This window comes from Cyprinus carpio, chromosome A5 (genome assembly GCF_018340385.1).
Source record: "Cyprinus carpio isolate SPL01 chromosome A5, ASM1834038v1, whole genome shotgun sequence".
NCBI lineage: Eukaryota > Metazoa > Chordata > Actinopteri > Cypriniformes > Cyprinidae > Cyprinus > Cyprinus carpio.
Window position 1 is genome coordinate 12877612 of NC_056576.1, and position 72089 is coordinate 12949700.

Consider the following 72089-nt stretch of genomic DNA (forward strand, 5'->3'; position numbering starts at 1 on the left):
CACTGCCTACACTGTCTGGGACCCTGAAATTTACATTCACGCATATTTAAATATGAAACGACAAAAACAAGATGTATCATACCAGGTTTGCATCAGTTTTCTACAAAAAGTGAAGAAAGCTCATGTTCTCATGTTGTGCTCATGAACACTCCAAAATTCAAATTATATATTCAAAATGCATAAAAATTAAGACTTTCAAAAATTAAGACTTGCTCTCTGCTATCATCATCTGTATGGCCAAATAAAAGAACATTCTGACTATAAAAACGATGCGCGATAAGTCAGGAGAAGAACTGAATGAAAAAGAATAAAACTGAATGAAAATTGAGCTGACAGCCATGTAATGAGATATTTCAGGACTCACTGAAAGTCTTCGTGATCAGACAGCCAGGCCCAAGATGGACGTGCAAAAGATTCATAAGAGGAGCACTGTGGAACTCCACAAAACAATCACCTTTGGTTTTTTTGTTTTGAAGGCTGAACGTGAAGAAAAGCACCCACCAGTCTATGTCGGAGTCTGTGGTCTGAACCCCCTCCGATTCATCCAAATACGCGCAGCCTATACAGAGGAGGAAACATACAGAAACTTTACTGAAGGAAGAGGTACAAGAAACTCAGAATCCATGGGAGATAAGCATCTCTCTAAAGGGAGAACACATGGCAAGGATGACGATCATGATGCCAGAGAGGGAGAAGGGGAGAAATCAACAGTGTGCTCTCTGTTTAGAGAGAAAGACAGATAAAAGGTTGTAGGAATTGTGTGAAAAATATGAAAGACGGACTGTGAATCAAAGCGACGGTAGGTTCTATAGAGCGCACACTGGAAGTGCAAAAAAAAAAAGTGTGAGACCACACAGTGAAAGGGCCAAATCAGAACATGCTTCATAACAAGGGTGGGGGTCTGAGGAGCTCCTGGATGTCTCAAAGGAGGAAGAGGGCAGAATGGGACAGGGTAAAACTCGCGCACCGCTCATGGTGCGACATCACAAGGCACCGTTTTTTTTTCTCCGCCAATACCCCCCACCCCTCCAGGTCTGGAAGCAGGAAGCAGAGATGCAAGAACCCAAATGTGGTTGAGTGAGGGAGGAGGGGGGATGGTGTGGGGGTTCCTGAGATCTTAACCAGCAGGAGGTCTTCATTTAAACTCTCAAACCCCTTCCCTTCACACTACATTTACTGCTCATATGGTGTGAGAGAGATAATAAGACCTCCGCAGTAATCCATAATTCCGACTGAGGTACCTCACAGCGAAAGTGGAGGAAAGGTGTAGTCAGACCCGGGCATGGAGGTACTGCAGTAATTTCAGAGAAAGAATTTTGTATTTAGATGCACATCATGTAAACTTTACGCCTGCCAAGACTCTAAGCCATCAACCACCCCAGCCCGCCCCCCGTCCCAGAATGTCTTGGCAATTAACCCTTTAATGTGACTTATTAAGTAGGATATTCCTAAGGGAACTTTGAGTTACTACGTCAGCCGAAAAAATGATTAAAAAAACTGTAACCAAAAAAGCAATTACAAGACATGATGACTAGTAAAAAAAAACACCTAATATGAATAGTTTTATACATTCATATAACTTACATTCATATAATTTTAATACATTCATAAAACATTCATATAACTTTAAACCTAAAATCTTTATATCAATAAACATTTACCTTCGTCACCACATGGGAAACCTTTTTTAGAGTGCGGATATTTGGTTCATATGTTAAGTAATTAAATTGACGGATGCACCAAAAAACTAAAATGCAAGAGTGCATTGTAAACGGCTGTGTGGAAATAAAAAGCTCACTAGACATCGAGGAACGTGATCCATGTATAACACAAAATATTTCTGCTGAACTAGCTCATACAAGAAAGCCCCAAAAAAATCATTTCATGTTTTATTCACAGCACATGAAAGGACAGAGAAAAAAGCCCCCCCCCACAAAATCGAAAACGGTACTTTCTGCAATTACCAACAAGTATTTTAGTTCCAGCGAGGGTAATGTACCGTCAAAATAGGGAATGTGTGTTGGCCGAATTTTGGAGATTAACAGAAACTAGAGCTACTAAGTGCTGCCCATCTATTTGATGCCCTGTGTGTTTGTGAGCCAGCACACTGTAAGTTATTCATGGATTTGGGGATTTTCTGAGGCAAATACATTCCAAAGCCCGTGACAGAAAAAACAGAGAGCTGGGGAAAAGAAAACAGGGCTGCTAGAAATGTGGGATATGAGGAGGAGGAAAACACAAAAACATTTGGAGACAAAGTGAATATATAAGTTCTAGTATTTGGACGTAAGAGAAGGCACAATGAAACTGTCAATCAAACATTATGGGAAAAAAGAAAATAGAGGAGGACAGGCTGAGGGAAGAGAGCAGAGTGATAGGAAAGAGGATAGGAGGGGGGTTTAGACAACAGAGAAAACGACAGAGATGAGATGAGAGAAGACTGAGGGAGGGGGGGAGAGAGAAGGAGAGATGAGAGAGATGAGAGAGAGAGAGAGAGAACGAGGGCATGGGAGGAATTTCCACTAGGGGCGACGTGTTTGTGCTCTCTCTCTCTAAGGTGATCATTTCAACTCATAAACACGCTCCATCCATATCATATCTGACAGAAACACACAGAATTGTAGACCCCCTTTCTAATTAATTCACTTCATCTACTCACACACACTCACAGTTTCTTTTACAACCTGGGAGTCTCATTTTCAGTTTTTCCCTGCATTAGAGAGTCTAGAGACGCAGCTACCCCACCTTCAACTTTAAAAACTGCTGTTACAGGAGAACCGGAGGCAGCGTGAGAAAAAGACAGCAAGAATAGAATAAGAGAAACAGAAAAAAAGAGGCTGGAAATTCCACTCGCCAGTGCTCTGAAGGATGGAATAGAGAAGAATGAAAGTCCCGGGAAAACATTCAGGAAGTAACATTCAGGACACACATTATGAGAGAGAAACGGACTGAAGGAGACAAAGCTGAGGTAAAGCTATTGTACTGTTCTATACACTGTGTTCACTTCTCGGTTGTCATTGCCACCGGTTGACCGGGAGTGTTTGCTCAGAGAAACTTCAAAATGGGTGTCAAACTGTCTAGGTGTATAGGTTGCCTACAGCATTTTCCGATTTTAACGTGCTTTAAAAAAGTCGGATCCACTCGGGTGATCAATCGTAGGACTGTTGCCACTCTTAAAAGAAAAGGTTTCACAAAGGGAAGCGTTTGTAGCATGTGCCATAAAAGAAACGTTATGGTTTTCAAGGAGCCTTTCAATGAACAGTTCCTTAAAATAATCATTGTTTCTTCGTAAGAGGAACATTAAAAAAAAAAATCTACATAACCATTTTTGACTAAAAAAAATCCTTTTGTGGAATAGAAAGGTTCTTTCTGGAACCATAGATGGCCAATAACGAACCTTTACAGAGGACAGAAACTGTTTCCTATACCGGACCATGATACAGGAGCTGGTAATTTCTCAAATTTTTCATGAGTTGTATTCACTCTTAAGATGAATGATTGCAGGTCTTTCTTGTTATATACCGTATATACACAGGGGTTTATGTTCTCTCTCTTCATTTAAGACAAGTAAATGCTTGTGAAATAACCTTAAACCAATGTCATATAGACGTCAAAGTTCTAGGTAATTGGAAAACAACATTTTGGTTGAAAACGTGTGAAAAAATTATTAAAAAGGATAATCTTTATATTCTAGTGTGAAGAATTTTACATAATCTTAAGAAACTTTTGCCAACATATAAAGAAAATTTTGTGCAAATGGAAAGTTTTAATTGATGTTAAAGATTCTTCAGTAAACCTTAGAGCTAGATTTAAATAAAAAAAAGCTGTTTATATAACCTTAAAAGGCAGGACAGATTCATTCAGTCCATTCAATGTAGTGACCACTGTTTAAGTAATAAAACCTTGGATTAGAATTGATAAGTTTTGTTACATGAGAAAATAAAACCAGTTTCAGATTAGATACTTTACCTGTCTCTGTCATGTGTATGTTTGTGTACCGTGATTGTTCGGTGGTTTCTGGATGGTTGTGGGGGCCAGGGGCGTCACAGAAGTGTGATGGATGATATGGGAGTGAGGTAAATAGGGTTAATATCGTTGTGTACTTCAACATGATGCAAAAATGTAATGTATCAAATCATAAATGCAGCAGGTGGACTTGTTCTGTGACTTGTTTGACCGTTTGCCGTATAATGAAAGCCTTTCAGAATTGACTGATAAAACTCTCCCTGTTCTTATAGTACATGTCAGTCGTGTGGAGAGATTCCTGTAATAACATACCATCCCTCAATCAGATGGATATCTAAAGGTTGATCTGGATGTTGTTCAAGCCTTGTGTCTACCCCAACCCCTCCACTCTGATTGGTTCACAATAATGTTACTGCCCCAAGACCAAAGCTGTGTGATTTAGAAACATGTCTACTTGGTGAAATCACAGTAAGCTGCTTTCCTAGAAAAAACAGATGGATCTATTAAGACGTTCAGTGCAAGATGTTGACAAAGGAATGAGAAAAAACAGATGGATCTGATTAGACGAATCTCTGTCACTTTCTGAGCTAGCATGACTTCATGGGGCCATAAAATGTTGGAGCATTAGTAAATAGAGGAAGATGTGAAATAATAGATATCAGATTTTATGAGCGCAGAATGCTCTACTAAGTGCAATGAACCAATATAAAGAAGGAAGGAGAGATAAGAGAAAAAGAGTTTGCTAGTGCTGTATGTGTATTTAGAAGTTTAGTTAAGAACAAGATCAAAACAGGTTCACTCCAGGGCATTAATCAGTACTGATTACCTAAAACTACAAGACTCAGATGTGAGTGGTCTGCTTTTATCCTGACACGCATTCCTAACATTCCAAGAATAAGGTAGAATAGAAATGCACTATATTGCTAAAGACAATAATATATGGATCCCTGCCTGTGAAAACCCAGCTTAAGTCTTTTTTTGTGATTTACTGTTTTTACATAAAAACAATCTTCATAAAGATGTAGAACATTCTATAAAAATATAACCTTCTATCTTTAATATTGACGTGAGTAAGGCCATGTCAAAAGATTGAACTCATAGTGAAATTAATGGTTGAAATCAAACTTTGATGATTGTTATCTCATAATTAGATTTTGAGTACTTTAGCCTGGGATTTCACATATTAAATGTGGCTGAATAAGATAATAAACCATCACGTGTTAATAATAGTCAGTTTATAATCAAAATGCTTACAGATTTCAAACTCAGATCCATTAATGCATTAAAAAATAGAGATTATTAAATTATGTGCACATTACATGGGCAATAGAGGACAACATAATCTGAAAATCTGTTAGAAGCACAGAGAAGTCAAAAGCAGAATAAGCCACAAAAGAAATCAATTACCAAATGGACCCAGATGACGCCATATTTAAGCCTCAGTGAGTCTTGTTTCGTTCTGTCTAAAAATGCAGGCCACCGAATAACTGTTCTTAACATCCTGGGTTGTGTCTCATTTTAATTACAGTACACAATTCAACAAGCACCTATGTCATTATTGGCGACCTAAAGTTTTTGCATTTTTAAACTTCATTTAAAAGATCAAACATCACTCTATACAGTAAGCTATAGCACTTATCTGGTTTAGTTCATGGATAACTAAATGACTGTGGTGGGTCAGTATCTGTCAGTGAATCACCTACACCAGACATCAGGGTGTCCTAACTCACACAGAAACCACACCCAAAAAAACACTCACCCACACCAACTAGGACTACACTAACTGAAAGGGCCAAGTCCGAATGTGGCCAGCTTGGAAAACCCCATTGACAGATGGTCAAATCTGCTGTGGGGTTCCCTTTTCAAACGGAAGGAAAGGGACACACATGTGACAGTACATGTTTAGATTAGTCAACTTGTACTAAAAAGTATCTTTTTTTATCTGACTTCAAGCGCTTATTTTCAGTTTTTGTTACCCGATATGCATTATTGCGCACTCATCTTAACGCGTAAAACTTAGCGACATCAGGCCAGTATGGATGAGAGTGAAGTCATTTATGTGCGTCACAGGGACTGTACGCCAGACAAAACCACTCTGTTTCTCAGGGGAAAAACAATCCAGATAAAGTCATAACAGACAAAACAGTTGATCCTTTTAATATTAGATTGGCATATCCTTGGATAAGCCAGACAGGGATTCGTGTGTGTGCTGTGTTTATATGCATGTGAGTGTATGTGTGTGCGTGTACTTGTGTATAGAGGAGTCTTTTTGGTTTGTTTCTTGGGTCATTATTGTTGACAGTTTTAGTCCATTAAGATAACAGGCTTTTTTTTAACTGCTCTTCTGCTGACCACCCCCTCACCCAAAGCCCCACACAGCAGAACCACAACACAAGAAAAAGTAAAATGAGGAAAAAATGAAACCACACAACAGTAATAACATGCAACAGTAAACCAAATAACTCCACAAAGGCACATTTGGGAGCATTACCATCAGGCCCTAGAACACCCTGAGAAATAGGGCATTGCTCAGAAGTTGCTCTTTCATAGATAAGGAGAACGTATAGTTAGGCTGCATTTAGTAAAGAGCTCTCATTTATGCTTCACTTGGAATTATGTTAAACTGTAATGCAAATAACCTGAGACAATCATTAACTTATAGAGAAACACAACACAGCAGAAAAGGATATTTCCCAGATGAGCAGTCAGTTATACAGTTACAGCACTGCTGTGGACAACAGTCTTTATTAAGAAAACGTTTTACTCTGAATGCTTCGACTAATCAATCAAAAACAGCTGTTTCAGAGAGCTGTATAACTTTGGGTTTTTTTAACCATTTTATTTACCATTCAAATTGTAGTTATTACAAAATTACAAAACATATTGTATTGTAAAATAACAACACGTAAAAAAAATATTGTTGTAATATTAAACTCGGGAGGTCCTAAGGGACATTCCCACCTCGAATTTACACTCCTGATACAGTTCCATGCAAAGCATGCTTGGAACTATAAAATTCCCTGCCCATTTTTAAGTTATACAACAAAAAAATGATTCAAGTAAGTCCTCCACAAAACAGACTCATATATGGTACAGCTCACATAATACCGTCTCGGGAAAACTTTGATGATGAGTACATACTGAAATTCTTTTCAGATTGAAACATCAATTGTTGAGATCTCTTTTTTCAAAACTCACATGTGATGTTACATAGAGTCCTTGGTTCTGGAGTACAGTCTAAGCCAGCAGACTTGAGCAGAAACCTTCATTTGCATTCCATTATTCTCATCACTGTCTAGAAGAAATAATTGAGACATCAACTAGACTTATTTCTTCCCTACGGACAAAAAGCAGTGCAAAACCTTATCTGGAAAAGCACAGCAAATTCGACTGATCTTCAAGCACACTCTTGGTGTGAAACCCTGATACAGAATTATTGCATTAGATCATCCCATGCACACCACAATATGAGCTGGATGTCTCTACTTCCCCTACATATGCATGAAAAACGCAACCACACTGCCAACCCCAAAACAAGAAAAATAACACATCTTATTCTGCATCCCAAATGTCCCACAAAGTGACAGAACTGCCTGGCATAACACACAGCAGGGCCTGACAGGACATTTTCTTGTACACACACACACACACACACACACACAGACAGACAAAAAACACAAAACATACCACTGTTCCTTCACAATAGAAGAACAAAAAAAAACACAGGCAGCGAGGCAGAGAAAAAACTCCCTCTGTGCACAACACACCCATTCACTGCATGCATATCCATAAGCGAAGGAATAGCTGTGAGCTCAAGGCCCTGCCAGTATGTGAGCATTTAAAGAATCACAAAGAAGCATGTTTTTCAATGGTCTTTGAATGTGAGGGGATTTAAGGATGAATCAAAAGCAACAACCTGGCGTGGAAACGCGAGCACAAGTAGAGACAAAAAGCAGAACCAAAAGATGTTACTTCTGAGATTTTAGCGCAGCTGAAAGACGGCAAGCTCGCATGCAGACACACAACCACCTGCTCTGAGACTGACAGTTCCATTCATCTGGCCTCTAAACTACTTTTCCTTTCCAGGGATTAATTGACAATGCAAAGACAAATCTGGAAAAACGCTTTCTGGCGCAAGTTCATTCTCACCTCTTGCTGGTTTGTTTGTAGAAACACTCCCTATCTATCTCTCCATTTGGGGATTTGCCAGACAAGTAGATTAAAAACTAACAAGAGTGTGAGAATCACCCCTAGTTGTGGACTGTAGATACACCTCAGAGCAAACATGATGTTAGCCGGCTAATACATTTTCATACCTACTGTAACAACTGTTCTACCTCCCTTAAAAGAATTCACTGTAATTCTGAAATGGCTAGTTTCATCCAAACATTCTGTTTAATTACTCACCCTCAAACATTTTTTTTCCCCACATGGAACTGACCCCCCCCCCCAGGAAAACACCCGAAATTTAGCACAAAATCGCAGGTGATCTGGGTGACAAAAAAAAAAGAAAAGAAAAGAAACGCAATAAAAGTAGTCCTAAACAATCCTTACAACAGAAATTAATATGGTTCCTAAAATTGTATGTGTTCGCATAACTTTCCTTTGAAATTCTTCTTTGGTGTGTCTGAAGAAGAAAGAAAGTCATGCAGGGTTTGGGAACAACATGAGGGTGAGTAAAAATGGGGGATCACAGGAATTTTCATTTATGGAAAATTGTTTCATGTATGGAACAGGTTGGGACTTTTTTGTGTTTCACAGAAGAAAGTAAGATTTCTATTTTAAATAAATGATTTAAAAAAGCTACAAAAACTGTCTCACAGTTTCACTAAAATATTAAGCAGCAAAAACTTTTTCAACATGATTAAGACAAGAAACATAGTTTGTGTAAACATCATGTGACTAAACAAAAGACTGTAGTAGTGAAAAATAAGAGACTTCTTTCACAAACTTAAAAAAAAAAAACACCTTTTGATCAGCATTAGTTGTATAGCCTACTAGCACAGAAGCATGTTGTTATGTTGCTGATTTCATTCATTCATCATTTCATCCATAACCATTTTCTTTCATTCATCATGCTGATTTGCAAGTAAGCTTTCCACTATACAACAGAAAGTCATACTAAAGATGTTGTCATTTCTGGGACTATCAATGTTTACCCTCATGCACAAATGCCGTGACCCTGCACCACAGTAGCTGTCAGTCCAAGGCATCAGGTCAAACTGACATGAACTACTTCAATTGGTAGTTGTATTAACCAGACAGTCAAACCTCCATCTGTCCACCCACCCTTACAGAGAGACAGATTATAGATGTGACCACTGACTCTCAAGTTTTACCCCTTCCCTCCAAAATCTGTAATATTGATATTGCCCACACCACACAGAGAGAGGAAATAGATTAGATTCTTTCCCTTGTAGTGAAAGGCACACAATGGTCAACTGACATGAACTACTACCCAAATCTCTTGCCCCTGTGGCACAGTCCAGATTGGCTAATCACTGAATGATTTGCTTGTCATACCGAATTGGAAAATTACAGTTTGAAAAATGAAAGGCTGTTGGCTCACAGCAACGATTTTAGTTAATATTATTTTTAAATGTGCATTAATGATAATACCATAATTCAGTCAACAGTTGTTGAAATATCAAAATCCACACTGCAGAGAGAGTAAAGGAGAGAGAAAATAGCAAAATACCATTAACTGGCTGCATGATTTCTGTGCAGCTCTCATAATATGCTGATGCTAGTATTTGCTAACCCCCCAAAAGCTTATGGCCTACTGGAATAGCATGCTTTTGTGAGGTTGTGCTTTTGGATGAAAGTTGCTAACAAGTTCACTCGCATACTAACTAAGATCCATCAAAAACTAATAAACATCTCCCAGGCTGTGTGTAGTACTTACTTGTAGTAGCCAGATTATTTTTAGAAAGTTTTAAAAACACAAACAGTTTCAAAAATGTATATTCGGCGTAACTCCGGTGCAAGGTCGTGTCTCTTCAATAATGTTATACCACGAAATGATTTCACAAAGAACTGCTAACTCTCTTCAGGGCTTTTCATGTGATAATATTGTTAAACCTAGAAATTATTCCACAGATAATTTCCACTGGATATAAGAATTGGCATTTTTGGGTGGATTTAATATGCTTAGGCTCTACAACAATTTTGTGAAAAAAATTTGGAGTTGGCCAGATTTTTTTAATGTTTATGCAAGTGTCTCATGCTCACCAAGGCTGCATTTATGTGATCAAAACTAGTTAAAAAAACAGTAATATTGTGAATAACTGTTTTCCATTTTCAATGTATTTTAAAATGCAATTTATCATGTGATTGCAAAGTTAAATTTTCACCAGCCAATAGACTTCCGTGTCACACGATCCATCAGAAATCATTCTAATATGAATGACCGTTCTTATGCATTTATCAATGTTGAAACAGTTGTTTCTGCCTTTATAATTTGTGGTACATTGCTTAATAATTTGTGGAAACTGTGGACATTTGTCATACAATAGAACCAGGTGTGGCCAACGTCGGTCCTGGAGAGCCACAGTCTTAAACTGAGTTTTGCTCCAACCTTGATAAAAACTCACCTGCCTGTTGCTTTCTAGTATCTCTTAGACTTTGATTAGCTTGTGTGTTTGATTAGGGTTGGAACAAAAATGCAGGTATAATGTTGGTTTTTGGGTTTGTTCTAGATCCACGTTCCTGTGAGTCATTGTATTGCTCTGCTTTCATTCCTGGTTCCTGTCTGGATTTTTCTTCCCTGTTTACTGGCTGGAGTATCTTTGTCTATGTTTTTTGGTTAATAAAATTTTGCTGCATTTAGATCCTCGCCTGACCTAGCCCTTACCACCACCGTTACAGAACTAGAAACCACATGACTAGACTAAACCAATGAAAAACATGACACATAAACAGGCAGCAAAAGAGGATACAGGGAAGCACATGAAAATTTCAAACATAAGAGACATAAAAACAATGAACAAAAAAACAAAACACAAAACCTGCATTACATCAGGACTATGGCTCTCGGGAACCAACGCTGGCCACCCCTGGAATAGAAAGTTTAAAGCAACAGCATTTATTCGAAATTAAAAATTGTAAACAATGTTATTGCCTTAGCTGCAAATTTAATGCATAATTTTTTCTTAAAAAAAATCTTTTGAATGGTAGTTGTAAATTCACGATCCTAGTGTTAGTAGTAAACCTTATATACTGTAGCGTTCTCTATCAACTTGCATTTTTAAAGCACATAACTACTTCAAAACTCAGACTGTAAAAAAATCGCGTAATTTTAACTGTAGAATATATATATATATTTATATTTATTAACAATTTTTTTTGTAGCAATATATTATATATATATATATATATATATATATTGCTACAGAAAAAATTGTTAATAGGTTAACAAGTTCCTATACTTTATATAAGGGAAAAATGTAAAAGATCTAAGCAGAAAATTTAATGTTAATTTTTACAGTAAAAATGCTTTTAATTGTAAAGTTTTTAGAACTAAAAATTAACGAATAAACATACAATTTAGTCAAAAACTCTAAAACTGATATTCCCAGAATTCCTTGCATGACATTTGAAAGTATTTTGTTTAAATAATCATGTTATTTAATATTTTTTGTTATCAGTTATGTAAATTATGCTAAATTTTTCTATTGTTTAAATGAATGTTTATTGCATTATTTAGTGTTGTGTGTTACCATGATGGTGTTTTGTGTTGCGTGAATGGCCTTTTTTTTATATTAATATATACTTCAGCCTGTGAAAAAGCACTTGTGATTGCACTTTAATTCTTCATATTACATTCACTTTTACCAAAATCACAATTCTATACTTCAAAATATACCAAATGTATAAAACGGATTTAAGTAGCAGTAGGCGTTGTTGAATGTTGAAATGGTTTACATTACTTGTTTGTAAATTACAGTTCTATACTGTAAAATGTACCGTTTGTTCGTGTAAATGTGTTTTATTCTGCAACCACAGCTGTCAAAATTATTTTGAAGAAACTACAGTGCACATGTAGTACATGTATTTTACATTGTCTCTTCGAGTAATGTAAACTACAGAAATTACTGTACTCAATCGAAAACCGTTATTCTTAAATTATTAGAAATTCCTGAAAAAACCCATAGTAAAAATGGCAATTCACAGGACTTTAGGACTGTAAAAACTGAAGATCTACATGCTAAATTTCCATATCACATACTGTACAAGAAGAGTGCTAGTCACAAAGTAGCTGCTAAACCTGACAAGACGCAGACACATTTTCATGCCAATTATGTTGCCGTGTTCTCCATGCCAACAACCTCTTTAATTAGAGTGAAGCCCCCCTCGTACTTCCCCCTCCTCTCTGCTGGTACCAGACACCCCCCCACCACCACACACCCTCCTCATTATCAATGCGAGGAACATGCAGACCAGAGGGGGCTGTAGAGTATGTGATTCGATTGACCCAGATCTTCAAGTGCAAATGAGAGCGAGAACGAGGGAGAAGAGGGAGGGATGGAGGGAGATGGAAGTGAGGAAGAGTGAGAGACTGGTGGGGTGCAGGGAGGTTCATGAAGAGGAGACTAATTTGAGGCTTAGCGGGGCGTCCTTGTGCTAAAAACTGAGCAGATTTACTGAAGGTCAGTGTCTATTGGACAGGATTGAATGCGATCTTTCAGGAAGCATCCAAAGGGAACACTTTCTGCACATTTTTCTCTGTTTCTTTCAGTCGAGCGACAGAGACAATTACATCCTCTCAGACACTGTTTAATCCTCTCATTCATTCTCCATTTGCATTCGCTAAGAGGAAGAGGAGGAAATCTTGAAAGTAGTTTGGCTTTTCCCTGTAGTAAGTCTGGTGAATCTTTGCATGGGTATATGTGTGTGAGAGACAAATGAGCTGCAGAATCACCTCAAACACACAATATTTTCATTTTTACAATACACAGCCACATGTTTCACTCACATGTTTGAAATGTTTGTGTTTTTACCAAATGAGTACCAAAAAAAAAACAATACTGCTAAAAAATGATACATCTGATTTTTTGTAAACTAATTAATTCCCAGGTTCAAAAGAAAAGAAATTCAAAAGTGCTTCTTTAAAGACAGCGGTACACAAAGAACGACATCTGCCAAACGTGACAAAAACATCAAACCACCATAAACAATACCATATACAAAAACTGTGAAAAAATGTAAATGGTTTAACATTACACTATATTTTAATTTTACTGTAAAATACTGTAAAGTTTTATGGTTGAAAAATAGTAAAAGGACATTCCCATAAGCTCCTGCATTAGTAGTAATGTACATTTGGCGTTTCATGTCACATTTTCTATTATTTATGATTTTCTGTTTATTTTTATTTTTTTTGCATTATTTAGTGTCATGTGTGTTAACCCTGATGGTGTTTTGTCTTTGTGTGTATGACTTTATATACTGTACAACTATTATCCTTCTATTGCACCACCTTTATTATCATTATCAGGTAAAATGCAAATTTCTGGTAGTTTAAGAAGATTAATATATTACTTAATGAAACAGCACTTAATGATATATTCCGTTCAAAGTTATTAGAACATTAATATGCCATCCTAAACACCTGAAACACTTTTTAAACAAAATGGCCAAATTCTGTAAATTTTCTGTAATTTGACAGGATATTTTTTTACAGTAAGGAGGCGGCGTAAAAGGAAAAAAACAATTGAAGCGAAATATTATATTTAATAACACTGAACATACACTCTACAGTTATTTAGAATCTCAAAATTGGCAATCAGGTCATTTCAGTTTATGTTATATTAACTAATATACAGTATACAGTAGAGCTACAGGAGTATGGTAAGACAACATTTAAAAAAAATTGGGGTCCGAGTTATTTTCATCCTCTACATGCTTCAATCATTCAAAGTGCTCACTGTAGAAAAAAACCTTTGATGGGCATAGATACTAAAAAATCACTTCTGAAAAACAATGCATGTTATTTTTTTTATCTTTATAAGATACACCAAAGAAAGTGGACTAAATGCATTAGTTTTGCTAGGTGCCAGTGCCACGGAGCGCTGAACAATCCAGTCGGATCGGGAACTGAGATAAAATGCTAATATGTGACTGGAAGTCCTTTGATCTCATACACACACCGCCAGTCTGTACCTCTTTTTGTTTTTTGTTTTTTAAAAGAGGCCAAGACTCTTGTAGTGTATGCATGTATTTTTTATACGTGTCTGGCGTGTGTGTGTTTGTGTGTGTATGTGTGTGCGGTACTGCAGTTGTCTTGTGGTTGTGTTCACGAATGAGTCTGCTGGTCTTGTGCAGGATTACTGCGCGCTTATACACTAAGGCTGAGGAGACTAAATGCAAAAATGTGTAAGAAATCAGCAGAAGTTTGTGTCACTGTATGTGTGTCGCTGGGTTTTCTTTTGGTGTGCACATGGCATTCAGGAAAGAGGTTATTATACTGCCACACAGTGAGAGGGGTATTTGACAGTGGAGGTGCGTTTTTGTTTTGTTTTTTCCAGCTACAGAATTTGTGTGTGTGTGTGAGAAAAGGGAGAGACTAGCTTTGTTTGCTTGAGACATGAACAAAACTGGAAGTCCTACTTAATCAGTAGGTCTGTGAATCCCTGATAAAGATGGAAAACACACACTATAGATCGTTATAAGACTGATTCATGTGTCTATCAGGAGTGATTCGCCAACATAGTCTCACAACAATTTGCAAGTATTTTAAGATTTCATGAGCTGGTTGCAAATTCATATGAATTTGTATGATCTCATTTGTATAGTTTTGTACTGCTCAAGCCTTCCCTGATGGTTTCAGTTTAGGGATAGACCTTCACAATGAAGTTTAACATACAAATCATACATTTTCTTACAGACTCATTCAATGTATTCTCACGAGATGGAGATGATGATGTATTTATGTCTTTATTTAACAGGATTAACACTTGTAAATCTAGCTAATTTTTCTTTCAATGTAGTTTGTATATTTACATGACCATTCAAAAGTTTGGGGTCAAGCATTTTTGGAGGAGAAAAAAAATTAATCCCCTTTATTCAGCAAAGGATGCATGAAATTTGTCAAAAGTGACAGTAACGACATCTCAAATGTTACTAAAGATTTCTATTTTAAAATACTGTAAATGCTGTTCTTTTGAACTTTTCATTCATCAGAAAATTCATTCATCTTGAAAAAAAAATGTATCAAGGTTTCCACAAACTGTTTTCAACATTGAGAATTATGAAAAATGTTCCTTAAGCATCAGATAAGCATATTAAACTGATTTCTTAAGGATCATGTGACACTGAAGACTGCAGTAACGGCCGCTGAAAATTCAGCTTTCAATCACAGGATTAAATTTAATTTTTAAATAAATTCAAATAGAAAAAAGTTTAAATTGTAATAATATATACTATTCTTACTATACTGTTGATCAAATAAATGCAGCCTTGGTGAGCATAAGAGACTTCTTTAAAAACTGAGAAATCTTTTATTTGAAAAAAAGGTCACCAAGAACAAAAACTAATATCACATATCACACAGACTCAAAACAGACAAACACACACACACAGCTTTCTGTTCTGTTTTTCATAATCACAATATCCTACGGCTCACTGTTCAAGCATACAGCGCAATCCAGAAAAACAGCACTATAAAAGACAGAAAAGACTGAAAATCTCCTGGTAAATGTATTCTTTTCTTATGTTATTTGATTAAATGTCACCACTAACAGACAACATAACCCGAGGAACAGGAGCAGCACATTCTGAGGATTAAAGCTGTGATATGAGGGAATAAAGTGGGAGACATAGACAGACACTCAGACCCGTAATGGCAGAGTTGATGAGGCTTAGCAGTAATGATGACGCTGATGCTGGAGCAGGAGTGGCAAGACCACAGGGCTCCACACTTACTCCCAACTGTGTAATTATACAACGTACAGAGCAATACCACAGCTCGTTTACAAGGGCTGACTCCACAAAACTAGATAAGGAGCAAATTAATAACCCGTGACTCCGGCAGCAGCAGGGTACAATAACATCACAACTGTGAGGTGACTAAACATGGAAGATGAATCATTTTAAAGTAGTATAGAGGTCAGAAATGATGTGGCCAACTGTCCTGATCAGCTACTTACATCCGTTCTCATATCCTTTAGTTTAGTTATTTTCACTTTCTTTCAAAGATGAAGATTCTGTGATTATATTCTGATCCTAATGTCAATTCAAGAATGCATGATTTTCTCCACTGAACGCAAAAGGAGTCTGCCTTTCATAACTTCCATATAATGAAAGTGGACCAGAGGTCGTCAAACTCCAAAAGCAATATAAAGCAATATAAAAGGATCATAAAATAGTCTATATGATTTGCACACCATATTCCAAGTATTTTCAAGCCTTTTTATAACTTTGTGTGAGGAAGACATGAAATATCATGTATGACAGCCGTGGTCAGCTTTCGCTTTCATTGCTTGGAAAGAGCAGATTGGATGTGAGTTATTTTCTATTTTTTATTCTAAGAGAATGTTTAAGAGTTTATTAGAAGATTATAACTATTATATTTCTGTTAAACCTGCACTAAAAAGACAAATATGTAACCATTGCATCCGTTTTCATGGCTATGAGGACAAAAACACTGCATATCTTTGTTTTCAATCTGAGGGGAAAAAAAACGTCTTTGTTGCATGTGATCTGAGAGTTGCATTCACTAAAATACAGTGAAAAAACACGCAAAGTTCAAAAAACAGCAAGGGTGGTGCGCTCTGCAATTATATACTTCTAAACTTAAATACAACTATTTCTTATTAGATCATGAGGATAATTCTCAAATCATTCACCTTTCTATCTTACTTTTATATTCTTACATTTTTCTTAATCATGTATTTTATCACCCACTCGTAAAGTAATTAAACTACTATGAAAGATACTCTATAAATAAATCAGTTTACAATATGGTTCCATTTGTTAATGTTAATATTAACTGCAATAGTTGAACTAACAATGATACTTATAAAGCATTTATTCATCTGGATGTTAATTTTCACATTGTTCTAATACATTATTAAAATCAAAAGGTGTATTTGTTAATATTTTTTATGGATTTGAGATAACATTGAGAGATAGCATGAGCTTTTATTAACTAATGTTAATGAAGATTAATAAATACTGTAACAATGGGCAATATATTAATGCATTAACTAACATCAACTAATGGGACTTTATTATAAAGGGTTACCAGTAAATCTTATTCTTGTTATGAAGAACTGGTCTATTAATTTCAAAGTGTGGCTCATGTAGTTTAATTGGAATGACTCACGCTCATGAGGGATTATCGAGGATTGCTTCAATAGTGAGCACTAGAGGACAGCAGTGAGGCAGTAAGACTGGGATGAGTAAATTTACCCATGAGATTTCTGAGACACTATTGTTCATGAATGTTTAATGTTTTTCTTCTCTCTGTGTTTTAATAATTCTGTTAATTAAATCACACCGTGGAAATCACTCCTGCCCTGCTTCTGTTGTTGATTTAACATATGTTTTACATCTATTTGTCATTTTAGTAACTTAAATTTGCCTGACAATGAATGTTTGAATTTTATACATTTTTTTTGATACATTTGATAAAAAAAAAATTTAATGCATGATTAATGCTATGAATAATTAATATTTTCCTGCGGATCTTACTATTTATTTTCTATTAAAAATAATTCATTTCCTGTGCCCTTTTTTTTTTTTTTTTAGAAATTTACTTCAGCAAAATCAGCCAGATCTCCAGCTGTGTGTGTTCGTTTGTGTGCCACCCTTGACCTGACGGGACCGACGCCATGTTTTGGACACTCTTCCTGGCTTTGATCCTACTGCTGTGTGCTGCAGGCACAGCTGCTTGTTGTCTGCATGAAATCCGAGCCTCTCTGACCTCAGTGACTTCAGCGAACCCTTCTGGAACATCCAATGCCTCAGCTTTGCAACGTCTGCCAGGAGCCATAATCATCGGGGTGCGCAAAGGAGGCACCAGGGCCCTGCTGGAGATGCTCAACCTCCATCCCAGATGTGGAAGTAGCCAAGAACGAGATCCACTACTTCAACCTGGATGAAAATTTTCAGAAGGGTCTGGACTGGTATCGTGCCCAGATGCCCATCACTCTCCCTGGGCAGCTGACGGTGGAAAAGACCCCCTGGCTACTCACAGCACCACTGGCCCCAAAGAGGATATGGGCCACGAATCCAGCTGTGAAACTGCTGCTGATCATTCGTGACCCTGCAGAGAGACTTGTATCAGACTACACACAAGTTCTCCACAACCGAATTCAGCAAAACAAGCCATATCAGCCACTCGAAGAGCTGCTACTATCACAAGAACACATCAACCCCAAATACAAAGCCCTTCAGAGGAGCTTCTACTACCAGCACCTTGCCAGGTGGTTGGAGCTTTTTCCAAGAGAGCAGATGCACATTGTGGATGGAGAGGCACTGATTCAAAATCCATTCCCTGAGCTACAGAAGGCGGAGAAGTTTTTGGAACTTCCACCTCGGATAAAGCCAGATAATTTCTACTTTAACGTCACTAAGGGCTTTTTATTGTTTGCTGTCTGCGGGACACGACAAGTGCCGGATGAGTCTAAAGGAAGACCACATGCACCACTTAGCAGCGAGGCTTTCCAGAAGCTTTGCCGTTACCTGCGAGTACCCAATCAAATCTTTTTCAGAATGGTGGGACAGAGATTTGACTGGTGCTAAAGACAGCTGAAAAATTATTAACAGCTCTTACAGAGACTGAGAATGGGATTTAAACTACTATTGAAAACCCATTTTGTGAAAATGTTCTAAGGTTGTCAAAGGAATGTGGTTAAAAATGACAGCAACCAGTTTGCAAGAGGGCCAAGCAAAGAGACCTGCGCAAAAAACAGTTCTGAACGCTAATACGTCTAGACTACAGTTCCTCTTCTTTGGAAAATAGAATAGATCTGCAGGACTTCATGCTTTAAAAACTCTTTGGAGCACTTTTGACTCCAAAAGTATCAGTTCAAACAGACTATATTGATATGGTGAAGGTGAGATTGAAAAGATCGGCAAAGTCCAAGTTATTAAGAGACACTGAACTTGAAAACTTGGTTTTCTCTAATAGAAAATAAAGACACCAGATACCAAGCATTGCATATAATATGTAAAATTAAAAATAAATTGTTACTTTCAATGGTACTTGAAGCATTGAACAAAAATACTTCTTTGCAAGATGTAATTATTGTACTCCAATCATTTAATTCTCATGTTTAATCTACTAATTTGTACTTTAAGATTTTATTTTAATTTTTGAATTGAAATGTCTATTTTTTTAAATTAATTGGTTCTTTAAATTAATGAGATATTTCATAATGTCTTAAGTTAATGCACTACAAAACTGTTTCCTATTCAATAAATGTGTACATAAAACATCTGTTCATCTAAACCACTGACACCTCGATCAAAATCAATTTCACTATACACAAATGTCTCTGTTACTTTATGCTGTCTTCTTTAAATGTTTCCAGCCCTTAATTTCAGGAGGCCTTTTGACAGTATGATAATGGAAAGTTGTGCTCAGTATCTTTTTCTGCTGTTGTTATGGCTACTGATGTAACTACATTCTACTTCTCATTTAAGTGTACATGATTTTAAACATATAGATTTTTAAACATAGTATTCACTTCATAAGGGTTGAACATTTTAATGGCTACAAAAAGACTGATCCACCTTTTAAGAGTCTAACTCACAAGCCTGCATTTACTGTCACTACGCTCTATGGTCAATATAAGATAAACCCCACAAATAAAAAAATATATATATACAGACAACTTTCATATGTTAGAAACAGAAAGTTGCTCTTGGCATACAATTTAGATGAATACATCTTCAAAGGCAGCGAAGCCTGGAGGTTTGCCCTTTGAATCTCTCGCGATATGAACAGGTAAGGATCCTGTAGATGTCGTCAGCACGCATGTCCGATAGATGGCAGTGTTTCGTCTGATATGTGTAACTGAGGAACGTGGTGAAATCAGCAGAGCCAGCTGTTTTGAGCTTAAAATACAACTTCTTGTGATAGTGATATGCGTCAAAACGTTAATGACATTTAAAAGTACACTAAGTTACTACTCTGCTTAAAAACACATATACATAAATAAATAGTTGAATGTTTAAAACTATTAAAGGCCTAGAGTCGAAGAGACTGAAAGGTCAGGTCAGCTATGGCATGAATTATATATAAAGTTACAATGTAATATTGGTAATTGTCATAACAGTAGTAGAGTATGAATTCTGCTTAGTTAGCCTGTAGGTTAGTGTGAAATGTATAATCAAGGAAAAAAAACTTTAATTATAATATATATTACAACGCATAATAAATGTAAATTTCTAAATAAAACAATCATTTTGCCCTAAAAATCTAAATGAATTAATTCCAGTTGACAGTGTCCTTTTAATAAATAGACGTATAGTAATAACCATCCATCCATCCATCCACCTATTAATCTATCTGCCTGTCTTCTCAGCACTGACCACTAGATGGCGCTGATCCATCCGCTCGCTCTTGGCGCACGCATGCGCAGTCGCTCCCATTCCCGTCCTAATAACAACAATCGTTGAAACCGACCAGCAACCTCCGAAGACTGCTGCTTCATCAGGCCTTTATTTTCAACAAACCGAGCCAGTCATGACAGAATTACGACACCGAGGAGCAACGGAAAAAGAGCTGCAGCATCAAAACTCAGAGGATAAGGTACCGAATAAAGAAAGAGATGTGGAGAGATGCATGTTGTTATGGCTATCATTTGAGCTACATGCTGTCATACATAAAAAGAGAGAAAAAAATCGATTATAGGCCGTTGTGTTTCTGGATCCCGCGTGCAAGTGTCTTGTCACAGCACGAAAGCAGCTTTAATGATTTGGTTTGATAAAAGATCGTAGTTTCTAGCGTTCATGAGTTTGTAATACAGTAGATTAGAGCTCGTGATGAGAGTCTGAGCATCATCAGGGGTCTGATGTTCTTCCTGAACTTCCCATGCACTGAAGTTTTTCTGCCTGTATCCCAACAAAAACACACATATAAGGCCCCAGTGTATTTCTTGCAGTTGCCATGTTGCTGAAATGAAGTTAAGCGGCATGAACAATCCCTGCTCTGTTCAGTTCAGGACAGTGAGGTCAAACTCTTCTGGCAGAGGGCGGGCTTTCGCCGAGTTTTCTCTTCTGGCAGAGCTGTGCTTTCTGCAGAGTTAGACAGTGTTTGGAGTGCATGGACTGACCTTCATGCTGTGTAGAAATAAAGGTAGAAAACATGGAGACTGAGAGAGACGTGGGCAGATTGGTGAGTCAACATTGTGTAAAGTGTCTTGACCTGTAGGCAATGGCTCAAACCTTACAGAGCGACCACAGTATTATAAAACAAGACTCATTTGAGTGACTAAATTAATAGCAATTATTTGTGAATACTTTAGAAATTTGTTCTCCTCTGTATTTGTCCTCCTTTTTCGAAGGGCAGATTTTGTCAGTAGTGTGTGTGATAATGTTATTGAACGGACCACAGTCTAAGGAATTGTTGGGTAAACTTCTTATGTCTTATGTGCATCCTTCATATACTCGGTCAATAGTTTTTGAGAATTTTCTTTGGTTATTCGGTTTTGGTGGTTCGCCATATAACTTCCTTCTCCATGTTATGTTGTATTTTTGTCTTAAATGTATTTTAAAAGACGAAATAAGCACCGCAGCCTCTTCTATCTTTAGTGCTGCCAGCATGCTGGAGTGATGATCGAATAAGCCAAGCGTGTGTAATTGTAGCTGTGCTTGCTAGTGTAATGACAGGGTCTATATTATGCTAAATGGATTTATTTTTCATATGAAACATTGAGACCTAATACTTGATCATGCAAATGAAACCTTGTGCTGCCTTCATTCGCAAATCAGCTGTCAGGCAAATGGACTAAATGTGGTCATGGTCTGACTCTAACCAATTTTTTTTTTTTTTTTTTTTTTGTTTTTTTTTTACATTTAGTATGTCTATTTGTTTTTTAAAGTCAGTATGAAATTTTCCAACCAATTTTGCTTTCGTAATCTTGACATTTCAGAGCAAAATGGAATTTTCATAGGTTTTGTGATTTTTTTTTTTTTTTGTCCGTTTGCCCACCCCCCAAAAAAAATAAAAAGATTCTAAATTGTTTTCCCAAAAACAAAAATTGTGTCATAATTTACTCACCCTCATTTTGTTCCAAACCTGTATGACTGACTTTTTTCTGTCGAAAGAGATATTTTGAAGAATGCTGGAAACCAAACGGTGGATTTTTAACCCATTTCTTAAGCTTTTAAACAGATTTGTATTTGTGTTGCTGTGAGAGTTAAAGAATTGTAAGAATTCATTCGAGAGGCGAGCTGAGTTTATTACATTAAACCAGTTTATTACATTGTAATGAAATAGAGAAAGACACTGTGTCCCTGTTGAGTTTAGGATGAAGTACACTACATGGCAAAAAGGTATGTAAAAAATATGTGCTTGTTTAACATGTGCATTAATAGTTAATTTGCGGCTGTAACAGCTTCCCTCTTGCCAGTTGTTGTTTCAGTCCTACCAAAGGCGTTCAGGTCTGGTATGTATTTATGCAGACTAGTCAGATTATTTGACATTTTCTACATTTACAGTAGCACAAGCTTTTATCCAAAGTGGCTTACAAATGAGTAATACAATAAGTTATTTATTATAAGGAGGCAATAACATGTGAAGTGCTAGCAATACAAAGTTTCAAACATTGTCTTACAAACTACTAGAAGTAGGGATAGGAATAGTGGGAAGCAAACTTCTTTTTCTATGCCAGCAGGATACCATGGATGAGTTTTGAGTTGTGTTTTGAATGTTGTCAGGCACCCGTCTGTCCAGATAGGGTTAGGGTTAGGTAAATTCTTGTACCGGATAAGGTTAGGTAAATTCTTCCACAGCAGACCAAATCATTTTACAATGATATTGCCACGTTGAAAGTCACTGAGCTCTTTAGTACACCCAGTGTTCTACTGTAAATGTTTGTCTAGGGAGGTTGTGTGGCTGTATGCTTGATTTCATGCAGGAATGTAGCTGAAATTAGCAGGGGGATGTGTATATGGAAATTAAACTGCCTTTTCTCTATAACTGACAAACAACTGACCAGATGTCATTAATTTTCAATAAAGAGTAGTGTGGGATCTGTGTGGAGTTATGAATTTTCATATTTCATTTGGAAATAATTTGGATTTCTGATCTTCAATAGTGTTGGAATATTTGTAATTATGTGACTAGACAGTATGCGACAGCCAGACCAAATGTGGTGTATTCTAATCAAACCTATGAAATTAGTGAAGCACTTTAATCAATTAATCGAATGTGATTGTCATGTGTATCTTGTCAGTTGAGCCGGTTCTTTAATCAGTAGTAAATCTCCATCACGTGCTTTCAGATGGAGCAGCGTTTACTACACAGAGCCGTAGTTCACTGACAAGGTTCACAAAACCGCGTTCATAATCGCAGACCGATTTTATCGCGCGATTATGAAATCAAAGAAATCATTTTGCCATTATAAAAGCTGTTTTGCGTAGCTTGACAGTGAACTACCGCTCTGTGTGGTAGCCTAAATGCTGCTCCATCTGAAGGCACGTGAAAGTACCACATTTAATAACATGTTTTTACTCCAAACTCACTTCATAGCGTCAGTCGAGTGTTTGAAATAAATCCTTCTGTGAGATGATGTGGCTTCTTACACAGAATAAGGCACGCAACATATTTCATAGTATTCTAAGCAGCGATAAAGGCTATTTCCATTAGCATTGGCATTATTATATACTTTATTATTCTAAAAAATTATAATAAGATGAACTCCGATAACACCATATATTGTCATGGTCGTGTGTTTATTAGTCACGTTGAATTAATGAAAGTAGTTAAATCTTCTGTTTATTCAGCAACCGCTATAGGGATTTCTTGGATTTCTTCTGTGGGATGCATATGGAGTTTCCGCACGAGAGCGCCCTCTGGCCTTCGGATGGGGATTTACAAATGATCACAGAACCGTGCATCCCTGACAAGATACGCATGACAATCGCAGCTTTTGCCTAATAGTGATTACAATTTAATTTCTATTATTCGTGCAGCCCTAACTAAAATGTTATCCTTTAAACACACTTTTTGTAAAATGGGTGGTTATGAAAAATTATGTCTAAAATAGTTGTTTTATAATTGCTAAATGTTGATTAGCCTTAGAAAACTTGCTATGTTTTTCTTTCAGATGTATTGACAGTCATTTGTTTTATGCGGATATATTCATGCATTCGTTATTCCATTATACCATTTTAAGAGTTTACTGCAACTGCCACTGTGGGCGAAATGTGACAATAGTATACGAATTACCCTGCCGAAACATCAAATACCATCAGAAATTACATTTTTAATGAATATGACAAATTTAACAAACGCTTACATCAGTCATCTCTTTTGTAGACTTTCACTGATGTTGTGTTTGTCTGGGAATTCCATGCTGTCCGCCAATTTCGTCCAAGTGTTGCTCATACTCTGAGATGAGTATGGGTCTGAGACGAGTATGGGTCAGATCTGGCAGGAAGACTGAAAATGTCTCTCTTAGGAAGAATGGGATGTCCTCAGTTCCTGATGAGCTATTTGCTGTCGGCGGAGCATTTGAGAGATGGGGGAGGAGGTGGGAGAGACGAGGGAGGGTATTTTTAACTCTGGCATATTGAATAACAGGATGTAGTCCATCTCCATGGAAACCCTGGATCATTCCGTAGCTCTTTCTGTCAGATGAGTGTCAGCCGTAAATGTACGTTAGCTTGAGGGTGCTCTTCGTAATCAGATCCAAATTATTTATGTCAGATGGATAGAAAGAGGTTTCTAGAACAATCTTAACAGCTGGACCAGCTGGTACAGTCCCATCTGATGATGACAGTCTGTTGCTATGGGGATGAAGACATTTGTAATTGTGCAACAGGTTACTTAGACACGCAGGCCTGTTAGATACAGATGGTTGGCTGCATTAATTGCTCAGAATTACAGGAAAAGCTGTAATATTGTGAAATATTAATGCAATTTAAAATAAGCGCTTTCTATTTTAAAGGTTTAAAATGTAATTTATTCCTGTGATGGCAAAGCTGAATTTTCAGTAGCCATTACTCCAGTCTTCAGTGTCACATGATCCTTCAGAAATCATTCTAATATGCTGATTTAGTGCTCAGAAACATTTTTTATTATTATCAGTGGTGAAAACAGTTGTGCTGCTTAATATTATCTATGGAAATTCCCTAATTTTTTCTGGATTTTTTGATCATTTTATTGCATCCTTACTGAAAATAAATATTATTTCTTGTTTGAAAAACGTACTGATCCCAAACTGTGAAACGGTTGTTTATATAGTATCCACAATCCTTTGCAAATAAGCAAATATGTTTTTTATAGATGATTTCATCTTTTTTGTATTTGTTCCTTCTCTCTAACTGTCTCCAGGGCTCTGAGACGGAGGGCAAGGAGAGAGATGGAGCCTCGGATACTGAGACTAAGTCAGACTCTGGGGTTCCTGAGGTTCCCGTTCCTGCCGATGACACACCAGAGGTTCTCAACAAAGCCCTCTCGGGCCTTTCCTCACGGTAAACACCTCTAAATCAACAATTAAAGTGACTCATAGTAAAGTAGAACACACTTGCATGTGACGTGATATAAAAAGTGTGTTTAAAGCATCCCACTCCAGAGCAGATTATTGGCATTTTGTTGTGATCACCAGATGATTCATTCGATAAAAAGGCCACCGGAGCTTTTAGTACTTGCATTAGGAAGATTATATTTCTGCCCAATATGCTTTGCGTTAATGTGTTTGTCTCTTCTGCAGATGGAAGAACTGGTGGGTGAGGGGCATCCTCACTCTGGCTATGATCTCTTTCTTCTTTATCATTATTTATCTGGGTCCGATGGTGCTGATGATGATTGTGAGTATATTCTTATCCTGTTGTTGTAAACACCAAGGGACATTTTTACTTAAGACTTAAAAAACAGGCTTCTCAGATTCCATATTTTTAGGGACAAAACATCTGGTTTTGAAGCTTCCAAATGCAGCGTTTTTATTTCTACTTTACTCATTTTCACATGCCTAATTTGTGTCTACAGTATCAGCCATCTGCTTGTGTGGATCTTAAATTAGTCCAGTCTCTTGTGTGTTTTGGTGGCATTTGCACTTTCTTCAGTCTGATGAGCATGACACAGACAAATTGCTAAGAGTAAATTAAGTGCATGGTGAATATGCAAACAGAGAGACATTTGTAATAGATTATAGGGACCATCTTAAGAGTTGGCTTGAGTTGTGCTGATATTTCCTAAAATCACCACTGTGAATGTTTGGTGTGTTATGGTCTTATAGAGTTAATGACACTGATGGGAAATAAAGGAGAGTGCCAGATTCTGGAATTATGGAAACATCTAGTTACAACTACAGATAATGTTCCAAAGGGGAGTCATAAACCAGTTAATGTTGAGATATTGTCTCTTTGCTGTTTTAACACATGACAGATGAGTACTGATGTTTTTTATTCTGTTAACATTATTAAACATTATTACTCATCTGAGCTGCTGAATTGTCTGGTTGTCTTCGAGCAAACCTGCAGATATATTTGTGAGACCTCATTTTAGACTCTGAATAATCACTGTCCACTTTGTTCCATAATCTGGCTGTTTCCGATATTACAGCCTGTAATTATTTTCATGTTTATTGCTAACAATATTAAATCTATACTATTATGTATAAATATATGGATAAAATGCACTCAAATTAATAGTTTTTTTTTCTTTTACTTCAGTGTTGTGTTGAAATCATTAAATAAAATCATCTTTATTTAATCAATAGTATAAAATATGCACAATTATTAATTTCGAGGTGAGTAATTGACAATAAAGCTGAATAGTTGGCACCTCATTGGGGATGTAATGATTCACTCAACTCATGATTTGATTCACGATGCGATATTCTCATTATTTTTTTTTAAACAAAATTAGATTTAAAACAAATTATAAATGAAAAGTTGTCCTTTTATTTTTGCTTGGACAAAATGCTGCACATTTCTGTGTGAAACAGAAATATGTCAAATAACAAGACTAACTTGAAATTTTAAAACAAACCCCAAATCTAATCAAACAAATAAAAAAAAAAAAATCTTCTTAAAAACCAAAGGCTTTGCCCCTGCTCTTTCCATTCAAAATTAGAGGCAACCACTGCATTTAAACAGCAGACGGACTGAATGAAAATGCAAATTCACTCTCTGACAGCAGGTGGCGCTTATGAACAGCAGCATACAGCGTTTCCTTGGTTACAGCTGTAGTCAAAGCAGAGCTGTGCTTATACTTTAATATGTTTTATACAGAGACGACATGAAAAGAAAATATCATCAGAACTTTTCCCCTTAGAAATACATTCATATAAACACCTAACCCTAAATGCATCATTACATCCATAGACCTCTATTATGTGTAAGCAAGTACACCTAAAGAGTTAAATCTTTTCTCCAGTGTTGTTATTGCTAACTAAAACTAACAAAAACATTTTCGGTAATTGAACTAATAAAGCTAAAAATAAAATAAAATAGAAATATTAGATGAAAAATAAAAAACAAAAAAAATCATGTTTTTTAACCGTTAATTAGAAATGTTCCCATGGCAACTAACTGAAAATAAGCCCTAAATTTATTTATAATAAAACTGAAATAAAAATGTTTTAAAGCTGTATGGAAATTCACAAAAGCACATAACTTAAACTAAAATTAAACTACTAATAAATACAACAATATTACATAAATAATACTAAAATAATGCTGCTGTGCTTAATTTTTACCATCATATTAAGAGCAGCTGGTGCTGTATGATCTAAAATCCCAAAGCAGATGGAAGAGTTTCCAAAATTAATTATTCAGATTTAACAGACAATAAATTTCCATAATTGTGAATACTTTTTAATACTGTCCTATAACCAATATGGCCCTGATATATCATGAAAGATGTAAAGAGCTTTATTAACTGCCAGTTATAGCAGCAAACACACAGGATGAATTCTTGCTTTCGAAAACAGCTAGAAATAGCACATCAGAGAAGAACTGGTAGGTTGCATGTTGTTGTTTTCTATTATTGTTGTCTGTGTGTCTTCCACAGGTGCTGTGCGTTCAGATCAAGTGCTTCCATGAGATCATCACAATTGGTTACAGCGTGTATCACTCTTACCACCTGCCGTGGTTCAGAACACTAAGCTGGTGAGACTTGCGACACACACACCTGCCACCTTCATTTTCACGCTTCATTGTCTCTCCCTCTCTCCCTTTTCTCATTATCTGTCACCCCAGATCTCGCTTTCTGTCTCTCTCCCACTGTGCACTGCCTATAATTAGATGGCATCATCATTATCATTACTTTCATCTTATCATAATAGAGCTATCTTGATGTCTTACAAGTTCTTTCATTTTCTGTGTAAAAATGAGTAAATGCTGCACTTGTTTACTCATCCAGCCATGCATGCTATCACCCAGCTGTATAGAGGTATGGAAATTAACTCTGGTTTAGACCACAGTCAAACTAGTGTAGTTTGTTTTAAATGTTGAAGGAAAGATTCACCAAGTTTTATTAACGTGAAAATCCAACTGAATGCCTTTTAAAGTTTTAAAATTCAGTGGTGATTTTAGGGATGTCAATTTTCGATCATTCCCATGATCGATCTTCGTTTAAATGAATGATCAATTAATCATTTAATCGTTAACCTTAACACCGTGTCTATACCACGCCGTAACAGCTTGAGGCTGTCTACACTGGTCGCGACAAAGCGACTGTTGCAAATCATTTGAGTAGCCTATGAGCCCATGCATTTAAATTAATACATGGCTTTGTATACTGTTTTTCTGGTTGGTCAGAAATTTGCACAAATTTAATAATATTTATTGTTTCTTTTCCAAATCCTCAACGTCTCAACCTCTTATTTCGCAAGTTTATTTTCTTGTCATTCACTTTTAATCCCTGTTAGTGTGGTTAAAAAAACAAAAACAAATTAGACAATATCCTTTTTACTTGCCAAAACGACAGATAGCGCCTGAACTAACCTAATTATTTTAAAGAAATCTTTTGGGTTTCAGGCTTTGTCTCTCATAACATTTCATTTCAACACAGTTTGTGCTTGTTAGACGAGGCATGTCAAGTTTATTTTTACAGAGACCGACATGTGGGGGAAAATAAAAGATTTCGTTAAGAATCGAGAATTCATTCCTACAACTTATGACTTGGTTACTACACATTTCTATTGCTTTCCATGTTGATGGACTTTGTATGGTTTCTATTTTAATATACTTTTAAAGTTCACCATCAATAGCTTTAATCGACAATGTCTCTTAATGACAATTTATCGATCGGCGATTAATCATTGACATCCCTATTGATTTTGAAATATTTGGAAAATCTGGCAAAAATCAGGTCTCTTGATGCTAAATGTCAGTGTTGATTTGTAGAAACTCTTAAGCGGTAATCTGAGTGAAAGATCCTCTTTTGAATACATTTAAGTCAAAGGAAAATTTTCAGTGAATTTATTGAAGAAATGTCATATTTCACCTCCAAAATAAGAAAAGAAAAGACTTCAAATCAATTTTATGAACAATATTAGCTTATATTTCAGACAATTACAAAAATAACATAGCTCATAACATTTTCATCATAATTTAAGCAATTTAATTTTCAATTCTCATCAATAAAATACACAAAAAGCAGATTAAAATAATTTTTTAAAATGCACCAAAAATCCATGGATATTTATTTATCATTTATCTACTTTTATTTATCAGTTTATTTAAAATATCTAGTATTTACCTTTATTACATTGGATTCCTGAAAATTGAAGGAGGGATGCATGCCTAAATTTTATTAAATAATGTTGCCATGCAAAAAAAAAAAAACCTTTCTAAAACTGTTTTTTTTAAGTTTCTAAACAGGCTTCAATTTCTTAATGCAAAATACCTTCATTATTTTCTTTTGTGGTAAAGTATGACATTTCTTAGTGTGCATTTCTTAATTTTACCCTGTTTAAACTGGTTGAACTTTTCTTGTTGTTTTTTAGGTCTAGTAATTTAGATATCTGTCAAATCAGGTCTGAGAAGAAAGCATTTCTCTACATTAGTCCTGCTGTGTAGCCCAACATACCATCCATAAATGTGGTCATGATCCTAGTCAGCTGCTGCTCAGCTACCGTCTGCCAATTTCCTACATTTTTCCTAATGCTAATAAATCTTCCCATTATAATAACTTTGACAACCATCAGAAAACACTTTGATTAATGAATGGATGTGAAAGGCCTTTGTCAGAATAATGTCTGACTGCTAGTTGTAATGTTTTTTTTTGTCAGGTACTTCCTGTTGTGTGTGAACTACTTCTTCTATGGTGAAACAGTGACCGATTATTTCTTCACACTGGTGCAGAGGGAGGAGCCTCTACGCATCCTCAGCAAATACCACCGCTTCATTTCCTTTGCCCTGTACCTCACAGGTTTAGAACCTTCTCCTTCCAACAAGTGTGGTTCTTTACTTGATTATTGATGTTTTTGGCTCTGAGGCCTTTGGGAACTTTTTATAACTAATAGTTCTCACAGTTACTACTCAGTCCAACAACTTTTCAACACAGAATGTTGAAGGCAAAGTCAGATACAGTCTTCAAGAAGTGTTTTATGTTAAGTTGAAATCCAGGCATAATGATTTGAGTTTTTTGGGGGGATGTTGGTTTTTCATAAGCGTGGAGTTAATGTCATCCAGGATGTGGTTAGGCACTCTGCCTGTCTGTGCACCCCTCACTCATTTTCTCTTTCAAAATGATGCAAGACAGCAGATTTCATCATAAGCTAAATGAGAAGCAACAACTCATAATGTTTTTTTCTTATTATTTAAAAAAAAATATATTAACATTTTATTACAACCAAAATTCAGACAATTAAACGATGCTTATCCAAGCAAGAAGTACAAAGAAAAGACAAATTGTGACACACCAAACTAAAATGTAACAAAATAGGCAATCAGCGGTCAAAATAGGGTATCTGAACACAATAAGTATAAATTCAAACAATAATTATCAATTAAAATTAAAGTCGATATCTTGTCAATAATATGTGGTTCAGGAGTAAGAAATAAAGACAGCTTTTTGCTATATGAGTACTTTATTGATTATTTGTATTTGTAACAACAATTATTCTAACCTGACATTTCATTCATTTTCTGTGTAGCATGGCTAGCTGTATACATGATGATTGTATATGTATTATGACTGAGCTGGAATGTAAACAGGTCTATTTAAAATGTATATCAGTGTTCTATTTTTATAAAGTGCAACAATAATGTTTATTGGTGTAAAGTGAAACAAGATAATCAGTTATAGACAATATCATCAGTACATCACGTGTTGTCAATTTTTTAGGCAAACTGTTAAAAAAATGTATAAAGCTTCCATGTCCTGCAGATTATGTAGTTTCAGATAGTCTTTTCAGTGTGCTTGGTTTGTACTCTTGGCTTGGACGGGTTTTTTTGGCCACTGACTGGTTCCTGTCAAACAGGACATAATTAGTGACACCATGTGACTGGCCTAAAATAGTCCCATAGGCATGTAGTGTTGGCATTGGTGGAACTGTCTGTTTTACTAGATGTGTGTGTGTGTGTGTGTGTGTGTCTTTTCCAGGGTTCTGCATGTTTGTTCTGAGCCTGGTGAAAAAACACTATCGCCTGCAGTTCTACATGGTGAGTGAGTGTGTTCTACAGGTTCAATTATAGGTTCCATAGAACAAGTTCAGTATAATTTGATAGTGTTTTTTTTTTTTTTTTGTTTTTTGTGTATGCACATGCTCACATTCTCTGTGTTTGTCATTCTACAAATACACAAGCATACATCATGCATGTCAGGCTGCATGACGTTTTTACTGGCATTAATCATGTTGCACACAGACATACACGTTTCTTTTCCTTATCATAGCACTGCCTTACGTCCCAGATTTGAAGTGAATAGAGCTATTCATCCCATTTTTTTCTCTCCTCAGTTCGGTCTGGACTCATGTGACCCTGCTGATTGTGGTGACTCAGTCCCACTTAATCATTCATAACCTGTTTGAGGGGATGATCTGGTAAGATGATGACTCCAGTGTGGCACTATCAAAACCCATATGACATTTACACATTTAAATTTTACAATCCATTGTCAGTCCAGAATATTAGATACAGTACAGTTGGTTTTCTGGTGTGGGTGATCTGTTTATATAAGATAATCTGTATCTGTGTGTGCAGGTTTATTGTGCCCATCTCCTGTGTTATCTGTAATGACATCATGGCTTACATGTTTGGCTTCTTTTTCGGTCGCACCCCTCTCATCAAGGTTTGTGTTTTTAACAACCCAGTTAAATAATATTTAAAAATCAAATATTATAACATCTAAAATATAATAATATTTGAACTCCTGTTCAGTAGTTTAGAGTAGGTAAGATGCTTTAACGTTTTTGAAAGAAGTCTCTTATGCTTACCAAGGCTGCATTTATTTGATAAAAAATACAGTAAAAGCAGTAATATTGTAAAATATTGTTATGATTTAAAATAACTGTTTCTTATTTTAGAATGTCATTTATTCCTGGTGGCAAAATTTTAATTTTAGCCAGTCTTCAGTGTCACATGATCTTATTCTAACATGCTGATTTTATGAACATTGTGCATTGCATTTTTTTACATGCTTCTTTGATGTTTGGGAAATAATAACAGGATATTATTTGAAATAGATTTGTCACTTTTGATCGATTTAATGCATAATTGCTAAATAAAAGTATTTTTTTCAAATGTATTATTTTAATTTTAGTTAACCTTTGAACAGTAGTGTGTTTAAGTTCCTTTTAAACCCTTAAGCCATACTCCTATTTTAAGCTAGTGTTTTTAATCAACTGGTGTCTTATTGGATGTTCTGCTAAATGTCCAGTAGGTGTAATTTCTCGCATAAACTATAAACGTGATCCACTAATGTTCAACAATCAGAGAGTGTCCAAATACTTTTGATTCGTTTGAGCTGTACAGTATATCTGCTGCTTTATGATGTAAAAACCTAATTAACTTTTTTTGTGTGAAATGTTTTGCTTTTTTTAAAAGCTGCTTATAATGTTTTTGTGTTATGCAGTAACATTCATACATTTTTTTGAGTGTGGCTTAACTGTCTAAATACTTTCTGTGGCTTCTGTGTAATGTGTATTTTTAGTACAGTTCTCTTAATGCTGATTTTTCTCTGCAGTTGTCTCCTAAGAAGACATGGGAGGGGTTTATTGGTGGCTTCTTCGCCACTATTGTTTTTGGAATCCTAGTGAGTAATAATAACCCACTTCCTGTTCTTCGTCTGGTCTTCTCTGATTGTTTTTATGTAGATTTGGAAACCTTGGTGATGTAAGAATAAGAATTGGTTTGATTGACGCCTTGGAAGGGGCTGATTAGTTCTTTTCTAAATCAATTTGATGTGTCTGAACAATAACAAATCACATTTGGTCTCTTCTCCAGCTGTCCTATGTGATGTCCGGTTACAGCTACTTTGTGTGTCCGGTAGAGTTTAACAATGACTCCAACAGTTTCACAGTGGACTGTGAGCCGTCTGAGCTCTTCCAACTTCAGGACTACGGCTTGCCGCCAGTTCTGCAGTCCATCACGGGCTGGGTAAAACACTCACACCTTCACAGTCTGTCAGACGCTTACACCTCATGTCTCTCACTTGGTCTGTCCACTCTTCCTCTCTTATCTGTGAATCTTTTTTTTTTTTTCTCTGTCCTTTGTGCCTGTGTTTACTAGTTGCTCAGACACAGCCATCTGCTGACTTTCCACTCACTGTGAATCTGTCACAGCTCTGCTTGACTCTGTGTTTTGTTGATGCCGACATTCTTTGGACCACAATGATTTAAGCGAAAGCAGAATCCTTTAAATGTTACATATTTTGAAATTGCATACAAACAAAGACAATGTCTTACACATTTCCGTCTCTCTCCCGTTTTCCTCTTAGACCACAGTAAAGTTGTACCCATTCCAGATCCACAGCATTGCCCTGTCTGCCTTTGCCTCCATCATGGGACCTTTTGGAGGCTTTTTTGCCAGCGGCTTTAAAAGGGCCTTTAAAATCAAGGTGGGTGTAATTTGAGCACTCACAGATCATACAGATCTAAAAAAAAAAAAAAAAATTTCAGTCTTGGTTCAACTATTACCTACAGCATTCTTCACCGCAAAGCAGCTTAAGGGGGCTGTCTATGCAGCTAGCAGTAACAGTCAAAGACACATTTAGATGTCGCACAAGGCTTTGGTGTACCTGAGGAGTTTCCTGTCCTGTGTTTTACACGCTGGTCATACTGTCTCTCTGATGTTCATCATTGCAGGACTTTGCAAACACCATCCCAGGTCATGGAGGAATCATGGACCGTTTTGACTGTCAGTACCTTATGGCCACATTTGTAAATGTTTACATCGCCAGCTTTATCAGGTAAGATTGTTATTACTGAATTTCTGGGACAGTTGTATGTGGAGTTGTTATTGACTTCTGATCAATTACATACAGAACCAATCCAAAGTTTTGGGCTGGGTAAAAGCTTATGCTTACCAAAACTGCATTAATTAGATAAATTACAATTTAAAACCAACTGTTTATTTACTCTTGAATATATTTGAAAATGTAATTTTCTCCTGTGATGACAAAGCTGAATGTTCAGTAGCCATTACTCCAGAGTCACAGTGTCACGTGAACCTTCAGAAATCATTATAAAAAAATAGCTGATTTGGTTCTCAAGTAACATTGTTGATCGATTTAATGCATCCTTGCTGAAAGCTAAGAGAGCTGAGAGCTTAAAATATTCACTTCTTTACTAAATAAATAAATCTTACTGACCCTAAACTGAATGCATATGATTTTTAATTTGTAACTGATATTATTACTCGTTATTCACTGACTGAAAACGAATTCAGACATTCTGGAATTAAATAACTTGGATAACATTATATAACTGATTGTTGTCCCAGGCAACCTGGCCTATGGTCATTATATCAGCATCTCAGAAGTACTGACATGTCCTTTTTGTCTATTTATTTATGTGATATTTTATATAATCTATTTATCTATTTTTATATGTTTAAACTGTTTTTATATTCATTTATTTGGTCTACAGTAGTTTGGGATAGTTTGAGTTTTTATTTTGCGAGAATGACTGGGTGGCTGTTCTATGAACTAAGTGCCTTGTTAGGTTAATTTTTGTTCTTCAAAGTCTAAAATATTATCATAGTATTATTATAATCAGAGTAATATTAATCATGTAAGTATGTCTTGAGCATAAAAACATTGTGTACTTTTTGACACTTCCTCTCTTTTAGAGGGCCCAAACCCCTCTAAAGTCATCCAGCAGCTTCTTGCTTTGAGACCAGACCAACAGCTCCACATCTTTAACTCGCTCAAGGCTCATCTGACAGAGAAAGGACTGCTCCCTGCCCTGGAAAGAAGCAGCCTAGCTTTTCACAACACCACAGACACACCAAAACAGTGGGCTGTCGAGAGAGAGAGAGAGAGACGGGAGATTGCAACGACGGAAGCAGATATCCAGGCATGTATGGAAGTGGGAGAGATTAGATGAGGAACATAAGAAGGGAAACAACAGAAAACTGAACCACAACCTTGGGTCATTCCATTTTCAGTGTGTTTGCAAGATAGAGTGTGTGTGTGTACAAATGTGTGTTTTTGCTTATTTTATTTTTTGTGAATGTTTGTTTTATGTTTATCTCTTACACCACAAAAGAATATTATATATATATATTTATTATATTAATATAACATTGACGTTGTTGTTACAGTTCTTTGTGAGTTGAGGCTGTACAATTCCACTTGTGGTACAAATGTTCTGTACTTATTGATTGCCTGAATATTTTAAGGTGTGTTTCTTATGTTTTATTCTGTTTTAATGCACTGCTCATCACACTGTCATTTCAACCTCAGGCTAGCCTTTGTTTGTTTTTTACTAACAGGTGTTTCCATACCCCATCATAGTTAAAAAAGATTGTATTTTCACTGCATAGCGCCGTAATTCATATTTATTTCCCTGGTCTTGGGTTTTGAGATTTTTGTAACATTATATTTAAGAGAATTGTGGCCATTGATATCAAATGTGCATTTCAGCCCAATAGGTTGTGACTGTTACAGTTCAGCTGCGAGACTGTAAGTATACTGTAGTTTCCTGAAGCTAAGGAGAAGATTCAGATGTCATTATTCAGTGTTTAAGAGGAAGTTATCATACTACAATTACTTGGCTTTTATGTTTGTTACAAAGAAACTGTCCCTGTATGCCAAAATACAAAATATGAAGTAACTTTAATTATAATTATGTTGTTAATATATAATAATAATTAGCACTGAAAAACTGACAATTTGGGACACTGACAAACATTTTGCACTGAATGTTTTAAGAATTACTGTTTGTGGGTCCTAAATCATAATTTTAGATCATTTCTAGTTTTATTTTCTAATGTTCTATTATCACTGAACAGTTACAAGCTAATCTTAGTCAAGCTATGGGTGTTGTTTTGTGTTTGTGGTTGTGAACTCTTACATGCAACTAAATGGTTAATGATCAGGTCGGGCCATCTTCACCATTTTCACTACAATTAGACCAAGTCCACCACGTCTATATTTTATAATTTTATTTCATCTGTTTTGTTTTTACCATCGCCTGCTGTGTAAACTCTACCAAAAAAAGGGTCAGAACTATTGTTTGTTTTGCTTAAGGTATTTTGTTTCCCTCTAATACGTGATGTCATTAACACATGTGCCATAGACATTATTTATTTTAAGAAAATGAAACCTTAATAGGTGCCATCGAGCAGCTTTAAAAGAGTAGTGCACAGTAGTGTTATACAGTAAGCTGTATGAGGGTGTAATGGCTCAGGTCAGTCTGTACATACAGTCCACTGCCATTCATCAATAAAGATCCATGAGCACATACTTTCAGACCTGTGTGTATTGACATGACTGATAAACTATTGATAGGCAAGTCACATCTTGTTTTTCAGTTCAAAACTTTTGTTTAAATGTTTAAACTTTTGTTTTTCTTTTAATGACCACAGGTCTTGAAAGATGTAGGCAGCTTATTTACTGAGTTATGTTAATATTTGTTTAGCTTTGTTCATTTATATGATTTAGATGGACAGCTAAAGCCAAATAGCTTAAGTACGGAGCACAGAGGAGTGACTTGACGTAACAATAATAAACACTGCATCACACTGCTGAAGAGTTATGACCATAAATTTGTGTGCAAATTTTGAAGCCCCTCCCTCCGTATATTCACCATCCACCATCAATGCATGTTTTTTAATGTATTTATTTATTGATTTTTTTTTTTCAATTCAGTAAACGAACACATTATCTTCATCTGTTAAGTGGTGCTGAATGTTTTTCTAAGATCTTTTATTCATTATGATTTCGTGTTATTGAACCTTAGGTCAGTACAACATGCTGATTTTATAGAGAGAATTACATTATATTAGAATATAAGATTATATAGTATATGTTTGATGTAGAGATGATTATACTCTTATCTTTCCTCTAAGCCAGTCTGTGCTTGTGTATGTATTAGGCCCCTGTGCTGAAAGAACATTCCCCTACTGTACAAACTCCAGACCTTAACAAGTCAATTTCAATATTTTACAGTCAACAGAGAGTTACAGACCCGTCACTGATGTCAGGAGGGTGAGCAGAGACATAATGCGTTTGAGTGTGGTGATCATTAACATTTTATAAAGAGACACATTTATCTTAAAGTCTTAAATGCATGCTAAAATATCTAGCTCGTTTCTGTGATAGTCCTACGTTACATGCTGGGCCAGATCTTCAGACTCTTGCGCGTGACATTCATAGCCACTAGAGGGCACCAAACCATCTTTTGTGTGGGTGGGGTTTTAACAAGTGCTAGAGAAACGACACTGACGCTGTATATTACAATGGTTTGAACGGTTTTTAAAGGGGTCATGAGCTTCCTTTTTTATGTTGTACTGTTGTCTGAGGTCCACTTAAAATTTAACAAAAATTTTACACAAAAAAAAACAAAATATAAAAAAAATACTATATTCTCTCCCCCACGAGGATTATAAAAAAACAACACATATGATTGGCTAGCAGTTGTGTATGTTTGACAGCCTAATTTAGGCTACATCCTTCAGAGATAGTGTGTTTTAGGTTGAAACACATAAATACTCAGTAGTTGCATATCAAACGATCTGTAATAACAGACAAAACAAGTGACCACGTAATAAAAACAGTTACTCACACTTCTGTGATGCGACATTACTGTTTGGATCCAATTTAGTCGCCACAGCATTGTCTTTTAGTTTAAATCTTTCTGAAAATCCTGCATTAAATTGTGCTTTGTTTGGTAAACGAAATCCGCTGTAAAATGACGTGAACAAAGGACCAAGCACTTAAGCGATTTGGATCTTCATTAAAAAAAGTTAATCCACTATTTATGTTTATGTTAGGTTCAGAAGGAAGGCGGTGCAAAGACTGTTTTGTTCCACAACTTGGCACTGCAGTGTCTTGCTGTCTTCTGAGCCATTTTTTTATCGTTTGATTTTTACGTAGATCTGCATTTGTCTCGTTATTTACACTTAATGCGCAAATCAGTGGGCGGGGCTAAATAGGCAGTTATGTAGAAACATGCGTTAATTATCTTCTGAGGAGGCGGGGTTAACTACGCTATTACGTCATAAAGTGACACATTCCACAACCTGTCGTTTTGTCAGATTGGCTTCAAGATAAGCTGTTTTTAGACTAACAAGAAAGTTTAGAGTTCTGAAACATAGGCTACATGAGGTTTTTATAGTACAATAACTTCTTATATGTCAAAAGATAATGGGAATTTTTAATTCTTAGTTTATGATCCTTTTAATGGGAAGCCTTACTTCTGTTATTCGTAAACACTGCCATGACATTTCATCCTTCTTAGAAAGTATGACACACATGCACAAAGAGAAACTGACTGCAGTGCAGTTGTGCTCTCTGTATTTCTGGTGGTTTATTCATGACCATTAACAGAAACCTTAAACCCACTCAGACATGTTAAACTCTTTTGGTTTGGCCACTGATAAGAAAACAAACTCCTAAACAAAAAAAAAACAAAAAACAAAATCCTTATTTATTTTGAATTTTAATTTGCAATAACGATAAAGCAGATAAATGTGCTTTCCCTGCTGCTTTGTGTACAGTGATTTGCTCATTTGTAAATGGTTAATAAAAAAAAAAGCTCAATATATATATATAAATATACTGAAATTTTGGTCTCTTCCTCCTGCTGTTTTTGAACTTCCTTTTTATGTCAGATGCAGTTTTTTTTTTATTTTTTAATGACGGAAACAGTTTTGTGTTTATTTTAGATAATATTATTTTGAGATTTGTGACGAGCTAAGAAACACCATGGTGCATCTCTCCAAGTGAATGATGACAAATGTCTGAGAAGAAAGTGGCCCTATTGGTTGAGGTGTATCCTGCACAAGTGTAGTCTGTATTTTCGCCTGTGTAAAAAATCACCTCTGTTATTTTTTCTGTGGCTGTCTTGACTTTGCCACTCACTTCACTTCCTCTGCTCATGAAGATCGTGGGTACGAGGAGTGACAGTGCTGCTCTGCTGGTTCTCATACAGCCTGACAGAATGTTGGATGTAGAAACTTCAAAATAACTCTTGGTTTGCTCACACAAACACTACAGGCAGGCTAAAGGGGCAAGATTCAACGTGTTTGGAGGTGTTAAAATAAAAAAAAAAAAGAAGAAGAATCAGATCAGCAGAGGAAGGAGGAAGTAAAGAGAAGAAGAGAGGCTGACTGGAAATAATGTACTCTTAGAGTTCACAGTGTGTTTTGTGATTGTTTTGTGTGTGTGTGTGTGTGTGTGTGTGTGTGAATGAGAGAATGTGTGCAAGTGTGTCTGTGTGTGTGTAACCTTTCAGTCCGATTTTGAAGAAATGTCTTTGAGACTACACCTCCGCAACTGGGGGACTTCAGCACCTTCAGAGCTGAAACCGCCAATTGTTGATAGGTGAGTGACACTGGTGTGTTTTATGTGTGTGGTCAAAGGGCAAAAGTCTTTTTTCATGTCTTTTTCAAATTCGTAGGAATTTCACTTGGCCAGGTGGGTAGATTTATGTGTGATTCTTTGATTCATTGACAAAACAGGCCTTCTGTCACTATAGGAACTAGAGTTTTGGGTGCTATATATGACGCATGTAATGTGTGGCTTTTAGGTTTATTTGAAATGTAATTGACTGGGACAGTGATGGTGCAGATGTGTTTAGTGTAACTTAGAAGAGGGATTTAACAGTAACTATAAATCAGAGACAAAAAACTGGCATAGTGATGGTATAAAGAATTCACCCTGAGGCTATATAAATTCAATGTAAGCACTTCTCATCTGCTACATGGTTTCTGTTGAATCTCTGACACACCTTTGATGTGTTTTATAGTCATTGTGACAAGATTATTTATAGAACTTCCTTTTCTAATTTGATTAAATGTTCTTATTAATCTCCAGGCTGTGTTGTAAAAACTCTTGTTAAGAGTTAAAATCATAACTTCCAGAAGATTTATGGTGCAATCAAGTATAAAAAGAGGCAGTTTTTTTTTATGGTTGTATGCGGTGACTCGTGGCGTTTCTCATTGTGGCACTGTCTGTTTGAGATGCAAAGCATTCGTGATTTCCTCTGAGTGTGTAATTTTCACATGCTGCAGACAGGGAAGACGCGCTGCACTCTGAGAAACGTGTTCATTCTCTGCTCAAAATTTCAGCAAATGCTAGATAATTATCTGGCTATGCGCCCTATTAAGGTCTTTGGTTAACATTTCGGGGCGCTCATCAGTATCCTAGGTTAAGAGAGCAAGTGTTTCTCACAGCATGATCATTTTCTGATGGCTTTACATTGCTCTTATTATATTTACATTTACATTTAGTCATTTGTCATTTAGCAGACGCTTTTATCCAAAGCGACGTACAAGTGAGGACAATGGAAAGCAATCAAAAACAACAAAAGAGCAATGATATATAAGTGCTATAACAAGTCTCAGTTAGCCTAAACACAGTATACGTAGCAAGGGCTTTTAAATAATATAATAAATGAAAAGAAAACAGATAGAATAGAAAAAGAATAGAGCAAGCTAGTGTTAGAGGTCTTTTTTTATAATTGAATAATAAATGAAAAGAAAATAGATAGAATACAAAAAGATTAAAAAGGTAGTTAGATTTTTTATTTTTTTTTTATTTTTTATAAATAGAATTAGAATAGTAAGTGAAAAAAGTTTAGAGGGTCAAATAAAGATGGAAGAGATGTGTTTTAGCCGATTCTTGAAAGATGGCTAAGGACCTCAGCTGCTCGGGATTGAGTTGGGCAGGTCATTCCACCAGGAGGGAACATTTAATTTAAAAGTCTGAAAGTGATATTGTGCCTCTTTGGGATGGCACAAACAAGTGATGTTCACTTGCAGAATGCAAGCTTTTAGAGGGCGCACAAGTCTGAAGTAATGAATTAAGGTAAAGGGGTGCAGAGCCAATGGTGGTTTTGATGTATGCAAACATCAATGCCTTGAATTTTATGCGAAAATTTATATAAAGTGTATTGTTACTTGAGATTTCGCTGACATTATTTATTCAAAGCTTCTTATACAGCCTAATTGTTTTTAAGTCAGCAAAAACAGTGTTCACAACTAGGGATGCACAGTATAGGTACCATATCAGTTATTGGCTGGTATTATTTTTTCCATCATTTAACACTTACTTAAAGTTTTTTTTTTTTTCATTTATGTTTGATATTTAGCAGACACTTTTCATTCAAAGCATCTTATAGTAGATCAAAAATTTTTAAAGTCAATAAAAAACAGTTGTTCATATAGGGGTGCAGACAGAATATTTGGTATTCCAAGCTTATAGTGTCTGAGAGACTACATTGAATATTTGAACTTTTGAAGATGAATTGTTCAAACTTTATTTTTTTTGGAAGGCTGATGGATAACAGAAGTATAGGGATACAAATTTCTACAGGCTTATTTTGACCATGAAATACAATACAGTGCAAGACCAAACACAAAATAGTTGGTCTATTCATTTTGAGACCATACTGTTATATATGTCCAGAACTCTTCTCAGGAATACAACCCCTCTTCTCTAACACCATTAAATTTCGATTAAGCATGGATTCATAAGATGCGATTTCTATACATTGCATTGCCCCCACTCTTTCAATTCTAGGGCTTTGATTTTTTTTATTTTTTTTATTGTTTTGTTTTTAATATGATATTTGATCTATATCAGTCAGTGCTGCATATTTAATTGTGCATGCTCAATTTCCCTTATTTTTGCATTTTAGGTTACTTTTGTCAAAAATGTATTATTTATAGTCTCAAAAGAATATCTATATTTTATAATGGATATTCTAATGTTTGTGATGCTTAAAACACCCAGATTTACCCTAGCCTTATCGCCAAATGACTACAGCCCCACTGACTCCCCTCTGCCAATGCATTGATGAAATTAACAGTTGGATGTGCCAGAACATTCTTAAGTTAAACAAGGTGAAAAGTGAAGTCTTTCCATTTGGAAACAAAAGATGAAGTTTCTCAAGGTGAATGCATACCTTGAGTCTAGGGGTCAAACACCTAAAAAATCAAGTCAGGAATCTTGGTGTGATTCTGGAGACAGACCTTAGTTTCAGTATTCAACTGTCAAAGCCATAACTAAATCAGCATACTATCATCTCTAAAAACATTGCAAAGGAATTAAATTTTTTGTTTCCAATCAAGACTTGGAGAAAACTTGATCATAGATTGCCTTTATCACACAGCAGACTATTACTATTGTAATGGTCTTCTCACTGGCCTTCAAAAGAAGACCATTAGACAGCTGCAGCTCATCCAGAACACTGCTGCCAGAATTCTGACTAGAACCAGAAAATCTGAGCATATATCACCCGTCCCCTCCGGTCCTTACACTGGCTTCCAAATTTATATTTAGGATTGATTTTAAAGTACTTTAACTATGTTTATAAATCACTCAAGGCCTAGGACCTAAATACATAGCAGATATGTTCACTGAATATAAACCTAACAGACCACTCAGATCATTAGGATCGAGTCAGTTAGAAATACCAAGGGTTCACACAAAACAAGGGGAGTCCGCTTTTAGTTATTATGCTGGCCGCAGCTGAAACCAGCTTCCAGAAGAGATCAGATCTGCTAAAACATTAGCCACATTTAAATCCAGAAGCAAAACTCATCTGTTTAACTGTGAATTTATTGAATGAGCACTGTGCTACTGAATGCACTGTATTTTATGTATAATCATTTTCTATTTTTAATTGTTTTAAAGTCATTTTAAATAATTTTTAAGATCAATTTAAATTCTTTGTTTTATTGTTTTTATTATTTTTTTATGATTATTTTACTTCCTTTTATGTAAAGCACTTTGAACTAATATGCGTGTGAAATGTGCTATATAAATAAAACTTCGCTTTGCCTTGCCTAAATTCACCTGTACCTTTTAAAATTATAGATTTAAGCTATTTACAGTTTTATTTTAATTTGAACAGTTTTATTGTTTATTTATTTAAACTATTTATTTTTTTAAGGGAGGGGGGGAGACCTTTTTAAGGAATTGTGGTAGAATTGGAAAAAAAAGGAAGATAGTAATGATGAAAAGAAAAAATAGATTAAATAATTTTAATGAAAGATTGCTAAGACATTTTTATGCAGAGCCCGTTTTGTTGCTGAATGTAAATGATCAACAGTCCCTTTACTAATGTCACAAAACTAAAGCCTGGACGCAAACAGCTTCTTGCGTCTCTGCAATGATCTCCTTGGTAATTCAATGGGGAGTTTGAACCTACTCTCTCTTCCCTTCCCCTGATCCCAGCGTGTATCATTGAAATGGGTGAGGGTCTGAAGCCGGGCAGTGTGTGTGGGCCTGTGGGTCCAGGAGAGAGAACAGTGGCGCGTGCTCTCCATCAGGAACGATCTTTTCAAAACAGACCAAAAGAGGCTGGGCGTTAGGTGGGGATCTTTCAAAAAATGCTACCTCCTGTGGCTGATGAGCTTGTAACTTCCTGTTTATCTTAGTTCTCTCTCTAGCCCTTTCCTCTGATCTTAATGGGTTATAGCAAATTTGACTACAAAAAAAAACTCTAAGCTGCTTAAATCACTGTGACACCGTTTCTTATCAATTAGATTATGGCTGATTGGTTGCTTTCTAGAGATGTATTTGTTGCAGATGCTTTCTTCTCAAAGAGACGACATGAAGTCAAGTGTTTTGTTGCTTCACTAAGCAGCTGATTGGGATGCTTATATCATTTTCTTATTTTCTGCCTCTCTGAACTTCTCAGTTTTTCTTCATCTCTCAGTCAGAGGGGTCTCGCACTCCCACCCTTCCCTTTGCTATGACTTTCCCCACCCAGAAAGCAAAAATCACAAATGGGATCTCTTTAGTATCTTAGTTCTCTTTCCCAGACTCCCAATGAGCTCAAATGGAGCACAAATGGAGACTTTTTGAGAGAGAAAGTGGAGAAACATTTTTTGGTTATAATGCTGTTCTTGAATTTACAAACATACATACAATATAATCAATATTATATTATAATCTCCTACTGACCTAGTCATGTTTGCTGGTCTTAGTGGTGTAAAGATGGTTTTTAACTGGTTTACCTTGGCAGCAATTTGGTCTCTGAGCCTGACCAGTGGAAAAGTGTCCCAAAACCACTCTAAAACCCAACTAACAAACCAATATGACCAGGCCATAAGACCTGCCTTAAACAAGCAGAACCACCGCTTTAGGGTTCGGTTTAAGTTTTTTTGTCCAAAACCAATGTCCACATAAATATTAATGATCTGTACACTGTACAGTTTGACAAACAAACTTCATTAAGCCTCTTCAAAGTAATGAAAGATGATTAACAAGATATTATTATGTATTATTATTTAATGCATTATGCGTTATTTTCTCTTACATCTCTTTTATTTGTACTTTCCTGAAGTTTTTATTTTATATTATCCAGTATTCTGTCAGTTAAATGACTGAAACTAAAACTAGTATTAGTCGACGATATACCACCTGAATGCGCAAAATTAATGAAAAATCATAATTTTTACACGTATTATGTGTTGTGTTCCTTTTATACTTGACAGCATGGAACTTGAGCTTCATGAACTTATACGTTGTATAAAAACCTAATGATCATGTGATCCAGAATCTAATTTTTTTTCTTTTTGAGGGGTTTTTAATTTCCAGGTTTTAAATTAGATCTTGAAAGGGTCGGGCAAGCTATATCCTACATAAATCTTAAAGCTGTGTGCACCTATTGGTATGTTTAACCTTGTGTTTTTTTGTTTTTATTTGTATTTTGTTTGTTCATTTTATTTGTTTTTCGTATTTCTATTTCTATGCATAAGACATCTAAAGACACAAGTTGATTCTTGAAATGAAAACATAACTTGAGAACTTCGGCATTGAGATCACTCAAAGGTATAGTAAAGGGCAATCTACTGAACAATAAAATGTTTCTCTTTGCTGTTTCAGTGGTCTAACAAACTCAAATTTGTGGAAAGCAGTCAAAATCCAATATACCTACCTTTGAAAGGATATCAAAGCAATCCATTGCACAGTAATCATCGGGAAAGTCGTTTCTGCTTAAGTGGCTGGTATTGTGGTTCTGTCAGATCTGTTCTTTTCAGGACCCTAAAGGTCACTGCAGGAGGCATTAGGATTAATCACACAGTCCAGTAGGTGCAAATATTTGCATTGCAGGACAGCTGCTAGGTTCAGACAGTTACCCACGTGTCATACGACAATATATGCATGAGTGGTCTCATCGATATACAACTAGAATTAGTGCAGTGAGCAGGTGATTTGATTTTCAGGCTAATCAGATCAGGCTCATCTGCACGTGTTTGGTGTCGGATGCACTGATTTTTAGTGGTTTCCACACTTCAGATCTCTGCTCGCGCTAGAGATGTGTAAGGCCAGGGAAGGTAGTGCCCTCGATTCCAAACTAGAGCAACACTGGTTTTAAGAGAGATTTTCATGGAGAAGAACCTTGAAGAGCCGGGTGTGGCTGAAGAGACGACCGCGATCCATCGTACAAGAAGACCCGGCCCAAGCTGGCGCTCTTTGGGCTGAGAAGGAAACGTCTTACCGTACCATAAAGATGACAAAGAGAGTGGCGTCCAGGGTAGGACAAAGCAAGCATGATGAGCAAGGTAGAAACAATACATTTTTAATTTAAACATTTTTTTGTTATTATGTTTCATGCCAGCATTTTTTTTTTCTGTATACATCGGTCTTCTTTGTTCTTTCCTGTTTTGTGTTATTAGTATTTTTTACACTTTTGTTCAAGTGCCAGTCCTGTCATGAAAAGTTGAACTTTATTTATTTTATTTATTATATTTAATTAGTGGTGTATTTGGTTTCACAGTATTTGTTCAATGTGCTACTCATGTTATCCAGAATTGTAAATATTTCCTCCTTATTTTTAATCATGATATTTTGTTCTTCTTTTTTTTTTAAATCATTTTCTTTTGTTTATTTCCAGGTTTAATGTAAATCTTGAAGTCTAGATTTTCAGTGGTGGTCTCAGGACTTTTCTCTGTCCTGAATCTGACCATCGGAATCGCATCTAAATATTTCACCAAACATGTTAGTGACATTCAAACCCAATAACGTAACGTGTTCTTTGCTACAAAAGTTGAAATTTGCGTTGATTTATATATCATATACTTATTTTTTTGCTGATATTTATTATTATATTAGTGTATGACTCATCATTGTATCTTACTTGAGGGTACCTTTCTCATTTACCTGTTATTTATTATATCTATTAATAAGTTATTTTCCACGCAGTAACGATCCACTCGTCCACTGTCTCTGATTGTTGATCTCAGGGAACTATGACCGTTTGTTCTCATGCCGAAGTTAATGAGCGATGCCATCAAATGCAAGAGATGATCAAAAGGCCGGTTTGAGATTATCCCAGTGGGGGTCATTTGTATTTAGTAAAAGTACCCGTAAGCGTTGTGTACGTTTCATTATTACGTGTATCAACAGGCCGTCATCTATGCAAGGTGGTTTAAGTGTAGTATGTAAACATAATCATGGGTACTACTGTATATGTTGGAGGGTAAAGCATCAGGCCAGCTGTGGTGTCCCTGATGCCTGCAGGTATGCAGTACAGATCGGGGGAGCGGGGATGCCTATGTTCTCAGAGGGCGACCGAAGGTCAAAGCGAGATGGGAAGAGTGGGGTGCGCTCTATTAGCGCAAAGCACCTCGGATCCACGTTGCCATTGGAAAGGGTATCTCATGGCAAGGTAGATACAAATAAAACAATATAAAGGGTGTTTGTTAACAGAGTGAGAGGTTGGTCACGAATGAATCTATTCGCTCTCATACTGTTAGAAGTGTTTATTGTTTACGATAACTTTGCGGGGTTTGTAACACACTATAAGGTATCAAGGTCAAAAGGGTGTCTATTCATAAAATGCCACTGCAATTCAATTAAATTATGTTGCTGTCGTCAAAGGATTTGGAAAAGAGCCTTTCAGACATTCAGGGGATATGAGAAGAAATTTGGGTCACGTCTGGTGCCATCCTGGTGGAGAAGTGTGCGGAATTCATCAGAGAGCACGGTCTGATTGAGGAGGGCATCTTTCGCCTGCCAGGGGACAGGACAACCCAGGTCAACAGTTCAGAGAGGCCTTTGATGCCGGAGAGAGACCCTCATTCCCCAGGTAAAGCTTCACATGTGTAAAATCTGTGGGAAACAGCACAAGGATGGGTGTAGAGAAACTGGGTCTGAATAAAGCATATTGGTTACGACAGTATTTGATGGGTACCATAGTCCAGTAATGGCATGCCTGCAATTGGTAATATTGATATGTACCATTCTATTGAATACTTCATGTGCTATGGCATTTAATACTTCAAAGAATACTACCATGATATTAATCATGGCACACCTACCATTCAAGACTTTGAGTGGGTGTAAGATTTTTTAGGTTTTTTAGTGATAAAAAAAGTCACGTTATGCTCACCAAGACTGCATTTATTTGATCAAATAAAGTATAGTATGGTACAAAATACAGCAAAACAGAAATATGGTGAAATATTATTACAATTTAAATAACTGTTTTTGCTGTTTAATATCTTGTCAAAATAATAATTTATTCCTATGATGGCAAAGCTGAATTTTCAGCATTATTACTCAAGTCTTTAGTTGTCACATATTACTTCAGAAATCATTTTAATATGCTGATTTGCTGCTACAGAAACATTCCCTATTATTATTAATGTTTGAAAACAGTTGGGACTGCTTAAATATTATTTTGTGGGGAAAGAGGGGATTCTTTGATGAATTAAAAGTTCAAAAGAGTAGCATTTATTAGAAATAATGAATGATTGTACAAATATCTTACCTTCACATTTGTATTAAAATGTATTTAAAATAAAATGATTGTAAAAAAACGCCAGACTTTTGGAATAAAACAATACAAAACAAGGTAAGGAGGGGGGGGGAGGGGGAAGACATTGGCTTATTTTATTTTTTAGGCATTTAATTTTGGTTTGGCAAAAACTTATCCATAATCACGAAACATTATCTATTTAATATGATTTTTGTATCGCGATTTTGATGTGACCATGCAATATTTCTTGAAAGTTTGCATGCGAATGGGGCTTTTAAGTGGATAAACACACTCTTGCATGACCATTTATGGTGACACTGGAAGTCGTTCATTGCTATTTTTGAGGAAAGGGTAGAATAGGTAAAGAGTTTGACCCCAGAAATGTTTGAACTAGGTGTGTGTGTGGGAGAGAGAGGTGAGCGGAGTGTGAGAGGAGAGGAGAGAGAGACAGAAAAAGGAGAGGAGAGAGAGAGAGAGAGAGAGACGTGCAAAAGCACAAAGAGGATAGAGAACGAGAAAATACAAAAGCCACATTATTTCAGAGGGACAAACCTGCACACACTGTTTATCTGCGGCTTAGGCACCCAGCTCCTGTCCCTGACTACACCGAGATCTTGCCATTCAACCACACGCCACTATGCTGTTTGACAAGCAACTGTTTGTTGCATTCATCTTCATCCTTTCCTGATTGCAAGAGGGAAGGAAGTAATAGACTGTCAAAGACGCAATGTCACAGTGTGTCTGATAATTATTTGTTCATGTCCTTCTGCCTGCATGACACTGAGGTCCCAGGCAGAACAGCGGTGGGCGGTCCTTAACTTAAGTTGACCCCAGAGAGGCTTCCTGAACCTGTTGTGCCAGGGACTCATAGCAGGACTTCCTTGACAGCACTCTGATGCCTGGATGCCGCCACTGCAGCTGTGACGAACCCCATTCACAAAGACAGTATATCAGAAGAGTAATGATTCTTTGACTAACTGCAATCTGATCAATCCCAGGCAAAGAAAAGCTGGAGAAACAATCAGCCCTTCTGCCAAAAGTGAACTACACACCTCCTGATTTATAAATGCTGCAGGTACAAGTCCCTATACTTGAAGTGGCTTAAACAATTATCAACAAGTACTGATAGGAGCAAAAACAGCTGTGGAAGGCTGACACTGGTATATCCAGATTTCTTACGGCCGATTCCGTTTCCGTGTTGAGGTCCAACAGAATCTCAAAGGTGAATAAGAGGACGTGTTGAGAATCTGGCCACGGTGATGCGGATTGAACCTGCTGTTTCAAACCGCAAGTGGAGTACGATCCATCAGTATGAGAAAGGTCATTTATCATCCTAAACCCAATAACCTTCACATGTTCTATGTCATTTTATATTGTTTTAAAAAGATACTCATAACTTCAAAAATATTATCGTCTTTCCAACTAAAAATATACATATACATATTAAGCAGACAATATCAAAACAAAATATCATATACATTATTAAAAAAAAAATAACAAAAAATACAAAATACATCATCTCTTTAAAAAAAATTAAGTATTTCATACCAACAAACTACTTTTTCTGCATAAAACTTTTTTTAGTATTTTTGTCCAACTAAAAGCTCTCTAGAAGGAGAATATCCCTTGCAAAATCAAGAAGCATGTCATGGCATACTAGCATACTACTTTTTCTGCAGTAAACTTTTCATGCTATATATTCAGTAGTTCAACAGTTGGGTAATATGTTTAAAACTAAAGGCTATTGGCTATATTTAAAAAGAAACTGCTTTGACATATCACATAACTTCCGTTTTTAACACATCAAACAGAAAAAGTTCTTTGTTGTTTATTGGGGTATTTAACCTGAAACTGTATGAGTCAGAGTGAGATTTTTAAGTATATGGTGTCTATGGTTAACACATTAGTAGCGATGATCCTTGTTTCTCACCTATACACACACAAGGAAACTCCCATGAGACTAGATGGATTTATCGACGGTGATGATCAGAAAACACCATGAGCTGCTTTGTCCCACCCTCTAAAGACATGCTGCCATCTCCTCTTCCGAGCAACTCAAACAAAAGGCAAGAAAACAGTAACCCTCGCATTTTTGTGGGGCTGGGAGTTCGTGCAGAGAGTACTGATCCGTCCTGTAAAATAACCATGGCAAAACTTGCAAATATCAGACCCATTTTAAAACAAATGCATTTAATAACAAACATCATGGAACATTTACAATATCCTGTTTCAAAAAATATGGGTGTCGGTAAGAGTTTTTTAAAATGTTTTTGAAAGAAGGTCCTTTCACCAAGACTCACTTATTTGTTCAAAAATACAGTAATCTGTAATATTGTGAAATAGTATTTAATATATTTCTATTTTGATATATTTTAAATGTAATTTATTTCCTGCAATAGCTGCCATTACTGGCTCCGAGTCTCCGTCAGTCATCAATGGATCCTTTATAAATCACGTCATACATTTTATTTTTGAGTAACTGTGATAATCAAGGAATTTATTTTGAAATATAATTTTTTTTAAATGGCCTTTAATGTCATGTTTTACCATTTAATGTGTCTTTACTGAATAAAGTATTGATGTCTTTTTAAAATGTTCTTTCGACTTAGAAGTTTTTGAATGGTAGTGTTTAAAAATTACCAATTTGGCCTTATTTTTGGCAATATCAGACATTTCAAAATTCTGAAATATTTTATCAGTTGTGGAATTATTCAGCTAGAAAATTTGTACATTTTCTTTAGAGAATTTAAGAATTTAGAAGGCATATTATTTATAATGTAATTTATTTAAAAAAAAAGAGCAATCAAAATAGCTGGAAAGGTTTTTGTTTGTAGGCTTCAAAATGAGAATACATTCATATTTGATGAACACACCTACTATTTGTCACGGTCACTGTGTTAACTGATCATATCACTCTTCTCTAAAAGTGTGAGGTGTCCTCCCTGTCTGAATCTCCTGGGAAGAGGAAATGGACACACCTGATGAAAGAGAAGAAGGACCTGTGGTCATCTGAGACAGGGTCAGAAGGCACCCTCTTTCTCCTACCTCTTTCTCCATTTTCATCTACAACGACATGTTGCCCACCAGCCCCAGAAAAAGGACTCAAACTCTACCTAGCTTGGGCTGTCCGTCAGTGGTAAAAACAGTCCGCGAGCCTTCTTGGAACCCTGGAGCAGGTTCCAGGATGAGAGCTTTAACGAGAAGACGAGAGAAGGAAAACATTCTCAGAGGATATCTTTAAGTGTACTGTGACCTGCAGAAAATGACACTGTTTTCTGGAGGGCAGAAAAGTGAAAAGGAAAAAGTTGAAGGACAAAAGGACACAGAGGACACAGGCTTGCCATAATGACAGCTAGCGATATTGTTGACAAACAATAGATGCTCTAAAAACACAGGCACAGAGCACAACGCCCTTGCCCAAACCTCGACTGAGCAACCAGTGGAGTGCTGCACCTGTGAGCAGGGAGAAGCCAGCGCCCACACCTTCATCACCAGCTCTACAGAAAAGCAATGGCAGCTCAACCAGAAAACACAGACTCAGCGTCATCATCAACAGGTATGGCCCCAAATACAAGTGTATCTGTGTTTTCATTATTTGTCAAATGCAGTAATTAGCAGAGTTTGCTATGGGTCAGTGATTTAACAAACATCCTTCAGACCATATTTGCATGCTAGACAATAAAATGGACTTATACTTACAATTGAAGGATGAATCTTGGGCCATAATCTAGGGACCAGAATGTCAAAGAGTCTTGGGGGTGAGCATTTATAATGTGGCCCATTAAAGTAATCAACAGTTAGCAACCCCATAGAAGCACTCTCTTGCAAACAACTCAGAACACTCTTATTGTTCAGGGATCTAGTTAATTTGGTTTGACGTTTCTCCAATAAAATAAAACAAACTGATTAAAATTTAAAAGTCACTTATGCTCACCAGGGCTGCATTTATATGAATACAAAAAAAAATAAAAAAATACAGTAAATATTATTTTAGTTTAATAGATTTTAAGATGTAATTATTTCCTATGATGGCAAAGCAGATATTTAAGCAGCCATTGCTCCAGTCTTTAGTGTGCACATGAATCCTTCAGAAATCATTCTAATTGGCTGATGTGGGCCAAGTGACACTTCTTTATTATTATCAATATTGAAAACAGTTGTGCTGCTTAATATGTTTGTGGAAACAGTGATAATTATTTTTTTTTTTTTTCAGGATTCTTTCATGAATAGAAAGTTGAAAATAACAGTATTTATTTGAAATGCAAATCTTGTGTAACATCATAAATGGTTTTAACTTTTGATCTGTCTTACTGACCTCATATGTATAGGCTGTATATAAATTCCTGTAATGTGTTTGTACCGTCATTCTCCAGCAGAAGAACAAAGAGCTGAGCGCTACAGTGAGACAGAGTTGCAGGCAGCACTTGAGGCAGAGCGACGCTGCAAAGCGCGTTAGAGATCTTACTACGCAATGCAGAGCGCACCAAGGGATGAAGCACTCGTGCGCAATGAGCAGCTGAACAGAGAGATTCAAGAATTCCTCAGCAGACCGACTGGTGGACCGTCATAATGACACCATCAAATGAACAAAGTTCTAAATAAGTCCTGTACAATACAAGCAATCTGGAAAACCTCCATCAGATTTTACTACCATTAACTGCTCTGAATAATGTCTTCTAAAGTAAGACTAGTGGTAAGTGTCCATCTCTCAGATGTTTATGATGTGACATAAGTAAACCCGCTACAGTATTTGTACAGAAATTACAGATTTGATCTACTTATTAAGTTTCACTCTGAGATTGTGATCCGTAACAAGACAAGATGTGAATTTTTTGAAGTGATGCAGTATTGGACTAACAGTTTAGGAGATTTTAAAGAATATTTAATTACTTTCTGTTTAAATTTTATAGTATTTTCTAATGAATCTCAAAAAATAACCCCACAACAAAAACTAACAGGCTAGTCAGATTTGGTTTTAAAGAGTTTTTAGGCACTTGACAGCTAGTCTGGCAGAGAGTTTCCTTGATCCAACTAAGGCCCAGTTTGGTTTAATCCGTTTTTTTTTGTCTACATGGAGAAGTTTTTGCCCACCTTCCATTATTAATGACAAAATTTAAAAACTATTGTTGACAAAGGTTTTAAAAATGATTGTTTATGTGATCACAAAACTGTGCTAGACTGCCATTAGAGTCTGGTCAACAATTTGGTGAAAAGGGCAAAAAAACACAAAATGTGGAATTGCTGTCAGTAAATAAACAGTTTTTTATCTGGCTTTTTTCTTTCCTGCAACCTTCACTTCTGTTGTCTGGTTGCAGTCAGAAGAGATAAAATGTGACAGAGTGTGAGAAAGAAATGGAAGAAATGCTTTTCAGATCAGAATACACAACACGAGACCACATGTGTGTTGTTTAGGGGGAAGTGGTAAAAAGACTAGGATATCCGTACGTAAGAAAGAGAAGACCAGATAGCATTGTGTCTGTCATCTGTCATAATCCTGCGGTGATTAAATGATAGGGAAGGAATTTCCTATTTCCGATCAGGTCACAACTATTGGCTGGATTATACAGATAAAGTGCTGCTCAAATTCACACAAAAGCTGATACTCATTGAGAAATATATGATCAGGTGATGTCATTCATGTGGTGGGATTCCAGTTTATTTCTGTGATGCTTTTTAAATGGATCTTTCCCTCGATGGTTCTCTTGTTCACACCTTAAATTGAGCTCATAGCAGCACCACAGTTTTCAAAGATAAACAACACTGTCATCAAGTGTATCTTCTACTTACATGAAAGATTGAGCGGCTTGAGGAAGAAAGTAGAGGAAGAGAGTGAGCGTGAGCATTACAGCATGTGGCACCAATCTGGGTCAACATTTCACGTGCATACCCATCCCATACCCATTTACCTGTGGAACACAAAATAAATTTTGAAGAATGCACATGCTGTTCTTTATAAATTTTGTGTGTATGTGTATGAAAAGCAGCATTTTTATTTTATTTATTTATTTTGTATTCATGTGTATTACTAAATATGATATACAGGCTGCTTCAGATGACTTACTATTTTTTTTTGTTTTGCCACTAAGGACTTTAGTGCATGAGTGAATCATATGATTCAGACTGAATCGCGAACCCTTTTCTAATCAGACTGACTCTCAAGTCGTCAGTACTGTCAGTTCTGATTTTAATCAGCCGATGGAAACTATAATTTGAAGCTACTAACTACATTTTTCAGCTACCATACTTTGACAGAATGTCAGCTGTATTTGTCGTGGAAAAGTAAATTTATTTCAGTAATTCTCAGCATCTCAACAAATAAGAATATGGTGACATTCCAATCAGCTAATCAACTCAAAACACCTGCAAAGGTTTCCTGAGCCTTCAAAATGGTCTCTCAGTTTGGTTCACTAGGCTACACAATCATGGGGGAAGACTGCTGATCTGACAGTTGTCCAGAAGACAATCATTGACACCCTTCACAAAGAGGGTAAGCCACAAACATTCATTGCCAAAGAAGCTGGCTGTTCACAGAGTGCTGTATCCAAGCATGTTAACAGAAAGTTGAGTGGAAGGAAAAAGTTTGGAAGAAAAAGATGCCAACCAACTGAGAGACCGCAGCCTTATGAGGATTGTCAAGCAAAATCGATTCAAGCAATTTGAGTGAACTTCACAAGGAATGGACTGAGGCTGGGGTCAAGCGCCTATCAAGAGCCCACCACACACAGACCTGTCAAGGAATTTGTCTACAGTTGTTGTATTCCTCTTGATAACCCACTCCTGAACCACAGACAACATCAGAGGCGTCTTACCTGGGCTAAGGAGACGAAGATGAGAGCAAGCTTTGTATTTCATTTGGAAACCAAGGTCCTAGAGTCTGGAGGAAGGGCGGAGAAGCTCATAGCCCAAGTTGCTAGAAGTCCGTGTGTAAGTCTGTCCACAGTCTGTGATGAGTTTGGGGTGCCTGCTGTTGCCATCTGCTGGTGTTTGCTGCCTTCATTGTGTTTTTTAAAAAACCAAAGTCACTGCACCCGTTTATCAAGAAATTTTGGAGGACTTCATGCTTCCTTCTGCTGACCAGCTTTTTTGAAGATGCTGATTTCATTTTCCAGCAGGATTTGGCACCTGCCCACACTGCGCCAAAAGCACCAAAAGTTGGTTAAATGACCATGGTGTTGGTGGTGCGCTTGACTGGCCAGCAAACTCACCAGACCTGAACCCCATAGAGAATCTATGAGTATTGTCAGAGGAAAATGAGAAACAAGAGACCAAAAAAATGCAGATAAGCTGAAGGCCACTGTCAAAGAAACCTGGGCTTCCATAACCCACCTCAGCAGTGCCACAAACTGATCACCTCCATGCCACACTGAATTGAGGCAGTACTTAAAGCAAAAGGAGCCCCTACCAAGTTGAGTACATGTACAGTAAATGAACATACTTTCCAGAAGGCCAACAATTCACTAAAAATGTTTTTTTTTTTTTTTTTGGTGGTCTTGATGAAGTATTCTAATTTGTTGAGATAGTGTAGTGGTGGGTTTTTGTTAAATGTGAGCAAAATCATCACACAATTAAAAGAACCAAAGACTTAAACTACTTCAGTCTGTGTGCACTGAATTTATTTAATACACGAGTTTCACAATTTGAGTTGAATTACTGAATTGAACTTTTCCACGACATTCTAATTTATTAAGATGCACCTGTATATATTTTTTTAGTAATTTTGGTTGACACATTTTGATAGCTGTATTTTGTATTCAATATCACCAACATGGCTTCAGCATATTTTGGGAAGTAAAGCACAAATCAAAAATACTTAAACTTTTCTTTTAGACACTTGACAGTGGAAACAATTGGAGTATGGACGTGTTGCAGAATTTTTCCTTTTGTAGTCCACAGAAAAATAATTGATGAAAGTCATCAGCTTTGTTGAGTGCGCGTGCATTAGCTGACTGAAATCCGTACTCTTGTAAATTCTCTCATCATAACAGCAAAACGCAGATGTACGTACAATGTAAATAAGAGATTCATTTTGCAGTGTAGACAGCTTCAGTGATTATAAGGACAGTTTTGTTTTTTTGAGAGTGCTTAAACTCGCCATAGATCAAAGTTAGTGATAATGTCACTTTCTGTATAGGCTATAATTGATTCGCTGTTTTGAATAACCTTGGAAAGGAAACGTTATATAATTATAAATTTCTAATGTTTTAATTAAATTGTAATCAAGTTAAATACAAATTCCGTCCCATTAAACATATTTTATAAGCCTACATGACACACTGTCTGGTTCTTGCCTAAAAAGACATGATGTTTGTATTTAATAGATTTGGCTGCTTTTAGCCTTACCCTAGAGTTGGTTCACCCTCCGCCTATGCATAAAACTGTTCTTTATTTCTAGACCTGCAAAAGTAAACAAAAATGCATGTGCATTTTTATATGAATATACAGTACTGTTGTCCATTTATATATACCGTTGTCATTGAACAGCCTTGGATTCCAAATGTTTGAGAACCACTGCCCTAGATCCTGTGCCAGATTAGAGGAAACACAGATTTAGATCAGACATGAAAAAATCATCTTCAACTAATTAAAGTAAAGTATATATCTTGACTGAAGCATTCTTCTGATAATAAAATTAAATAAATACAGTTCAGAATAGTTGATATATGCCACTGTATGAAGTCCCTCTATTAAGTACTTGACATCCTGAGCCTCTAGAGAACGTTTTCCAACTGGCCACAGAGCTGTGCCAGCCCCTCAGAATGGGTGATAAGGCTTTCCCTCCACTTCTGAATGAGCGATTTTGTTTTTTGCCGTAGTAGCACAGAAGCTTTTCAGCAGGCACCCTGTGTGCACACCCCTACAGATGATAAGATGCTCCAGAAATCAGTGGAAATACAAACAAAAAATCCACATGCACTGAATTCTTAGTAGCTTTTGTTTGTGTTCGAAAAAAGTTACAGTCTTATGTCCACAGTTTAAACAACTTCTTATTTATTTCCCATGAGGAAGTATTTGACTTTCAAGAACTCATTTCATTGCAATTGATGCTTACAAACCTCTCTGAGATAGACACAGATTTACAGATTACAGAACTGCAATGGCAAAAAGTGGCACAGTCTATCCTGCAACCTCTCACACCTCATTTCAATTTCCATAACCAAAGATATTTATCCACTCTTGTTCAAAGATATGGAGGCACTCTTCAGACATTTGTCAAAAAGAAATGGTCAATAAACTTAAGTCCCAACACTCATAGGAAATCATAGGAAAAACAAATAAACACTAGGTCCAAAATCTGCCCTGGCTCACCCACCCAAACAAAGGAAGGGGCTTCTGCACGTATCAGAGCAATGTTTACAAAATCCTCATTAAGGAAAAGAAAGCAGATAACGGTACACGCGCACACACACACACACACACACACACATACACACTGGGACACTATGAACACTAGAAAGGCAGAGCTTCCTAGTTTTGTAGATAAGGGACAGAGAGAGAAAGTAGAGAGAGCAAAAGTGAGGGAGAGAGATGAAAAAACATTTGAAAAAAGATGCCACAGAGGGACATCACTTTCACGTAATGAAAATGCTCAGAGGTCAGGATAGAGGCACTTTAATGCAGTGACCAGTCTGCGGCTACATATAAGAACCAAAACAGCATAGGACGGCTTTTCTTTCCTACATTCTGTACTGGAGCGAGCATTGACCTTCTATCCAGAAGAAAGGGTTGAGTTCTTCAAATAAGGGGCATTTGTCACTGAATCTATAGATCTAGATTTTGCTCCTGTAAAACTCTGCACCTATATCTGATACAGACCTCATTTGCCTCACATCATGGGTGCCAGCAGGAATTACTTTTGGATTATGTGTACATCCAGCACATCTGTTTTATTGGCCTTTTTCTTGCTTTCCTGGGGGTCTTTCTGTGCACAAGGTAGCCCTATCGGCTCCCCCGAGAGGCTCCACACTGCTCCAGGGTTAGATGACGGACATGGAGGGGTTCTGGATCCTTCACTCCTGGAGCAGGACAGTGAGGTGGACATACAGAGCTTGCTGGAGACCCTGAAGGGACAGTTTCTACGCACTTTTAACCTGACACGTCCCGGCCCCCCTGTGCAGCCAGGGACCACTCGAGTAGAGCCCCCTGAATACATGCTGGAGCTCTATAACCGCTTTGCCAGTGACCGGACAGCAATGCCTTCTGCAAACATTGTACGCAGCTTTAAAAATGAAGGTAACTGCATATTTATTTTTCCATGAAGGACTGTATAACTGTTTGTATTCTGGGAATTTTTGTTGGTTTATGTAAAATATCGTGATAGCAATAAAATAATTTATTTTCTATTGTGGATGTAATACAAAAACACATAAATGGTAACTTAGTATTTAAAGTGAATTAACAATAAATTAATGATTAACAATAAAGTAATAAAATAAGCAATAAAATAAAATTCTAGAAAAGTTATCTAAAATGCATGTTTTGGTTGTGCACTATTTGCTCATTGATTAAAATAAAATACTAATGCTTGATGAATTATGTACAATTAATTGAGAAAATATAATAACAGCTGGCTTTTTTGGGTGTGTACTGTATCATTATAAATAATAGCACTTTGATGCAAATTTAATATCTCTGAATAACTATTTGAACAATTAAAATAAATTTTAAATGTATTTTTGTTGTGTTGTGAAATTTAATATAATCTTCATGTTGTCTAGAAATGCACGCAAAAGTGGATGACCTCATTTTCACCCAGTTACATTCATTTTAATTAAATAGACAGTTAATCTTGCCCAAGTGCACACATGTACAATATATATGACCCCAAAAATGTCTAATAATATTACTATATATTAAATGTATTTAATGTGTGTGTGCATATATATATATATATATATATATATAGATTATATTATATTATATTATATTTGTATATTTTATTGTAATGTCTTTGAAGTATTATTTATGGTAGATTTAATGACAACATGAGAATCTGAATTCCTAATTTTTGTGTATGTGTGTGTGTGTGTGTGTTGTTCTTTACAGACTCCTCCCCATGTAGCGTGGGACCTGGTGGGGTGAGACAGCACCCACTTATCTTCAACGTGTCTATCCCACATCACGAAAGAGTTGCTGCAGCTGAGCTCCGACTGTACACTTTGGTCCAGACTGACCGCAACAAATACATTGGTGTTGACAGAAAAGTCACCATATATGAAATTAAACATCTTGAAACGAACAGCAGTCAGCAAATAAAAGGGGACAATATTGAGGGAGGAAATCAAACAAAGCATGAGAAAGAAACAGAACTAGTGGAGTTGGCATCTCGACAGGTTTACGGTACAGATAATGGGTGGGAATCCTTTGACATGACCGCTGCAGTGCAACTTTGGCGGAAATCAGACTATGGCACCACCCACAGTCTGGAGGTCCACATAGCCAGTTTGAACTCTCAGAGTTTGACATCAGCTGAAGGTAAGGATGAAGGCAACACCAGAGGAGGGGACATGGACATTGACACCAGCCCTGAGGACAAACACAAACCCTTAATGATCGTCTTCTCTGATGACCAGAGCGGAGACCACCGCGGAGACAAACGAGAATTGAATGAACTGATCCACCATGAGACCACTGGGCTGGGTGTTCAAGACAACCTTGACCTAGAACTGAACGGTCTCTGGGATGACCTGGAAGTTATGGGTCAAAAAGATGGGAATGAGATAGAGGAGCAGAGCGAGGAAGCTCTGATACAGATGCGCTCTAACTTCATCTATGACACAGCGTCTAGAATCCGACGCAATGCCAAAGGCAACCAGTGTAAAAAGACTTCCCTCTATGTGGACTTCAAAGAGATCGGCTGGGACAGTTGGATCCTAGCGCCCTCCGGTTATGAAGCCTTTGAGTGTACGGGGATGTGCATGTACCCTTTGACCAAACACGTTACACCTACAAAACATGCCATTGTGCAAACTTTGGTCAGTCTGAAAAGTCCACAAAGAGTGTCCAGGGCTTGTTGCGTACCCACTGAACTAGATCCCATCTCCCTGCTCTACCTAGATGATGCAGGTGTGGTGACATATCAGTATAAATATGAAGGTATGGTGGTTGCTAAGTGTGGATGCAGATAGTATTTAATGGACTTGCGGAAGTGGGGTGAAGCTGGGCCAAAAGCTTAGAGATTGAATTGGAAGGAAACTAAAAGACAGTTATTGTCTACGGCCTACATACCAAGTTTCTTCCAAATGGCAGTGGATGAGCTCTTACTCCCAACCTTAACAGCGTTAACAGGAGTCATGAAATGAATGGAACCTGCCAATTCTAGAGCCATGTGACGAGGGGCCATAATACAAAATTTAGTGAGAACGGTGACCATTTCATCCCTGCTGAATAAGGATTGGGTGGAACATAAGACAATAATTGAACCACTTGACACGCCTCAAGATCAGCGGGGATAAATGAACTGTTCTTATCAGAAAAGACTGAAGTTTAAGTCAGAGATTATATCAACTTCAACTCGTTACATACTTGGCCATATCGTTTGCGTCAGCAAAGCCCTTGCTAAGTGGGTGCTTTTTAGTGATGGCAGCGAACTCAAGAACCACGGGGTCAGTCCAGTGACACTACCAGAGACAAGAAGCCTGTGAAATGGCCTGTTTCCAGTTTCCACAAAGCTCAATATCATATCTGTCGTGACACTGCCGAGTCAATATGTAGTTTCCTGCCTAACAGAATGCATTTGATATGAACTGTCAAAATTAAAGTGAAATGGTTGTCAGAAAAATCTTGTAAATGAGGGAAGTGGTAAAACACACCAGAACGGACCAGTCTGGACTTTCGAATGTGTCTGTGAACAAATCCTACTCTGGATATTCACAGTTAGCTGTCAGTATTGTGAAACACTTTTAGGGCAAATGGTCTCATTCATTAACCATGCATACACACAGATTTGACAGAAAGATTCTGAAATAACTTTCGTATTAAAATTGATTCTAAATTGAAAACAGGAACAGCTAAAACTACACATATGCAAAAAACAACACTCTGGGTGGAAGATGAAATTAATGAAATTAATTAAATGATTTCATCATATTATAGCTTGAGTTTTGAGGTTTCTCTGTAGAAAAACAGAAACATGTATGTACAGCTGGCTACTGAGAGTTTTGTAATCTGGGTCTGTATAAAAGATGGTTATTGTGTTTGAACTGGTTTTAAGGATGCACACTTTGCTGCTGAGAGTGATGAAAGGCTGTAAAGGAAAGGTTGTGTGGCGTGCGATTAATGGTTTAGGTGTGTTTTATGCAAAAAAGTAACCTCAGGCATTCGATTGATCATTTCGAAAACTCCAAATTCATTTACATTAGATGGAGGACAAGAATAAATTAATATGCATATGTATGTGTTGTGAATTATGCAAAAACATTTTTGTTAGAAGTACTCCTGTGGATATAAATACAAAATAATCCATGCAATTATGAATGAATTAGACCCAAAAACAAATCAGTAAATAGATGATCATGAAAGAGACACCGGAAAAGAACCTCTGAAATGTCTCAAACCATATAGAATTACTCTTAATCCTGCCATTCTCTTTTCTTCAGTAACATTTCTTCATACTGAAACCTTATCTGCATTTTACTATGGAATTAATTTACAAATCAGCATGTCACTGCTGAGATATAAGAATGGGACAGTTGACAAAGGATGCAGGTTGTACACTTTGTTCCAGTGGCAACAGATGACATCAACAAGGGGGATACAGGAGGCTTTCACCCCCTCCTGCACCACATGCCGTGCAAGCTGCGCTCCCACCCCTAAGCACGGCCGTGATAAGAAGGTGTCAGGTCCAAAAAACATGTGTGTGAGGACCAAAGACAATTCCAAGCTGCACGGAGGGCGGAAGACAACTGAGTCCTGGAAATGAGAGAGTTATATATCATATCTACTTTTTGACCCTACAAAAGACACATAATTTACTCCCCATCGCTCTCCTCCTGTAGTCTTCTGTCATTCCTCTATTCCTTTTGGACCCTTATCACCGTTAGGGCGGGAGGATGAATGGAAACCTGTCTTGCAAGGTCATGCCACCCACAGATATCCTTCACAAGACTTTTCAGCCTGATAATTTCTGCCAGGATTATTCCCATGCCTGACGCATACTTTGCATTACTGATGTTATTATTAACTGTAACTGTAAAAAAAATTAAACTATATTTACTGTTGTTGGAGTACAAATTGCGTCTGCTGCTTTGTATGATTATAAAGCTTATTTATTTATTAATTTATTTGTTTTTGTTATTATTTAGGTGACTTTGTATAGCGATACTGTACATAGGCCTACATACACTATACAGAGTATGTTATACTGTATGATGTTGTTGTGCAAATAATATGGGTATACAAGCATATAAATTAATTTAAAATCAAATTATTAATTGTAATAATTTATCCTTTTCTCATGTAGTATGTGGTGAAATACTCAGTGATGTTGTATGCGCTTTTATCAATCGCTTTTCAAGTACTGATGTCTTGTTAGGATTTGTTTATATCTTTAAATAGTTTGTTGATCATCTTGTCCCTTGTACCCAGACACTCCATAACTCCTTAACAAGATATATTTAGCCACGATCAGTCCAGAGCTCGCTGTTTAGACATTGGGTGTGGGAAATAAATTTAACTTCCCATTGAAGACCAGTAGCTCAAAGGCCCATAGTTTACAAGTGTCAAACAGATCCACATCCATGGGAAGCTGACTGGAAACTAACGAGTACACAGACTCATCTGCTCTGCGGCTTGAGACTGTGCAGATGTATTTGTTTCTGTTTTTGGGGGGGTGGGAAGCTTAAGAAGTGTTTAGCTTTGTTTTCTATATATTTAAGATGTGAAGTTGGAAATTGCCAGTTGCCATTGTAAAACAATGTTTGTTTGTTTTTTGTTTTTGTTTTTTGCCACATACAAATGCACAGATGTTGTAAATAAAATTATATTTTGAAGAAATTTTCTGTGATTTACGTTGTTCTTTTTCATTTTTATTTTTGTTTACCATACTATTTATTAACAAATGTATCATTGATAATACTCTTTTGTCCACTGTAGTCCTGTTAATGTCCAAGTGGAAACTTAATGGTTGTCTCTCTGTCTCTCATTTATCTTGCCACAAAATCTACTGTATGTCAAGAAAGTTAAACCAAGGATGGGAAACAATGTAGACCCTCCAGTATGTTTATTGAGCTGGAATGATGACAGTTCAGGACCTCCTGACCAATTATACACAAGCCTTTGAGTTGAGTCCTATTAATGAGCTATTTACATATTGCAGAAGCATTTGTGTCTGGATATTGTCATCTAATTCCGGGTGTTAATTTATTGTGTTGACAGAGGAAGTTATTAGCATGTGCTGATGATAACAGACATGCTATCGATATTAAAAACAGCAGCAGCAGCAGCAAAAAAAAAAAAAAAAAAAGTCAAACATTTAAAGGATATGAAAATATTTTAATACATTTTATTGTTTTGTTATAACAAAATTATTTGTTATACAGAAGAGTGAAAAGATCAAATGTATAAAAAATATAAAGATGACAAGACTGTGAAAAAAATAAAGTCAGGTATAGAAGGGTTATTGGACAAAAAATGTGAAAAAAAAAGAAAAATAAATGTGTATATATATATATATATAGTCTGGCAGAAACTAGCAAAAACACTTGCGCAGCGCCTTGCGTAAGTGTATGATAGGGCCCTTAGGGTCAGATTGGATATTACATGTTTTAGTTAGTGTAAAACATGACATTTCTTTTTGCCAATAGGTGGCACTATAAATTATAACTGAATATTGGAATTTAGATGTTTTCATGCTAGGACCAAACATGTGTAGTTTTGGGCGGATTGAACATTGCATGTTTAAGTTAGTGTAAAACAGATGAATGCAATTATCTCTTTAACTGCTGCTAATATCACCACTGTTTATATCAGCCAGAGTGGCACAAGCAAGGAACAATGATTTGGAGCCACCTTGTGGCCACCAACCCACAATCTCAAAACAGTGAAATTATAAACTCTTGTCATGTGAATACTGGTGCAATTTACTCACCGTCATGTTATTCCAAAATTGTGCGAACGTGTAGTGTCAATTTAATGAAAATGAATGAGGACTGTTTACTGTCAAGCTCAAAAATACCATAAATGTGTCATAAAAGTAATCAATACGACTTATGTGCTATATTCCAAGTCTTCTGGTATCACATGATAGTTTTGTGTGTAAAACAGACTGCAATTACAGTTATTATTACTTTGTTTGAACTAAGTTTGAACTGCACACCTTTTGCTGCTAAGGTAATAATCTTCAATCTCTTGCCAACAAGGGTTTCTGCACCAAGCACTAAGTCATGTTTTGCTTGGGGATCAAATACTTATTTCACTCACTGAAATGCAAATCAATTTCTAACCTTTATATAATGTGTTTTTTTCTGGATTTCTTGGTTGGTATTCGGTCTCTATACGTAAAAAAAAAAAAAAAAAAAAAAAAAAACCTACTATAAAAATTACAGACCCTTAATATTCTTTTGTAAGTGGACAAATTTAAAAAATCAGCAGGGGATCACATGAATTTTTCCCCACTGTATGTGTATGTATGTGTGTGTGTGTGTGTGTGTGTGTGTGTGTGTGTGTGTATGTCCAGGTCGCTTTATTTTTTCTTCATAAAATCGACATGTATATACCACATTTTTAACAGTAGAATGAAATTGTTGTTATTTGAGTTGGCAGTGTATACTTGACATTACATGTTGTAGCCTTTAGAGAACGCTATACAGCCATTTTAATGTGCTTTCAAATGAATAGGCTATGTCAAATCAACGGTAACTAGATTAAAACACAAATGTGCTTTCAAATGAATTTGTCAAATCAACAGTAACTAGATTAAAACACACGATGCTACATAATGTCTAAACAGAAAATAAAAAACTGTTTTATCTATACAGATAAAAATCTCTGTATAACGACTGTATAAAGATATAAAGATGTACCTCACACTTTTCATCAGACCAATACCGTTTAATACAATAAATAATGTTATAAGTTTAATGTGTCCTTTTTTTATTTTTTATTTTTCTATTTTTTTTAAGGGGAGGTCTAAGGCTATTTCAAGCATTTTGAATTATTTAAACTGTTAAAGAGTTGGATTCTCATGCTAAACATGGCCAAAGTTTAAAAAACGAGTTGGACGTACGACAGAGTATTTCTGTGCCGAAGACGCTCATTCAGGAAAGTTTTTTTTTTTCAAGTGTGGCGCTGTATAACGTTATAAAGGGCGGAAATCCTTGTATGGGCACAACTCCTGGAATAGCCCGCACACATCAACCAGAGCTAGACCAAGATCGAGCACGAGCACGAGCACGAGCAGCCCATCAAATTGCTTCATTCGGGTTAAGTCGTCGGCAGCGCTGTACAGGACTTGCTTAAGAAGGATTTTTCATTTTATTTTTGACCACAACTGTGGTGTTGTGTTAAATGCATTTAAGATGTAATTGCATATTGACTCCACTATCTAAAGGCTCATGAATGATAGGAGCAGTAGGCACATCATTGGAGACCTTCTGATTTCTGTCTATCGCTGATATTAGCAAGTTGTACAGGAAAGGAATAAGTGAACTACACTTTTTGTCATAAGGAAGGAGTAGGCGGCAGGAAAAACAGGTATTAGTCTACCTACACCCTCTGACTAACATCAGACTGGCGAGTTTGTGATAGTAAGATCCACGTAAGGCCAAACGTGAGACTTAAGAGACATTAGGTCCCCAGTGAACAGATAATTGGAAGTATAGTGAGTCTGGAATAATCAAATAAATAAATTAATACATTATTGACCTTTGTGATCTGTTTTTAATTAGAAACATTGTCTAAACTTAGTGATCACTTAAAATTGGAGTCAGATTGTACACGGAGCTACACTAAAATTTACACTAAATCCCCATAGCACTGACTCCAATCATGATGAAGTGCTTTGAGATATTAGTCATGCACAACATCAAAACCAGCCTCCCCAACACACTTGATCCGCTCCAGTTTGCATACAGTCCAAACCGCTCTACAGATGATGCAATTTCCTCCACCCTCCACCTGGCTCTTACCCATCTAGAAAATAAAGACTCCAATGTCAGAATGCTGTTCATTGACTTCAGCTCAGCATTCAACACAATAATGGTGGAAAGTCGTGGCCTAGTGATGGTCTAGTAGTTAGGGAGTTTGACTCCTAACCCGAAGGTTGTTGGTTCGAGTCTTGGGCCGGCAATACCACGACTGAGGTACCCTTGAGCAAGGCACAGAACCCCTAACTGCTCCCCGGGCACCGCAGCATAAATGGCTGCCCACTGCTCCGAGTGTGTGTTCACAGTGTGTGTGTGTGTGTGTGCACTGCTGTGTGTGTGCACTTGGATGGGTTAAATGCATAGCACAAATTCTGAGTATGGGTCACCATACTTGGCTGTATGTCACGTCACTTTCACTTAATCCCACAACAGCTCATTAAGAAACTAAACCTGCTGGGCCTTAACAATTCCCTCTGTAATTGGATCCTGGACTTTCTAACTGGAAGACCTCAGTCAGTCAACACCTCGAGCACTACCACACTGAGCACAGGTGCTCCACAAGGCTGTGTGCTCAGCCCACTGCTCTTCACGTTGCTGACCCAAGACTGCACTGCCAAGTTCAGCTCCAACCACATCATCAAGTTTGCAGATAACACAACATTGGTAGGTCTCATCAGTAACAGTGATGAAATGCACTACAGAGAGGAAGTAAGCACAGCTGGCTGAATGGTGTGGCATCTCACCTGGACCACCAACACCATGTCACTCTCCAAAAAGGCACAACAGTGCCTTCACTTTCTCCGTTGGCTGAAAAGAACAAGTCTCCCTCCACCCATCCTCACCACATTCTACAGAGGATCCATAGAGAGCATGCTGACCAGCTGCATCACTGTCTGGTACGGGAACTGTAATGCAGTAGACCGCAAGACCCTCCAGCGGACAGGGAACACAGCTGCAAAGATCATCGGTGCCCCACTCCCCTCCATCCTTGAAAATTTTTCTTACACGATGCTCTAGCAAAGCCAACAGTATCGTGAAGGACCCCACCCATCCCTCCCACAGTCTCTTCCAGATCCTACCATCAGGAAGACGATACTGGAGCATCAGAGCCTGCTCCGCCAGACTGCTCAACAGCTTTTTTTCCCCCTAGGCTGTGAAAGTCCTGAACTCAAATCACCCCACACAAACCCCATACCTCCTGAAACATGGACCATCTCACCTCCTCCACCCCCCCCCCCACACACACCCCAACCTTACCACATCACAGAAAAACCTGTCTGAAACATTCTTTTTGTTGTGCAATGCAAATCTATTTTGTGCAATTCTCCTCTATGCGCACTAGACACATTTCACACAGATTGCTATGTGTACATAATCCCACAAAGACTCAAATATGCGTTTACATACTCGTGCACTACAAATCATCTTGCACTGTTCGTGCACTACAAATCATCTTGCACTGTTCCCCAGTCAGCTGCCTGACTTACGATGTTTCTCTTTGCGCATGTACAGTACTATGTGAAGCATTCGTATAGTCTATATATTTTTCTTTTTCAGTCTGTGTATAAGTAATCATTTGTTTATAGTATATTTATATTCAAAATCTGTTAGTAGGTTAGTTGTGTATAGGTACAGTGTTTGTGTAGCATTTGTATAGTTTGTATTTTTATTTTTTAGCTTATGTATAGGTAAACATTTATATATAGAATATTTATAGTCAAAATCTGTCAGTAGGTTGTGTATAGGTTTATACTGTTTTACTTCATTGTTGTATGTCTGTATTTATGTAGCACCGTGGTCCTGTGGGGCATGACATTTCGTTACACTGTATGTCCACACTGAACTTGAACTTGAGTATGCCTTGATCTTTGTGACCTAAATTAAAATTTTCTTTGTCAACACTTCTCTATTCCGACAACTGAAGATTGTGCAAGCTTGCTGGAAAGAAAACTTTCCCCATCTTTGATGAAAACGACGGCTACTGGCAAGTGGTTGTCGCAGCTGCCACAGAACAAGAACATGATGTCATTGTTGCTAAAATTATGGAGAGAGCAAAAAAAAAACACAATGTGAAATTCAACCCCAACAAGATCCAGTTCAAGGTGAACAATGCACATTTCATGGGCCATGTGGTAATACACGCCTGGTAAGGACATGTTAATTGCTGATACACTGTCACGTGCCGTTGCTGAAGGCCGACACACAAGTACAGATGATCTCAGTAATGAAAGAGTCATATATACACTTGAAGCAACAGAGACTTTCAGTGAAGAAATGCTGAAGCAGCTTACAGATGCTACTGCAAGAGGCCTACTGCAAGAGACTGTACAACTCCAGTTACTTGTGAAAACACAAAAGACAGGATCCCTCAATTCATCAGTTTTAGCCTGTTAGCCACACTGAAACTACATTTTGCAGAAACTACATGTCTCACACCAAGAAATGCAGCACACAAAAGCACATGCCAGAAAAATTCTGTATTGGCCTGGAATGACCAACACATAGAACAGATGGTTGAGATGTGTCCAACGTGCCAACAGTTCCAGTCCAGGAAAAAAAAGCAGAACAATCAGGGGTGGATCATCACCTTACTCTCCTCTCACTGAGAAATACTACTATCACTAGTACATCCTACTCACCAGCTCAGGGTATGATAGGAAGAGTTATGAGGAGCACCTTACCAGAGTCCAGTAAAGTCCTGCAACCAACTACTCCCAAAGGTGTTTATCAGGCACTCCAAACCCTGCAAAAGAAGCAAGCGTCTCATTACAATGTGGGAGCAAAAAGCCCTTCCACAACTACATGCAGGAAATACTGTGCAAATTGAAACAGACAGAAGGTAGCAACCAGGTCTCATTGTTTCAAAATGAGATGAGCCAAGATCGTATAACATCGTCAATGAAGCAGGATGACAGTTCCACCGCAACAGGCACCACCTGAGGAAAACAAATCACAAGCACATTTAGAGCCATGCCGATACACACTCTCACATCCCAGAGGCACATGAAGTGACAGATCAGTCTGTACAGTGTCAAAATTGTGTCACAACATCAAGTCTCAGCAAAAATATATACAAACCCGATTCCAAAATGTTGGTACAATGTACAAATTGTGAGTAAAAAAGGAATGGAATAATTTATATAAACTTATATTTTATTTACTATAGAATATAGATAACATATCAAATGTTGAAAGTGAGACATTTCGAAATGTCATGCCAAATACTGGCTCATTTTGGATTTCATGAGAGCTACACATTCCAAAACAGTTGGGACAGGTAGCAATAAGAGGCCGGAAAAGTTATATCTGAACGTGATCCAGAAGCGCAGGCGTTTTCTCTGGGCCAAGGCTCATTTAAAATAGACTGTGGCAAAGTGGAAAACTGTTCTGTGGTCAGATGAATCAAAATTTGAAGTTCTTTTTGGAAAACTGGGACACCATGTCATCCGGACTAAAGAGGACAAGGACAACCCAAGTTGTTATCAGCATTCAGTTCAGAAGCCTGCGTCTCTGATGGTATGGGGTTGCACGAGTGCGTGTGGCATGGGCAGCTTACACATCTGGAAAGGCATCATCAATGCTAAAAGGTATATCCAAGTTCTAGAACAACATATGCTCCCATCCAGACGTCGTCTCTTTCAGGGAAGACTTTGCATTTTCCAACATGACAATGCCAGACCACATACTGCATCAATTACAACATCGTGGCTGCGTTGAAGGAGGATCCGGGTACTGAAATGGCCAGCCTGCAGTCCAGATCTTTCACCCATAGAAAACATTTGGTGCATCATAAAGAGGAAGACGGGACAAAGAAAAAGCTAAGACAGTTGAGCAACTAGAAGCCTGTATTAGACAAGAATGGGACAACATTCCTATTCCTAAACTTGAGCAACTTGTCTCCTCAGTCCCCAGACGTTTGCAGACTGTTATAAAAAGAAGAGCGGATGCCACACAGAGGTAAACATGGCCTTGTCCCAACTTTTTTGCGATATGTTGATGCCATGAAATTTAAAATCAACATTTTTCCCTTAAAATGATACATTTTCTCAGTTTAAACATTTGATATGTCATCTATGTTGTATTCTGAATAAAATATTGAAATTTGAAACTTCCACACCATTGCATTCTGTTTTCTGTTTTTATTTACAATTTGTACAGTGTCCCAACTTTTTTGGAATCGGGTTTGTATTTTATATAAGTTAATTTAGATTTGTTTGTGAAACAATATGCATAATATAATATTAAAATATAATTAACTGTATTTTTAAATACATTGAATTATTGAACACCTACACATTTTTGAATGATTACAATTTAAGTTTTTTTTAATAGCTAGTAAACTATAATACTACACATTCTCAACAATTATGCTTTAAGCAGTGTATTAGTAGTTAGTTAGTATGCTACACTCTAAGAAATGTCTGTAAAAATAGGGAAATTTGCTACAGTATGTTAATAACATGAAATAATTTTCTGTATTGGTTTTTTACCTGCATTTTAAATTACGCATTGTGATTTTGGGTTACACGGTTACAATGGATAATGGATAATGTCCTGAAAAATTACAAGTATCTTTTCCATTTTTCTTACAGCGTACTAACTGATCAACAATCGCAAGTACAAGCTACTCACAAAGTGTATCATAAATGAACAATTATTAAATTATTATTATTATTATTATTAAATTGAACGACTACAAATAGCAGCTAACTCAATTCACATGATGTGTGTACTGCATCATGGTTACCTCTTTTTGTGTAATTTGGATGGAAAATTAGCGCTTTTTTATTGTCTGAGTCACTTATCAAAAGTTGTCAAATACATTTTTATAAATTGCTGAACTTGTTCTGAGTGCTTTGGGAAGAAAAAGTTGCTAGGGTAGTCTGAAAAGTTGTTAAATTTAGCAACAGAATTGCTAAGTTGCCAACACGTGCCTGCATTAGTAAATGCCAAGCCCTGCCAAGCCCTGATGGTGATGACACGAGCCAAAAGAACAAAATATTTTAAGCATATATTTAATTTTTTTCTTTAATTACTAAAAATGCATGCATGTAGTTCCAAATTATTAAACTATTTTACATATGCTTACTTGCCTAGTCCTATACAAAAAGCTGTACACCAAATGAGCATAGTGTCTGAATAGTGAATATTCATGTTACAGTAAGCTAACAATACCCAAATGACAGACTGCTTCTCCTAAGATTCTAAATTGTGCAATCTATAGTATAGACACTCCACTATTCCATAAGGTCACAGCAGCTAAAGTCCAGGGGCCCCACATCCAGGAGGACACCATGCGGGGCTGTATGTACACCTGCGTATGAAAAGAATGTACTTTGCCAATGGTTAAAAAGTAAGTTTTTAACAATATTCAGTATTGTATTCTCTAAAGAGAAGCTTTACAGTTCATATCTACAGTAAACCTAAATAACACATACCATTGTTGTGAGAACCAGTTTGGCCCATTTGGAAATGCTTATTCATTTCCAAAAATATTTTCACCCAGATCTCACTATTGTGAGAGATAGAGAGAGAG

At 36.8% G+C, this 72089-nt stretch overlaps 1 protein-coding gene and 3 pseudogenes across 1 annotated transcript; all 4 read left to right on the top strand.

The window, feature by feature from the left end:
* Positions 1-17721: 17721 nt before the first annotated feature.
* On the top strand, positions 17722-19168 carry LOC109102983 (annotated as a pseudogene).
* A 1386-nt stretch (positions 19169-20554) lies between these two features.
* On the top strand, positions 20555-35639 carry LOC109102459 (annotated as a pseudogene).
* Positions 35640-46962: 11323 nt separating this feature from the next.
* LOC122145165 lies at positions 46963-53099 on the top strand (annotated as a pseudogene).
* Positions 53100-58079: 4980 nt separating this feature from the next.
* LOC122142941 (bone morphogenetic protein 10-like) lies at positions 58080-60634 on the top strand. Its single transcript, XM_042753912.1, has 2 exons — positions 58080-58703; positions 59517-60634. The coding sequence occupies exons 1-2, from the start codon at positions 58304-58306 to the stop codon at positions 60596-60598; spliced, it is 1482 nt and encodes a 493-aa protein (XP_042609846.1). The 5' UTR covers positions 58080-58303; the 3' UTR covers positions 60599-60634.
* The last annotated feature ends 11455 nt before the right edge of the window (positions 60635-72089 follow it).

Coding starts and splice junctions, on each gene's coding strand:
- LOC122142941 (XM_042753912.1), top strand. CDS start 58,304: ATGGGTGCCAGCAGGAATTACTTTTGGATTATGTGTACATCCAGCACA. Junction 58,704..59,516: donor ACGCAGCTTTAAAAATGAAG/GTAACTGCATAT, acceptor TGTTCTTTACAG/ACTCCTCCCCATGTAGCGTG.